This window comes from Phyllobates terribilis, unplaced genomic scaffold (assembly GCF_046119375.1).
Source record: "Phyllobates terribilis strain yellow unplaced genomic scaffold, ASM4611937v1 Scaffold_7__3_contigs__length_470593459, whole genome shotgun sequence".
NCBI lineage: Eukaryota > Metazoa > Chordata > Amphibia > Anura > Dendrobatidae > Phyllobates > Phyllobates terribilis.
In genome coordinates this window covers 273,008,222-273,080,310 of record NW_027362767.1, presented here as the reverse complement: position 1 = coordinate 273,080,310, position 72,089 = coordinate 273,008,222, and the positions used below count along the sequence as shown (strand labels likewise).

The 72,089-nt window shown below is 48.8% G+C and overlaps 1 long non-coding RNA gene across 1 annotated transcript; it reads right to left on the bottom strand.

Moving 5' to 3' along the window:
- Positions 1–30,951: 30,951 nt before the first annotated feature.
- Positions 30,952–43,408, bottom strand: LOC141153164 (uncharacterized). Its single transcript, XR_012247251.1, has 3 exons — positions 43,184–43,408; positions 42,599–42,661; positions 30,952–31,878 (listed from the first exon to the last, which is right to left on the bottom strand). It is a non-coding gene; the product is annotated as an uncharacterized lncRNA (long non-coding RNA).
- Positions 43,409–72,089: the final 28,681 nt, after the last annotated feature.

Below are 72,089 nucleotides of genomic sequence, written 5' to 3'. Positions count from 1 at the left end.
TGAACAATGACCCAGCTCCCGACCTGCACCATCAGGTCCAAGAGCTAGCTAAAAGCGTTGCTGCGCTTACCCGAACTGTGCAGTCTTTACAGGTTTCTACTCCAGGGAAGATCCAGCTGGCATCCGGACCGGAGGACATCCCGTGGCGCCGACCAAGGAGGACCCCACCGGCCAGAGGAAGACCCAGCGACCGATACAACGAGGACGGACAACCTATCTGCCGCCGCTGCAATCAACCCGGACATATGGCAAGGTACTGTCCTTTAAACTGGCACAACCTAGGGTAGAGGGCCAACCCCTAGGAAAAAGATCATCAGGCCCATCAAACTGGCGTGACAAATATGTGGGAGGACGTCCAGTCTTGCCTGTGGTACTGGATGGCATTCCTATGAGTGCCCTACTGGACACTGGGTCACAGGTCACCACCATCCCGTACGTGCTCTTCAAGCAGTACTGGAATGACTCGGATATAACCCGCTACCCTGACGACGACTTGAGTATCATCGCCAGCAATGGTCAGCCCGTGCCACAGATCGGATTTAAAGAGGTGACCATTAAAATCGGTAGAGTCGAGCTGGCAGCCCAGGGACTGATCATTGTGGACATTGATAAGCGCGAGAGTCACCCTAAGATAACTCTAGGAACTAATGTAATTGAAAATTGTCTTGCAGAGGTGATTTTTATTTTACAGCAGGTTGCCAAGAACGCCAGCTCCGGCCAGCAGCGTGTGCTCCAAAAAGAGATCCGGGCACTGATGCGACAGCAACAGGTGGAACTCTCCGGCGGTGAGATTGGTAGCGTGAGAATGTGTGACCCTTTCCCTATTGCCATGCCCCCAAAAAGTGAAATGATGATTTGGTGCCGGGCGGCTATTGGTCTGAGAGGTAGAGATTACCAGGCAATGGTAGAACCAGTTTACTCAGACAGTAGGCCCACCATTTTGACACCACGGGGGGTGGTCAATGTACGCCATGGGAGGGTGCCCGTTCGCATAATAAATATCGGGAAGAGGGAAGTGTACCTGCCCCGGTATGCCACGCTAGCCAAATTGTATACCATCAATCAGAATTCTATACAGTCCGTAGAACCCTTGCCTCCATCTTCTCCGGAGGAAGGTAACGGCTCTAAACAACAAATGGAGGATTGGTGTCAGCAACTACATTTGGGTACTGACTCCACTCCCTCCCACCAGAAACAGGGAGTCTACCGGGTGGTTCAAGAGTACGAGAGAGTGTTTAGTAAACACCCGTTAGACTTCGGGCGAGTCAAGGGGGTAGAACATCACATCCCCACGGGAGACCATCCTCCCATAAAAGAGAGGTATCGACCCGTACCCCCTGCACACTACCAACACGCCAAGGGGATGCTTAGAGACATGAAGGAGGCTGGGGTAATCAGGGAAAGCTGTAGCCCCTGGGCAGCTCCACTAGTCTTGGTCAAAAAGAAAGACAACACCATGAGAATGTGTGTAGATTACCGGAAAATAAACCGTATCACACACAAAGATGCGTACCCCTTACCAAGAATAGAGGAGTCTTTGGCTGCTTTAAAATCTGCTAACTTCTTCTCCACCTTGGATCTCACTAGCGGGTACTGGCAGGTTCCTGTAGCAGAGGCGGATCGGGAAAAGACCGCATTCACCACCCCGATGGGACTTAGTGAGTTTACCTGCATGCCGTTTGGACTCTGCAACCCACCAGGAACCTTCCAGCGATTGATGGAGTGCTGTCTGGGACACCGGAACTTTGAGACGGTCCTGTTATACCTGGACGATGTCATCGTCTACTCCAAAACCTACGAGGACCACCTGAAGCACCTGGCGGAAGTGTTTGAAGCTCTGGCAAGTTACGGCCTAAAGGTGAAACCCTCCAAGTGTCACCTCCTGAAGCCAAAGGTGCAGTACCTGGGACACGTGGTGAGTGCTGACGGAGTGGCTCCCGACCCTGATAAGATCACCGCAATTAAGGAATGGCCAAGCCCCTCCAGTGTAAAGGAAGTGAGGCAGTTCCTCGGGTTGGTAGGCTACTACCGAAGGTTCATACCCGGTTTCACCAAAAAGGCAGCTCCTATGCAGGACCTCCTGATAGGCCAGTCCAGGAAGGCCAAGAACCAGAAGCCGCCCTTCAGATGGGAGAAGTTGGAAGAAGAGTCCTTCCGCCAGCTGAAGATGGCCCTCACGGGGGATGAAATCCTGGCGTACCCTGATTATAGCCAACCCTTTATCCTCTACACCGACGCCAGTAACATCGGGCTAGGAGCCGTACTATCCCAGATCCAGCAGGGGAAAGAACGGGTAATTGCTTACGCCAGCCGAAAACTGCGACCCACCGAAAGAAATCCTGAGAATTACAGCTCATTTAAGCTAGAGTTCCTGGCAGTGGTGTGGGCAGTCACCGAACGCTTTAAGCACTACCTCGCTTCTTCCCGGTTCACCGTGTACACGGATAACAACCCGTTGACACACCTGGACACTGCAAGACTCGGTGCCCTAGAGCAGAGATGGATGGCCCGCTTGTCCAACTATGAGTTTACAATCAAATACCGGGCAGGACGCTCCAATACCAACGCGGACGCCCTGTCCAGGATGCCAAACCTACCGGACGAGGGTGAGGATTCAGAAGATTTGGAAGAGGTCGAACTCCCTGCGTTCCACCGTCATGGGACTATCCAGTATTCCCACCGTGTAAGGGGTAAGCAAGCCGCTACGTTCAACCCCTTACCTCACTACAACTGGGCGGAAACGCAAAACAGTGACCCTGCCGTCCGGCTGGTAAAGGAGATGCTGATTCAGCCAGAAGCTCGCCTTGACCCAGACGCTCCGGAGGAGGCCAAGCAACTGTGGGCAGAGAAGAGTCGACTGTTCCTTTACAAGGGGAAGTTGTGCCGCAGAATGGTTAACTCCCGGACGCATGAACTGATCTGGCAAGTAGTGGTGCCAAGAAGGGACGCAGCTATGGTGATGGAGGCATACCACGACGGGGCTGGGCACTTCGGATGGAAGAAGCTGGAGTTCCTGCTGCGCGGGCGGTTCCATTGGGTAGGCATGAGAGGAACCATCGAGAGGTGGTGCAGAGTCTGTGGCCCATGCAACCTAAGAAGGAAGGACCGTGCCAGCCAGAAGACCCCCCTTCAGTCCATCGTCACCCAGCAGCCGTTGGAACTGGTAGCCTTGGATCATGTAAAACTGACCCCAAGCAGAAGTGGCTACGTCTACGCATTAACCATCGTGGATCACTACTCCCGGTTCTTGGTTGTCGTCCCCGTCAAGGACTTAACGGCTCAAACAGCAGCTAGAGCCTTCCAGCAGCACTTCTGCTGTCCACACGGCTACCCAGAGCAGGTGCTGACGGACCAGGGACCTGCCTTTGAAGCGGAGGTCTTCCAAGAGTTCTGTACTCTGTATGGCTGCCGGAAGATCAGGACGACACCCTATCATCCGCAAACTAATGGACTTTGTGAGAAAATGAACCAGGTGGTGATAGATCTTCTAAAAACATTGCCCCTGGAAGAACGCAGTCTGTGGCCTGAGAAGCTGCCCGACCTGGTGGACCTATACAACTACATCCCTGTAGGTTCCACCAACTGTACCCCGGCTTACCTAATGAGGGCAAGACCCGGTAAGCTACCTGTTGACCTGGAGATGGGAGTCCTGACACCCGAGGACACTTCACCGGAAGGAGACTGGGACACAGAGAGGCAGCAGCAGTACCGGAAAGTACAGGAGAGCGTGGAGCGAAGTCTCTGTCTAGCTAGGGAAAGACAAGAGAAAACTTACAACCAGTATGCTCCCGCTGTTCCCTTGGTACCCAGAGAGCAGGTCTTGAAGAGGAAAAGACGGCTCCACAAGTTGGACGACCAGTGGGAGAAGGACCCGTACATCGTACTGCCCTCAAGCCACGACAACCCGAAGGTCTGTACCATCAGTAAAGACGGAGGGGAAACCACAGCCATTGTATCCCGGGATCACCTGAAGAAGTGTCCCGAACAGCTACGGAATCCTGAAGAGGAACAAGAAGACCCTCGACCCGTAGAGGAAAGGGAAGATGTGGTTAGTACTGTGCTCGGAGACTTCCCTCGGTCCTGGACTCAAGTCAATGGTGCAGTTGTGGTACCCGTCCTCACGTTCCTCCAACCAGCATCCCAAGTACTCACGGAGCAACCGGTAGAGCTGGAAGAACAGCCGGTCCAGGAGGCAGAAGACTCCACACAAGCAGATCAGGAGGATCAACCCTCTGCTTATAGTGAGCCTGCCATACCCCTAGTGAGCCAAAGAGCCTGTAGACAGCTGCCCAGTTTACCCTTGACAGCTCCTACACCCTGTAGTTCAGGGCCAGACAGTCAGCTCCGTAGGTCCACTAGGGCCACTAAAGGCCAGTTACCCGCACGTTGGAGAATTTGAAGTGTTTAAATTGTTTTATTTGTGGTCACCTGTCTGTTACTTGTAAATAATTATGTGTTTCTAGTTATTTTTAGGAGTCCTTGGTGGATTTACCGGGAATCCTTGTACAATTGGTTGGAGCGTAACTTAGGAATGGACTAAAGACTGTTAAGGACTCGGGGCAGGACAGACCCCTACCTGGTTACGTCTCCCTGTTTTGGTGAAATGGACACCTTGCTTTTCTTCAAAAACTGCACCCGGTTGCGGACACGCCGTGACCATTCTAATATGTTTTTTTTTCTATTGTACCGTTTCTGTTTGTATTGGTTATGTTTTTCTAAAATATGTTTAGTCCCGGAGTACTAAATTTCACTAGGGGGGAATGTGGCACCCCAGGGGTCTGGTTTCCACAGTAACAGCAGTGTTATGTCTGAGAGCAGGTGGGAGGTCTCTTGGTCAGGAATCCTATGCATGCGACACCTCCTGCCCAGTCCTGGGAGGGGAAGGACTTCCCCTATATAAACCTGGGGCTGAGGCAGGGTTAGAAAAGAAGAGTAGAGAGAAGAAGAGAAGCAGTGATAGGAAAGAAAGATCAGGAGCTCTGTGGGAGTCGTGCTAAGAGGAGATCAGGGCTGGAAGCTGTAGAGCTCGCCCTGATTGAAGATTTCTTACCGGACCCGGAGTCCGAGGCTGTGGGGACTAACTCCTACCCAGCAGCAGAAACCGACCGGCAGGGGATTTCAGGTCCTCTGGCCCAGAAACCCGAAGGCTCGGTCACACGTGTGGGACCAGCACCGCCGTCGTGGAGCGGAAGCTACTAGAAGGCCCCGAGTCACCGGCCATACGGGTGAGCACCACACGGTACACTCAGGGACGTGGGCTACCTTTACCCGCCTCTAGCAAGGTAGCCAGAAGAGTACAATTAGTTGGGGAGGCCTACAACTCCGCCTGGCCAAGGGGGATCCCATCTGCTCAAGGACTGACCAGGCCCCGACCGCTAGCCAGTACTCCGGGAGGGTCTATCTTTGTCACCAGTAAAGACCCTGAACTACACCGTATCGTCTCTGAGTGATTCCTGCTACCCCCATCATCCACGTCGGCTGCCCTGAGGCCATACCCCTCCCGTTGGGGGTTATACCATCCACGCTGCACCATCCTCCCACCGGCCTCAGCGGTTTGCCCTGCAGCGGCAGCTCCATAGCTGCATTCAACGGGTGGCGTAGTCGTTCTACATCTACTGCTAATATACCGCCACTTAGTCTGACTCCCTGGGCACGGACCGGGTCACCGCCACGAGACTACTACCCCTATCAGATCCGGCTCCGGGTAGTCCCTGCGTGCGCAACGCTGCATCACATAGGCCCAGGGCGCGTCATATACACTGCTCAAAAAAATAAAGGGAACACTCAAATAACACATCCTAGATCTGAATGAATGAAATATTCTCATTGAATACTTTGTTCTGTACAAAGTTGAATGTGCTGACAACAAAATCACACAAAAATCATCAATGCAAATCAAATTTATTAACCAATGGAGGCCTGGATTTTTTAAGGATGTAATGTCCTTAAAACAAGTCAGGATGAGGCTCAGTATTGTGTGTGGCCTCCACGTGCCTGTATGACCTCCCTACAACGCCTGGGCATGCTCCTGATGAGGTTGCGGATGGTCTCCTGTGGGATCTCCTCCCAGACCTGGACTAAAGCATCCGCCAACTCCTGGACAGTCTGTAGTGCAACGTGACGTTGGTGGATGGAGAGAGACATGATGTCCCAGATGTGCTCAATCGGATTCAGGTCTGGGGAACGGGCGGGCCAGTCCATAGCTTCAATGCCTTCATCTTGCAGGAACTGCTGACACACTCCAGCCACATGAGGTCTGGCATTGTCCTGGATTAGGAGGAACCCAGGGCCAACCGCACCAGCATATGGTCTCACAAGGGGTCCGAGGATCTCATCTCGGTACCTAATGGCAGTCAGGCTACTTCTGGCGAGCACATGGAGGGCTGGGCGGACCTCCAAAGAAATGCCACCCCACACCATTACTGACCCACTGCCAAACCGGTCATGCTGAAGGATGTTGCAAGCAGCAGATCGCTCTCCACGGCGTCTCCAGACTCTGTCACGTCTGTCACATGTGCTCAGTGTGAACCTGCTTTCATCTGTGAGGCTAAGTGCCCACGATGCAGAAATGCTGCATATTTTTTCCGCTTTTCCCTGGCAGGAAAAACGCATGTGGATTTTACATGCGTTTTTCTTGCCAGGTAGAAGCGTTTGTGAAGCGTTTTTGCATGCATTTCTGCATGCGGGTTATCAAGCGCTTTTCCAAGTGATTTTAGCATCACTTGGAAAAGTGCCTGACAACTTGGTCACACTATATAAATCCATGCAACCGGCATGGATTTATATAGTGTGATCAAGTAATAGTTAAAAATTTTTTTATAAGAATGGTAAAAATAAAGATTATACTTACCTTCTGACGGTCCCCAGTGTTTTCCCCGCTGCATCCGGTCTGTTGTATCGGTCGCAGTGGTGTTTAAGGACCTGCCATGACGTCATTTAGTCATGTGACAGGTCACGTGACCGCCGACGTCAGCGGTCGCGTGACCTGTCACATGACTAAATGACGTCATGGCAGGTCCTTTCTCACCACCCGACCCATACAACAGACCGGACGCATCGCTGAGGAGACCGGGGGCCATCAGAAGGTAAGTATAATCTTTATTTTTTATTTTAAATTCTTTTTTTAACAGGTACTATGGTACCTGGGTCTGGAGGAAAGGCACAGGGCGCCAGTGGCGACTTTGCCAATCCTGGTGTTCTGTGTCAAATGCCAAGCATCCTGCACAGTGTTGGGCTGTGAGCACAACCCCCATCTGTGGACGTCAGCCCTCATACCACCCTCATGGAGTCGGTTTCTAACCTTTTGTGCAGACACATGCACATTTGTGGCCTGCTGGAGGTCATTTTGCAGGGCTCTGGCAGTGTTCCTCCTTGCACAAAGGCGGAGGTAGCAGTCCTGCTGCTGGGTTGTTGCCCTCCTACGGCCCCCTCCACGTCTCCTGGTGTACTGGCCTGTCTCCTGGTAGCGCCTCCAGCCTCTGGACACTACGCTGACAGACACAGCAAACCTTCCTGCCACAGCTCGCATTGATGTGCCACCCTGGATGAGCTGCACTACTTGAGCAACTTCTGTGGGTTGTAGAGTCTGTCTCATGCTACCACGAGTGTGAAAGCACAACCAACATTCAAAAGTGACCAAAGCATCAGCCAGAAAGCATTGGTACTGAGATGTGGTCTGTGGTCCCCACCTGCAGAACCACTCCTTTAATGAGGGTGTCTTGATAATTGCCAATAATTTCCATCTATTGTCTATTCCATTTGCACAACAGCATGTGAAATTGATTGTCAATCAGTGTTGCTTCCTAAGTGGACAGTTTGATTTCACAGAAGTTTGATTTACTTGGAGTTATATTCTGTTGTTTAAGTGTTCCCTTTATTTTTTTTTGAGCAGTGTATATTGGCCACATAGCATTTTTGTGCACCCTGTACATTAATTTAATATTAAAGGTGTACGGGCCCTTTTTTTCTAGCACATGTATGGTGATATTTGGGTCACTAGTCACAAGCTTGAGATCCAAAATATGTTATAAAACAGAAATGCCTAATGTACATAAAAATATTAAATATAAAAGAAGCAGCACAAAGCAGATGGAAGATTTGGGTCTTTTGTGCCATCACTCTTCTCTGACACACCACAATGAGCTTCATCCATAAAGAGCGTCTGCTCTGTACGCTGATCCCGCAGCACAGGCGGCAGCTGCCTGACATTGGCTCACTGGCAGAGGACTGTTTGCGGTCAGCCAGTGGCCAGTGTCTCTACTATTGAAACTCAGCCATCTGGAAGTTAAAGCCAGGGACGGGGGCTGCTCAGAGCGCTCCACCAGGGTCTTGTGCTCGGCAAGCTCACCATGTCTCAATCACACGTCTAAGAGGCTTGCGTGCACACTGGCATATGCTAATTGCTTCTCTTGTCCTCTTGCCAAGCCTCCTTGCAATAGTCCCCTCAAAATAGAAAAAGTCCTTGGTATTCTGTGCGAGCCATGGCTCATGTAAGCTGCATTCATCCCCACTAACCTTGGCAGAGAGCCTCAAGTCGAGGACAATGGCCTGATTGTCTCCAGTTCTTTTGCATTCAGTTGGTTCTTCCATAAGTGCTCAGCTTTCCTAGTTCCTGACTGACGCACATCATTAATCTGAACTCTGTAATCATTACCAGTGAATGGTCAGCCGTCTGCTACCATTGACATACAGGTGGCCATGCCTGAATGTAACACACCAGTGTCATAGACTGTCAGCTCTTCCGGTTCTTTGCCATGGGCCAGTCACTGTTTTGTAGGTTTTCTCATGTAAAATACATAAAATCCCCAGTTATAACTAAATAAGTCTTGTATTCTTTGGTCAAGTTGTTAAAAATTGTGAGGCATTAAATGTTTCTAATGATTCCTCCTTCACTGTGGGAAACCCTGAAAATGCCACCAGCAGTAAATTACAACCAGCTCAGAAGAAAATTCCATCAATATGTTTTATATCAGGCATAACTAGCACAGGAAACAGAGCAATGAGTAGGTTTCTCCTACTCCTGTAACATAGATATTCACATACAGGGACAATCAGGCCATGGGCACACATTACACATAGTAACAAGGATGTGCTTTACTTGAAATACCGTCATCTAGGTTGTGTCCTAAGCTGCCCATTCACATTAGGCTAGATACAAAAGTTCATATTTCACGATCCGTATTTGGGCCACAATTCTAGACCCAACCTGAACCATCAGCCTCAATAACTGCCTATAGTGCTGTTAATTCAGATCAGAACCACGGTTGGCCCAGAAATTCTGATCAAACATGGCTAATGTGTGAATAAAGCTCTTTGGTTGATGTTATAGGAGGGTTTAATTTCGGCCTTTGATGATCTTTGTCGGCAGAGGGCCTCCTTTGTCTCCTTGTTTCATCTGTACGATTGGTTAGCTATCTGATGGCCAGATATTATTTCAGATCTACAGAAAGATTAGAGCTTGAACATTTAGAGGGAAATGTGTTAAGAACAGGCTCATACAACAGTGTGAGTTAGGCTGGAAACAGACTAGCGAATGGCATTCGATGTGATGACCCTCAGTTCCAGCTCTGATGCGAGTGTGATCCGAGTGTCAGTGTACTGTGCTCCGGTCCTCTCGCATGACAGAATCACAGCACCGGTGCGGAGGAGACAGAGAAGGTCATTTCTCCATATCCTGACTCGGCGTATATCGGACTGCACTGGGATGACATCTGAGTGCAGTCCAATGTTTCACACGTACCCATAGGCTTGTATGGGTGCGAGTGAGCCGAGTCTCACTGCCAATAGCAGCATGCCATGATTGTTCTCTCATGCTGAATCGGCATGAGAAAATAAGCTCCGATCTGAGCTGCCCCATAGTATAACACTGGGCCGAGTGCCATGCAATGTTTTATCACATAACACTCGGCCGTGTTATACGCTAGTGTGAACCCGGCCTTACTGGATTTACACCTAAGCGCCTGTGTGCAGCCCCATGTGCTCGTCCGCATCATAGATGGATGAGAATAGAGCATGCCGACTTTCAGAAAATCACTCCTGTGCACTTCTACACGGACAGCACACTGAATGTCAGCCAATTATTCAACAGCAGTGAAGCAGTATTAGTGGCAGCAAGCGAAGACCTTGAAGACATCAAACTAATTTATTAATTAGTTAATGCCACCCAAAAGTGGGCATGGGAATCTCAGAGGACACAAGGTCCATAGGCTTATATCAAATAGCATTGATTTTCGGACTTTTAGACAGTCTCAAATAATGAATTGTATTAAATGATGTGAACCTTAAAATAAATGTGGTGCAAATTACTACAATGAGGGATGCCAGTCCAAGTATATATGAGCTAATGGCCCTTTATTTCCATACTTCTGGATAACCCCTTTCCTTTCACTAAATTTCTAGATGATATAATGTCACTGATAGCCTTTACTTCCTCTTATGTGGATAAGTCAGAGGTGTATCTAGGTTTTCCAGTACACGGGGCAAGAATTCAGTTTGGCGCCCCCCTCCACCCCCCAGCAGTTTGAGTAGTCATCATCATGTGACCAATCATTCATATGCGATTTGAAAACTCCTCAGGCCATGAACCCACTATCAGTATTTTTTCTCAGGAGTGGGAGCCAAAACCAGGAGTGGGTGATAAATGCAGAATTGGTGACTTGTTTCTATTATACCTTTTCTCTGATTGTTCCTCACCTGGTTTTGGCTCCCACTCCTGAGAAAAAATACTGACCAAATACTGATAGTGGGGCCTTGGCCTTAGGGTATGTGCGCACGTTGAGTATTTGATTGCAGAAATTTCTGCAACGTTTCTGCATCAAAAAGGCTGTGGAAAAAATGTGTTTTTGTATGCGTTTTTTTTTATCCAGCAATGCTTTTTGGAGCTAAATAGGTTTGAGAAAAGAAACGTGGGACATCGCTTTAACCCTTGGATTATTGTCGGACCTGGGGTGAGTATATTGGTTTTATTTAAATGATTTAAGACTGTCTGTTTTATTTCAAATAAAGTGTTCTATTCTTCAAATATGAAGTGCCATTTCCGGGGCAGCTGAGTGCTGGTATTTTTAGCCTAGGAACATGTTCTCCGGCCATTAATAACAGCTCACAGCTGTTTGGTTAGCCTTTACTGGCTAGATTACAGGGGGACCCCAGAAAAAAAATTGACGTAGGGTCCCCCTATAAAATCTAACCAGCAAATGCTAAACAGAAAGCTGCGGGCTGATATTAATAGCCTTTACTGGCTAGATTACAAGGGGAACCCAGAAAAAAAATTGACGTAGGGTCCCCATATAAAATCTAACCAGCAAAGGCTAAACAGAAAGCTGCGGGCTGATATTAATAGCCTAGGAAGGGGCCATTACTCCCAAATGTTCCGGTTAGCCTTTACTGGCTAGATTACAGGGAGTCCCCAAAAAAAAATGGATGCAGGGTCCCCCTATAAAATCTAAAAAGCAAAGGCTAACCAGACAGCTGTGGGCTGAAATTAATAGCCAGGGAAGGGGCAATGGATCCTGGCCCCCTCCGAGGCTAATAACATCAGCCCTCAGCCACCCCAGAAATGGCACATCAGTAAGTTGCGCCAAATCTAGCACTTAGCGTTGGCTCTTCTCACTTGCCCTGGTGAGGTGGCAAGTGGGGTAATAGGGTTGTGGTTCATGTCAGCCTTGTATTGGCAGTTGACATAAAGCCCAGGTTAGTAATGGAGAGGCTTCTATAAGATGCCCCCAAATCATGTATGAGTGAAGTGAAGATAAAACACTAGGGAGAAAGTAGCTCAAATAAGGTCTTATCCAACATACAATTATAATGATTAAAATCAGATAAGGTTAAGGTGATCCATGATTTAAAAATGTTTGATGTGGTCATTTCGTGAAGAAGTGCTTGACACTTTGAAACGTGTTGAATAAAAAAACGCTTGTTTGAATAAACTCCTGAGTATTGACATCTTCCATACACAGGAGCGCGGGAGGTATCCACAAATTCTTCCTTGTTTTCTATATCAGTGAAGTGGCCATGTGATGACTACTAGAACCAGCAAGTAGAGCTGAATTCTGACAAGGAGTATATTACACGCTGTTGAATTTGGCATACTAGAGTGCTTCATTTTATAACTAAAGGGCTTGTTCAGGTTTGTGATGAAAGTCTACAGTCACACTAGGCGACTAGCTTCTGAATTCTCACAGCACATGCAATGCATACTTTTAGGATTCTCTCTTGCCAGTGGCAAGAGTGGAAAGTCATGTGAGTACAAGTATGCGATTTGTATACTTCTGGCCACAATCCGGCTAGATGTGTCCAGCCTTGCTCAATTCATTTTCATTGCATGAAGCCACACGTCTAGTTGGCACGTGACCGCATGTATGCAAATTGCATACTTGCGGTTTCGTGACCTCCCACACTCACTGCCAGCACCAGTATATCCTGACAGCGTGCAGTGAGCTCTATGAGAATGCAAAAGTCTGCAGTCACATAGAATGACTACAGACTCATCACAAACTTGCACAACCCCTTTAATGCTCCTAATATAAATAAAAACATAGTTACCCTTAACTTGTCAGATGGAACAACGATTTATTGACATAGCCATGTATCACGTAATCTTACAAGTTATTGATTGTTACATGTGTACAGGAGCAGCACAAGAATCCATCACAAGAACAACCAGCACTATAGAAATACATCACTACAATCCCCATCAATACAGAAACACAGCATCACAACCCTCATCAGTGCAAAAATACATCACCAGAACCACCAGCAGTACAGAAATACATCGGTAAAACCCCCATAAGTAAAGAAACACAGCATCAAATCCTTATTCAGTACAGGAATATATAACAAGAACCACCATCAGTACAGGAATCTATTACCAGGACTACTATCAGTATGTAACATCCCTGGCGGCGTGCTGGCATGGCTTACTACCTCCCACCATACAAGACCGCCATCTTACCTATAAGTCCAGGCTGCACACTTTGCTCCTGTACCTGCTGTGTGCATGTCTCGTCTGATTGCTTAGGGCGGCGGCGCGGTTACTGCCTGTTTCTTATAGTTACTGTGTGCACACTCCTAATGCATCCCAGGCCTATTGCTATGAGTCACTGGATACTTAAACCCCCTCCACCCAGTAGGAGGTGCCTGAGCAACACTTTCTTTCAGTGTGTTCTGTGCAACTGAGTTGCCAGGTCCTGTCCTGTATCTAGTCTGTTTCCGCCACCCTGGGGGCTGTATACCCAGGCCTGTTACTTGTATCTGTGGCTTCTAGTCTGTTCCGCCACCCTGGGAGCTGTATACTCAGGCCCGTTACCTGTATCTGTGACTTCTAGTCTGTTTCCGCCACCCTGGGGGCTGAGTTCCCAGGCTCGTTCCTGTATCTTGTTCCTGGTTCAGTTCCTGTCTGAACAGTGTCCTAGCCCTTTACTTGTTTGTCTCTATGTCCGTATCTTCTCTTTTCCTGCAGTGTCTGAACCTGCACCTAACTCCAACTCGTTGTCTCTGTACTTCTGTTTGTGAGTTTAGTGTCCCCTCGCTACTTCATTGTAAGTACCTTGTGTGTATTTGCTCTGCTCTGCTTGTTTACCGCACCTGCGGGTTTTTGCTCTGCTCTGCTTGTCTACTGCACCTGCGGGTTTTGCTCTGCTCTGCTTGTCTACCGCACCTGCAGGTTTTGCTCTGCTCGTCTACCGCACCTGCGGGTTTTCCCCTGCCTGCTTGTCTACCACACCTGCGGGTTTTCCTCTGCTTTGCTTTTCTACCGCACTTGCGGGTTTTGCTCTGCTCTGCTTGTCTACCGCACCTGCAGGTTTTGCTCTGCTCTGCTTGTCTACCGCACCTGCGGGTTTTGCTCTGCTCTGCTTGTCTACCGCACCTGCGGGTTTTGCTCTGCTCTGCTTGTCTACCGCACTTGCGAGTTTTGCTCTGCTCTGCTTGTCTATCGCACCTGCAGGTTTTGCTCTGCTCTGCTTGTCTACCGCACCTGCGGGTTTTGCTCTGCTCTGCTTGTCTACCACACCTGCAGGTTTTGCTCTGCTCGTCTACCGCACCTGCGGGTTTTGCTCTGCTCTGCTTGTCTACCGCACTTGCGGCTCTGTTCCTGTATCCCAGTCTGTACTGGTCCCTATCCTGCCTGCGTTCCTACCTGCCAGTACCCACCTGTCTGCACACCAGCCGTGCCTGCCAGTACCCATCTGTCTGCATACCAGCCATGCCTGCCAGTACCCACCTGTCTGCATACCAGCCATGCCTGCCAGTACCCACCTGTCTGTATGCCAGCCTAACCTGCCTGTTCCTGCATTCCCCGGTGTGGGTCAACAGCTGTGACCGGGGTCTGAATGGAGTAGCACCTGGTCCCTCTGCTCGGTTCCTCCCTGGTTCACGGAGTCGACTGAGCCGCTGTGCGACCTGAGTTGATACTTAGTCACGCCCCTCCAGGCACTCCTCGGTTCATGGTCCAGTGGGATCACTAACCACGCTCACGCCAGTCAGTCCGGGCGTGTGCGTAACAGTACATGAATACATCACTATAACTACCATCAGTACATGAATTCAACACCAGAACCGCCATCAGTATATGGTACATAAATTGTATTGTCAGGTCAGACCCACATACAATTGTATCGCATGAACCTACAACTTCCAGTATGTGCTTAACAATGGTAAGGAGATACTGGGAGTTGTTGCCATCAGTCATCATCAGACTGCTGACCATACAGGAACCAAAGTACTGATGAAAATTAGTATCACAATTTTTTTTTACATCCAGGTACATTATAGGTGATATCTTCTCTGATTGAAGTCATGCTCTCTTTCTTTTCTTCATCTTTTTCAGAAGCCATGATGACTTTTCACAGCCAGAGCACATCCCTGTAGACATCCCTCTTCTCCAGTCTTCCGTAGCACAACCCAACACAATGCCCTTAAAATAGCAGTGTCTTTGATATTAATCGGCGTCAATCAATGTGGTATGGGATACTATGAAATCCTTTCTGAGGGGGGATATTGAGTAGAGAGATAAAGATTGTCATAAATACTACACACTGGGATAGCTCTTCGCTCTTTAGGGGACAAGGACAGTACTCCTAGATCAGCCAATTTCCTTGGAAGAAGTACAGCAGGTTGTTGTGAAAATGACCAATGATAAAGCTTCGGGGGTAGATGGCCTTCCAATAGAAGTATTTAAATGTTTTGAGGGAGAATTGTTACCACGTTATTTAGAAATGATTACTAATGCCTTCTCAACGGGGTCACTCACAAGCTCACTGTATGAGGCGGCAACTGAGGTGCTGCCTAAGGAAGGGAAAGATAAAGAGCTACCTGATTCGTACAGGCCGATATCGCTTTTTTTTTTTCCAACATCATTTTTATTTGATTTTTCAAGACACAAAAACATAACATACATCAGATCTGGTACAATGACAACTGCAGGGGTCTCCTGCAGACCCTGGGTTGTCATGCCATCCATCGGAGATCCCGTGGTCATGTGACAGGGGCGCCGATGGGCGGGATCAGTGACGCGCTTCCGGCACGGCCATGTTAAAAGCCGCTGTCGGAGATTGACAGCAGCATTTAACATGTTAACAGCTGCGGGTGGATCGCGATTCCACCCGCGGCTGTTAGGGGCACATGTCAGCTGTACAGATCAGCTGTCATGTGCCCGAAAACATGCGAGCTCACCGCCAGAGCTTGCATGTAGTATTGGAATACGACCTTGGACGTACTCATACGTCCAAGGTCGGAAAAGGGTTACTACGCCTATTTCTTTAGCTCCCAAGGTATGTGTGCTAGAGTATGTGGGGGAGGTTAGAGGTTCACAACAGCCAAGATTCTATATCAAACTAGAAAACCTAGAGCTAGGCAAACAATGCTCCCTTAATAGTAGAGGTAGTGGAAGCTCTAAACAGTACTATTCTAATGGAAAAACAGGTGTATATAAAAAGGGGGGCCACAGTTACATTTAGGAAACAGTGGGGGGATTTGATTAAATGCTCAAAAGGTGGGGTCGGATGAGTTGGCCAGTGACATAATATTTAATATGCTTGTCCTTTAATAGCAACATAATAAGCCAGACAGAAGGTATTTTATGGATTGTGCCATTCATGATACTTTTGGTATTCGTATACCAAAAAGGGGCGATGGTCTTATACAAAATCACATGGGTGGGGGAGTTTTGATATCTTGGAAATGTGATGTTTTAGTATATGCTATATTTTTTTTATCAAACAGTCTCTAAGATTTGTTTCTGTGTTAAATAAAAATGTTTTTGGTTAAAAAAAAAAAAAAATAGCATTGTCATTATAATGCTCCAGAATAAAAATATTTGCCCTACGCTGAGCCCCTGAATAAATAATTAACCCTCACTATATTCTCTGCACAAAATATGACCCACACACTGTCCTTCTTATGGTACATGCTCGCCACTGGGACCCATCTTCACACTGTCCGCTCACACTGTGTCCACTGTATAGGGCCCAGTCTCTATACTCTGTCCCCTCTTTAGTATACTGTCCCCTCCTGGCTATGCCCTTACACTATCCCCCCATGCGACCCCCCCCCCACACTACTCAGTCTCTATTCTGTGCCCACTCACACTTTCCCCTCCCATACTGTCTCCTCACAGTATTCCCCTCAATATTCTCCTCACACATTTCCCCCTCCTCATACAGTCTCCTCACATATTTACCTCCATACTGCCTCCTCATACATCTCTCCTTACAGTGTCCGCACCCATCTCATCACCTTCGCTCCCCATACTGTGTTCGCATAATTCTTCCCCTCGTTCCTCATACTGTGACCGCATACATCCCACTCCTCATACTGTGTCCGCACCCATCCCTCACTTACCATACTGTATCTGCACCCATTCCCCCTCTTCGCTCCCCATACTGTGTCCGCACCCATCCTCTCATTCTGTGTCCGAATACATTCCCCCTTGCTTCTCATACCGGATCCGCACCCATCCCCCCACTCATCATACTGTGTCTGCACCCATCTCCTCCCTCCCCTACTGTGTCCACCTACATTCTCCCCCGTCGCTCCTCATGCTGTGTCCGCACCCATCCTCCCTATTCTGTATTCGCATACATTCCCCCACTTGATCCTCATACTGTCTGCACCCATTCCCCCTCATACTGTTTCTTCATACATACCCTCCATTTCCCCCTTACTCCTCATAATGTGTCCTCAAATTTCCCCCGCTCCCCATATTGTGTTTGCACCCATCCCTTCCTCGCTCTCCAAACTGTCCTCAAATGTTCCCCACCTCTGTTACAATAAATCTTCAGTGTTTTCAGCTCCACAAGAGCACTTACCACCAATGTTGTTTGGGTCTCTGTGGTGCCAGCGAGTGACATCAGCAGCATGATCACATGACCTGATCACACTGCTCTCACCCTGACCTATTGGTCAGAGCTTCAATTGTACTCGCGTCTGAAAGACAGCCAGCCCACAAAATGCCTGACTCCAGGTCCGGTGGGTGGCAAAATGCAGACGCTGGGGAGACATCTCAGACTGCAGTATCAGGCGGCCCAAAGGCACTCCCCTGCTGGCTGCGCCCGGGACACATGCCCCGCCTGTCCCCTTACCTGGATACGCCTCTGCAGAAGTTATAGATCCCACCATGAGGACACAGCGATGATTACATATTGGCCTACAAGGTTGCTGCACCTGTTTTCTGGTGTTCTTTGCTCGAACATTTTAGTGCAAATGTGGCACCCCAGGTCTGGTTGCCACAGTGGCAGCAATGTCATGTCTGAGAGCAGGTGGGAGGCAGCACCTCCTGCCTCAGTCCAGGGAGGGGAGAAACCTGCCCTTTATAAACTGGATCTGGGGCGGGGTTAGAGAGACAGGTTCCAGACCAGTTAGAGACAAGCTCCAGTGAAGTTGCAGATAGGGACAGGTCAGCAGCAGGCTGAGGAGTCCCTGTAGGCAGAGGAGGAACACGAGGCTAGGAGGGGAGCAAGCAGAGCTCATCCTGGCTAGAGACTTACAGAGCCGGACACTGGAGTCCGAGGCTGTGAGGGTTATAAGCCCAGCAGCAGAAAACCACCATGCAGTCCTCTGGCCCAAGGAAGCCCGGAGGCTCAGCCACACGAGAGGGACCACTACTGCCCAGGAGGAGTGAGAAGTACGGAAGGCCCGAGTCGCCAGTCATACGGGTGAGAACAACACGGTACACTCAGAGACGTGGGCTACCACTACACTACAGCAGTATAGCCAAGAAAGAGTGAAGTCAGCACGGTAGGCCTACAAACTCCCCCTGACCAGCGGGATTTCCCAGTTGCTCTCAGACTGACCAGGCCTCCATTGTTAACCTGTATTCCGGACGGGTCCCTTAATACCACCAACAGTAAAGACCCTGAGTTACATGACAGACTCCGTGTGGTTACTGCTGCTCCCGCGCCCCATCACCACCAACATCCCTATTTGCTGCCCTGAGGCTATACTCCTCCTGTGGTCAGTTATACTATCCTCTGCTGCACCCACAACACCAGCCTCAGCGGTCTGCCCTGCAGCGGCGGTTCACTCTGACCGCAATCCACGGGTGGCGTAGTCGGACATTCAGCATATAGACTGCCATTTGGTTTGACCGCCCTGAGCCACGGGACCGGGTCCCCGCCACGCAAGGACTACAACCCCCAGCATCCACAACGGGTCCGGTTCCGGGTATCCCCACACACACAAGGCCCAGGGGGCGCGTCACAAAGGTATCAGACTGATTTCATGTATTGCATTAAAAAGAATTACTGCGTGAGCCACACAGTCATTGAACATTTAATTACTTATCTTGGCTAAGTAATTAATGAGAAGAGAGAGGGGTCGCTCACTGGTCTATTCGGGTGCTCTGAAGAAAAATGTAATCTCAATTGCAAAAAGAACTTCGGCACTCCATACATGAATATATAAGAAATATTGTATCTAGACTAATGTCACTTTGAAAAATGAAGGCTGTAAGCCTGTATGAACAATATGTTTTCTATTAATCATTTTTGGGATCCCGCTCCTGGAACATTGCAGCAGGTACGTGTTCACACTACTAGAAGTTTGACAGCCTTTTTTCTGACCATGTGTCCCTCCCATTCAGTCACAGGTGGTTTTAACTTGCTCTACCAGCCCATACATTGTAGGTTAAAAGCCCAAGCAGCGACATATTGTTCATACAGGCTTACAGCCCAAGAGTGGCATATCCAGTGGTAGCGTAGCGTAGTTTCCCATCATATGAAGGTGACCTTGTCGTGGTTGATGGGCACACATAAATTGGCCAAATTATGCGCAAAAAACCTTCATTTTTCAAAGTGACATTAGTCTAGATACAATATTTCTTATATATTCATGTATGGAGTGCCGAAGTTCTTTTTGCAATTAAGTAATTAATGATGTAAAGTAAGAAAAATAAGGATCCAGCTCATTATCGCATTTCCTCCTGTGTTTTGGTCTCGTTTTTCAGCTGTTTTTTTTGGATTTGCAGCAAATATTTCTTTTAAGTTGCGCCAATTTTGAAGTCTGCTGTTTACTTGTTCAGCAGTTGTTGTTTCTTCTGTTCGCCCATATGGTTATAGTTTTTGTAACCCGGATGTTTGCGACCAATGTATAATTTTTGTTTTTCCAAAAAGTCAAATTTTTTTGCACAAACGTACTACAGTCTTCCCTGGAGTGATTCTTTTTGTGCACCAGAAAGTTTTGGACAAATATTAGAGTTGTGAGCGACCTTTTAAAGGATAATGTGACTTTGTAATGTAAAAAGGCACAAAAAAACTCGTAAAAGACACAAAAAAAGAGCTCACGTCTGTTATTTTTACGAAGTTTGCACAAAAAAGGCAATGTATTTTACAAGAGAAAAAAGAAAAGTGAAAAAAAAAAAAAACATACATGATTTATTGGGCCCTTACGCTATGTTCACATGTTGCCTTTTTGCAGCGTTTTTTGATGCAAATTTTCAGCTCCGTTTTACCAGCAAAGTGTGAACATAGCCTTGGAGTTAGAGTAAGGAAAAGTGTCTAACCTTTAAGCAAAAAGCGCCAAATCTATCAAATAGTGTGTGCTTCTCAGATAAATTTGGTGCATGTACAGACTGCCCTCACGGTGTCTACGCTGTTTATTACACAGCATTAGTAATGTGTCCCACTGTTCCTTCATCCCAGCTGCACACTGACAAACGATGCAGCGTGAATATGAAAGGCAGTTGTCCTCAAAGACGCAATTGTGTTTCTCCGAGAATCCAGATGATGCATCAAATATATAAACTGAACAGCTGGATGAAGTGAATGGACGCGTTTTGCTGATTTCTGCTACTTTATGCATGGCTCGTAGCCCAAACTCACTGCACTGATTGTAAATGGCTATTACCATGGTCATTGAGAAAAGTGAGTGCTGTGTCCCCGGAAAAAGAAAAAATATCACTCTCCACGAATAATATGCATATGTAAATAAAAGGTAAGTGCACTGCAAGGTCACAAGATGAGCAGCAATGTGGAGACATTGTGCTTATGGCCACTGGTATTGGGTGACAACCACTTATGTTCACCATCATAATGCCTGAATGGCATAGAAGTCATCATTGTGTAGTTGAAGCCTTCTCTCTGACATCAGTCTTTACTGTTCTGGCTTTGTTGATGAACCGAACTGCAGATTTCCTTGTGACAGGAGAGCAATGCGCTGCATGGAATTGTGGAAGGACACAGTGTAAAGTGATCATTCATTGTAACAGGGACACATTATAAATCTAAACAAACCATGATCATCATCATGGTTGACCCTTTAGTCACCATTATCTCCAATAAACAGCTTTTTAGGAGGTAAAACATGGGGCCGCTACTTTGTCACCACAGTAGCTGTAACTGAGCCTTAGGTTATGGCCCCACTATCAGTATTTGGTCAGTATTTTTTCTCAGGAGTGGGAGACAAAACCAGGTGAGGAACAATCAGAGAAAAGGTATGATAGAAACAAGTCACCAATTCTGCATTTATCACCCACTCCTGGTTTTGGCTCCCACTCCTGAGAAAAAATACTGACCGAATACTGACCAAATACTGATAGTGGGGCCGTGGCCTTATAACCGAAGTCTCTCAAATCAGAGTGTCTGTAGTAATCTGGGGATGAAGAAAATGACCCTAATTGCTGCTCTTTCCTGGAATTGCACCATGTAATAGGATAATGGCACCAGGGCCATTTTGGTGGAGTTGGTATAAAATGGACCAACTCTGACTCCTAAAATATATAATAAATTGGGTACAGTAGTTCAATGCAGTTTGTGGGGAATATTTTTTCATAAGAATTTGGGAAAGTTATGAAATGTCCTATAAATGTCTGTCCTATTCCTTATCTAAGGGTTGTTAGGATCATTCAGCCATGGAGGGTCCTTGTTGGAGTCGGGGTATCCCCGTAACAAGAAATACACAGACACGTAGTGTATAATCAAGTACTGGGAAGCCCCTGAGCGCGTCTGCCTCTATAGGTGCAGTCCCTTTATTTATATTAATAATCATTTCATTCATTTTTTTTTTTTTTTGTCAGACATGCGCAGTAAAATGCCTTTGTTTCACAGGCAGCGAAATGATGATTCATAACAGTGGAATGTTGATAAGAAAGTTTCATAAACAGAAAAGTGATAATTAGTAGAAGGTTGCTGAGACAGCTAAAAACAAGTTACAATCTAGTTTCTGGGCGTCAGTCCAAATGTCCAGATAAGGGAAGAATAACTTCATCTGTGTCTTACATCGTAGTCTTGGGTGAAGTGTAACTCCTATCATCCTCTCAGTCCCCCCTTTGATTCTTCCTTATGGACTTTTGGTAGAAGACCTGGTCCGGGAGTTCTTTTCTTTCATATTCTTGAGTCCGTGTTACAAAGCTTATTTATGCATATTAAAATAATTTTTAATCCTATTTTAAACACTACATATATGACTACTATAATTAGCACAATCTGTAATATACCTTGCAGAATTCCAGCCACCCAACCTCCAATACCCTTAAACCAGTTCTTTGGGTTGAGAAAGGAGAAGGTGTCTGACCACCAGCTATCTTTATTTTGATCATTGTGTCTGTCATATTCGTCCCACATCTGCATCAACATTGGATACACAAAGAAAGTGCTGAATATTTTATTAGGAATTCCCATTTGGACCACATGTGGCCTACCTGAAGGTCTAGGCGAGTTGTCGGCTGCTCTTTTGTATAGTGTGTGTTTAGGTACTGCTTGCATATCTACCTGCTGATTCTGAACTATAAATGTGGCCGGTGTTAAGCGTCCTAGAGTACATGCACCTTTTATTCCTACTGGGAGCCATTTGTATGCTCCATTTCCACAAATCCAGAAAGTTCCTTCAGGCAGATCCCATATTGCAGAGTGTTGGAGCACCAACCTATGTACCAAATCTAAAAATTTAGATACATTCTGAAGTATACACCAAGGGGGTTTTTGACCTAATGGACTACAGTATCCTGCATCTGGATTTTCACAAGTCGGTGTACCTGGGTCATATGCACTTGACTCATTACATAATATATTACCTGGTATTTTTGAACATGTATCATTGTTTCCATCGGGGAATAATTGTGAATATTTCCAACCATTATTGTGTATGTATTTTTCTACTATATCAGGTTTAAAAGGTTGAGAAGAAGATACTGTGCTACTAAAACTGAGTTGTATATTTTCTGTAGGAATTAACCCTAAGTCTGTTAGTCCCGTCTTATTTCTAGGAACCCATACACCTCCTTTAAACGCTAAATATTGTAAGTTGTTTATTTTTCCGGTCATATTACCTTGCCACCAGGGAAATCCCACCCACCCCACAACTGGGATGGCAACAGTGGTGTTCCATAATCTAGAATTAACGGTTTGGTTATTTGCTAATTTGTCTGAGCAATTAGTCCATGTAAACACTTCCTCAGGGGTCATGGGTACGGCCAGGAAGGGTATGCTCGTGGCTGATATTGGAGAATGCGTACAAATCCAACAGTCTGCTATTTTCTGTCTGCCATCGAGCAGCCCGTTTACCAATGTCTCATGATGTTTTATAAATTTATTATCTGTAGGTTTTGGGGAACTTAGTTTATCCCACAGGTCTCCCTGATCTATCGTTATAGCTAACACAAGTACAATCACCACTATTTCTTTTTGCAATGGCTTGCATGTACCCATGCTGATTTTCCTTCCAATTTTACTGCAGTTGGAGTTGTCAATAACACCTGATATGGACCCTCAAATCTGGGTTCTAGCGTTCTTCTGTTATGTCTTTTTACGTAGACTTCGTCTCCTGGTTGCAGCTTGTGCGTTCCCTCAATGGAATCTGCATCTGGAATGGAAGAGAACACTAAAGAGTGTATTTTAGACACATGCTTACATAAATTTTGTACATAAGCAGTTAAGCTTTCAGTTTCTAACATTAAAGTCTGTGGGAAATACAATCCTGTATTGGCAACTCTACCAAACAATATTTCATGGGGGGTGAGTTTGCTCTTTCCCTGGGGGGTGTTTCTGACTGAATACAATGCTATTGGGAGACACTCAGTCCATGGTTTCTGTGTTTCTGCCATGGCTTTCTGTATTTTTAACTTAAGTGTTCCATTCATTCTCTCAACCTTACCAGAACTCTGTGGGTGGTAAGGGGTGTGTAGTTCACTTTTTATACACAACATTTTCATTACATTCTGAAAGATCTCTCCAGTAAAATGTGTACCTCTATCTGACTCGATCACTTCTGGGATACCATAACGGGGTACCAGTTCATGTGCTATTTTTACTGCAGTGACTTTAGCCGTGGCTGTATGAACTGGATAAGCCTCTGGCCACCCCGAAAACATGTCCACACATACCAGTACATACTCATAGTGTCCATGCTTAGGCATCTGGATGTAATCGATCTGAAGTCTCTGGAACGGATATAGTGGTCTTACATGGTGCTTCTGGGGGGTCTTAACAGTCTGTCCTGGATTGTGGGCTAAACAGATTTCACAAGAACCACATTTTGCTCGAGCTACCTGGCCGAACCCTGGGGCTAACCACTTCTGTCTGACCCTCTGTATCATACCGTTTGCAGACACATGTGTAGGTCCGTGGGCTTCACTGACCACAACAGGGTACCACGCTCGGGGGAGACAAAGCTCATCTCCTTTTCTCCATAGTCCTTCTTTTTCTTCTGCCCCCTGTTTCTGCCACTCTTCTTTTTCTTCTCTACTCACCTGCTGGTGGGCTTCTTTGAGCCGTGTAATTAAGTCAAATTCTGATACTGCACTAATAGTGTGGTCAGTTGTCAGAGGTTTTACTGCAGCTCGCTTAGCAGCCTTGTCGGCTCGGTCATTACCCCTAGCTATCTCGGTGTCGAGTCTTACATGTGCAGGTACTTTTATTACTGCTACTTGTTTGGTTGAGGCAGCTGATTCTAGGATTTGTCTAATCATTTGTCCATGTTTTACTGGTTGACCTGAAGCTGTCATGTAACCTCTAGCTCTCCATATACATCCAAAATCATGTACAATACCATATGCATATCTAGAATCGGTAAAAATATTAGCGGTTTTTTCTTTTGCTAACTGTAATGCTCGTATTAGAGCTAATAGTTCAGCTTCCTGGGCTGAACAGCTGGCCTGCATTGGCTCAGCTTCAATAACATCATAATCTGATACAATGGCATAACCTGTGTGAAAGTTACCAGTTTCATCTGCATACCTACTACCATCTATATACATATGTAGGTCTGGATTGTCAAGAGGGGTGTCCTGTACATTAGGTAGCCCTTGTGTTTCTTGTTCTATACACTGTAAGCAATCATGTATTATATTGTCTTGTTCGTGGTATTGTAAAAAATTTTCATCTTCGTCTTCCTGACCTCCTTCCACTCCCCCCTTTGTCTCTAGTGGTAACAGAGTGGCTAAATTTAGAGACAATATGCGGCGAAAAGTGAGGTTTGGTGGCATTAGTAAGGAGCATTGTAATCTAAGATGTCTAGCCATTGAAATGTGTTTTGGCAATACCTGATTCAGTATGCCATGTACATCATGTGTAGTTTGTACTATTAGGGCATGGTCTAGTACTATTTCTGAGGCTTTTTCTACCAAAAGAGAGACAGCTGCTACTACTCTGACACATGATGGTGCAGCTTTGGTAACATTATCTAATTGAGCAGAATAGTATGCGACAGGTCTTTGTTTATTTTCATGTTTCTGTGTTAGTACTCCTGTAGCATGATTAGACATTTCCGCAGCCATTAATTGGAATGGTTTGGCGTAGTCTGGGATTCCCAAGGCCGGGGCTGACATGAGACCTTTCTTGAGGTCTTGAAAGGCTATGAGCGCTGATTCAGTTAACTGAAAAGGCTCGATTTTTAAACAATCATATAGAGGTTGCATAAGCTGACTAGCATGTATAACCCATTGTCTGCAGTGTGATACTATTCCCAAAAATGCTCTTAATGTTTTGTAGTTCTTGGGAGGAACAAGATCTCTAATGATTTTTAGTCTGTCGGCGGTGAGGTGCCGAATACCTTGTGAAATGCAGTGACCTAGAAATACTACCGTAGTCATACAAAGTTGTACTTTTTTCTTGTTAACTTTACAGCCCATGTCTGCTAGAAATATTAACAACCTTATTGTGTTGCTGTTTGCGGACTCTTGAGCAGGGGCACATAACAATAGGTCATCAACATATTGGAGAATTACAACCTCATCCGTAGGTTTGAAATTTTGAAGAACTGATCTCATAGCTTCTGAGTACAAGGTAGGTGAATGTATCATACCCTGTGGTAATCTTGTCCATGCTAATTGTCTATTCTTAAATGTAAATGCAAACAGTTTGTAACAGTCTGGGTGTAATGGTACTGAAAAAAATGCATTTGATAAGTCTATGACAGAAAATACTCGTGCTGTTGCTGGGATCTGTGATAGCAACGTGTGTGGATTTGGCACAACAGGAGTAATAGGTTCCAAAATTTTATTTATCTCTCTTAAATCATGTACCATCCGGTATCTAGCAGCTGACCCCTCAGTAGATTTCTTTTTTACGGGGTACAACGGTGTATTGGCTGGTGACTTTACTTCTATCAGTACTCCAGTTTTTAGATAATCTTTTATCTGTTCTCCTATGGCGTGTTCTTGTTGGGCACTAATAGGATACTGTCTCAATTGGGGTAGTGTCACACCTGGAACAGGAGTGACTTTTACTGGAGCTATTGGCATTAGTCCTACATCGGTGTCATGTTGTGCCCATAATTTTTCTGGTACCTCAGAAAGATCTAAAATAATTTGGGTAGGGGCAGGATCTTTCTCATCCTCTAAGGCTTGGACTTTTACAATGTTTTCTAGAGACTCTTGGTCATCAGGCACCAAAATTTGGACTCTACCATCCTTTGTCTCTTACCACTCCTGCTTTTCTAGCCCGAATGTCCTCCCATAGTTTCCTGTTAAACCTGTCATGCCTTGCTACCTGAAAAGTTTTGCAAACTTTCCCTAAATTCTTAGTTGCTTCTACACCACACCTTTCTTTCACGATTGTATAGACATCTTGTTCATCATTTGTGGTCTTAGTCTGTTTGTTGCCCATTTTTCCTGACTATTCTTACCTTAGGAGGCTTTTTGGGTTAGATAAAATATATTCTATATTTTACCTTTCCTCGTTACCTATTCTGTCCTAAGGAGCCAGTATCTGAAACGGTTTCTCTGGACCGTTTTGTCTGAAGTGTAGAGTAATTCTAACACATATATATATAGCAACAAGGGCAAGACCAACAATACATAAAATGAACCATACAGTCTCCATTATATATCGTGTCCCTGGAGTATTATCATTACTTCCATGGGCTCATTCTGTCAATCTCTTATCCGTCAAAAAGGAGGACAAAGGTTCGGGAGTTAAGCGTGAGCGAAGGTTTCCCCGAAAGGACACAACCTTATGACTCAGTTAGGCAATCTCCGTAATACTTATGTCATCTACCTTAGTGCGGCTTATGAGGCTATTCCCGACATCCACATCTCTTTCATACCATCCGTTTCATAACCTTCTCTGACCTCTCCTTCGGCAGATCCTACAGTATATACATGAATGACCCGAGCTATAGGTATCCTTCTCTACTAGTTCCTCAATCCCAACACAAGATATGCATGAAATTTACGGACTATCGCAGAGCAGATGTAAGAGAACTAACAGTGTCTCTTACCTGGCCAGGTTTGTCATCTGCTGTTCCGATGTCCCAATCTCAGCGGTTACTCGTGCCGGTCGATGAACTTGAAGGAATACGCAGACCTCGGGTCCCTGTTTCGGGCGCCAGGAATTGTTAGGATCATTCAGCCATGGAGGGTCCTTGTTGGAGTCGGGGTATCCCCGTAACAAGAAATACACAGACACGTAGTGTATAATCAAGTACTGGGAAGCCCCTGAGCGCGTCTGCCTCTATAGGTGCAGTCCCTTTATTTATATTAATAATCATTTCAGGGTCTAGACTTTTAGCTGAGATGAATCTGTGCTACAGTAAATTTATCACTTAAACATGAGCCGTGTATGAGGGAGTCGGAGTCGTAGAGTCGGTGTCATGGACATTGAGGAGTAGGAGGTTTGGCTTACCGACTCCACAGCCCTGGATGGCAAAACTGGATACTTGTTCAATACCAAAACATATTGGCTTATTCATGGGGCAACCTATTTTTAGTTTCCTAAATTAGCGATCCAAACTACATTGGATGGGGAAGGCAGTCAAACAATTGTAGAAAAAGAGGAGAATATAAAAAAAGTTGCCTCCTCTGTGAGAAGCGGAGACTCGTTCTCCATACAGAGCTTTACAAGGCCGGAAAACACAGGGAGGGAAGACTAGAAAAGAGAGATCAGTAGCCTTCAAATGTAGAGTAAACCAACTCACTAACAGACCAGAAATATGGGAATGTTTTCCACGTGGCCACATGTGCCTGGAGATTCATATAATCCCATGTCCATTTCTGTGACTGAATCACTTGTAAAATTTGCAGAAATCCACTTGTTTTCTGGCAAAAACAACCTTATTCAGATACATGGAACTAATGTCCAATTCTGCAACAAAATCTGCATTATGAATCCTCCCAAAAGAGACACAAAGCTTTATAAACATTATGTAATCAGCTCTGACATTGAATACCAATCATTTTGATATCAGAGTGACCACGCCACATTCAGTGGTGTTTTCCCAGTGCGCAGATCTTGCCATATTATCCTATGATTCATGGCTCTGCTTGTCAGTGGCCAACGTTTGTTTGCATTGTAAATTGACTGAAGTCTTGTACAGTCAACACACTTACTACAGGATAAGTCAACAGGAGCTCTCATTATGTGCTGTTACCTACTACATGGCTTGTGTTTGAACTGGAAATCTATCATATGACAGAGGCTTAAGCGACTGGTGTCTCCAGTTCTACAGGGAACTGAATACCTGCACTAGAGGCTGCACTGGTATGCTGGGACCTGTCAATCTGGATCAGCTCACTTTGCAATACACTGTAATGTCATAGTAAGCACTGCTGAAATATATGTCCACTTCCACTTTTTATATGTATATGTTGTGGAGGTTTCAGCTGTCTGGTAGCCATGTGAATACGCACAGGGTTTTTATTTTAAAACAGAATAAAGTTTATTGTCTTTCATAAACTTTACAGCTCCAAAATGAAAATAGCCTTTTTTCAGCATAAATGAATAACAAAATAGACCTTTCCCACTCAGGCTCTTTTGGTTGCTATTAAATCCCGGACCAAAAATACAGTTGAAATGAAACCATATCAGTAACCTATTGTTACTGGTGCACTTTCTCCTGGGACATACATCACCGAGGCCAACCACTTCTGTGACACATATTGCCATCCAGGACCTTACCTCCTGCCCTCTTACATATCTCCCCTCTACACAAAGCCGGGCACTTTCTGCCAACAAACTTTATAACCTCGAGAGAGCATCCGCATTTTTATGTAGCTTACTGGGTCTGTGCTCTACATGAAAACTGAAATCTTGTAGAGCCAAAAACCAGCAAGTTACCTATGCATTGTTTGCCTTTTACTCCCACATCCACCTTAGCGGGGCATGATCTGACACCAGTTTAAAGTTTTGTGCCCAACAGGTAATAGCTCAAAGCGTCCAATGCCAATTTGATGGCCGGGCACTCTTTCTCTACATTGAATAGTTTTTCTAGCATGGGGAAAGCTTTCTACTCAAGTAGATTATCAGGTGTTCCTCCCCACTGATCTCCTAGGACATGACAGTCCCTAGCCCAAGATCCAAGGCATCTGTCTGGACTATGAACTCTTTGGAGAAGTCCAGCGCTATGATCACTAGCTGACTACAGCGGGCCCAGTTTTAGCTCCTGAAATGCCCCTCTGCCTCTGGAGACCACTTAGCCATAACTGATTTTGTGCACTGTAGGAGATCGGTTAGAGGTGCTGCCATCATTGCAAAATTAGGGACAAATCTCCTGTAACAACCTACAATTCCAAAGAATGCTATGACCTGTGAGGGGGCATGGCCAATTCTGTATTGCCTCTACCTTGTTTACTTGAGGTTTGATCTTGCCCCTGCCTACAACGTAGCCCAAATATTTGGTTTCCTCCATCCCCATGGCACATTTTTTTGGATTAATAGTAAAGCCAGCTTTCCTTAGGGCCTGCAAGACTGCCTGGACTTTACTCAAATGACTCCTCCAATCCCGGCTGAAGATGCCAATGTCATCCAAGTAGGCAGCTGCATACTTTTTATGAGGGGCTAGGACCCGGACCATGCCTCTCTGAAAAGTGGCCAAAACCCTGTGTAACCCAAAAGGCATCCCAACATATTGATAAGATCCCTCTAGTGTTGAGAAGGCCGTCTTTTCCTTGGCCTCCTTGGATAAGTGAATCTGTCAGTACCCTTTCATGAGATCTAGGGTGGTGATGTACTGAGCTGCCCCTAGCCTTTCAAGAAGCTCATCTACATGGGGCATTGGGTAGGCGTCAAACTTAGAGACCTCATTAAGTTTTGGGTAGCCATTACAGAATTGCCATTCTCCATCTGGCTTTATCACTAACAGTCTGATGCTTAGCCACCCACTCCTTGACTCCTCAATTACCTCAGGTAAACCCATCTGTTTAACCTACTTTTAGATTACCTCCCAGCAGGCTTCAGGAATCCTATAGGGCTTTAAATTGACCGGAACATAAGGCATGAGTATCTCATGCTCGATGACACAAGTGAGACCTGGTAACTCCGAGAACATATCCTTACCTTATTTTGGTCTAATAATTCCCGGCACTGCTGTTTTTGGGAGGGTGACGACGTTTCTGCAACTCTGACATTCTCATTATTGGCTTCTGACTGGGCCATCAAGCAAGGGATTTCGAGAGACTCCCTATTCTTCCAGGGTTTAATTAGGTTAATATGATATATTTGGAAGGGTTTTCTTTTCTCTAGTTAGTGTATTTTATAATTGACCTCTCCCACTTTTTCCACCACTTCATAAGGTCCCTGCCACTTGGCAAGGAACTTGCTTTCCACTGTGGGCACCAGCACCAGATCCCCAGACTTAAACTGTCTCACTCCAGGCAAGCTATTAAGCAATCTGGAATGAGCCTCTTATGTCTTGAGGAGGTGCTCTTTCACAATAGGCATAACTTTAAAGGGGTTGTCCGGTAGTTTTAAAAAAATGGCAGTGTGTTTTAATGATGCATACAAGCTTCTTTTTAATTACCTTGCGCTGCTGATATTGCCTGTGAACTGCGCTATCGGTGGCCGCTCACAGGCAGCAAGTGACCCCGCGCTGACGTCACGACAAGTGAGGCGTGACTCAGCGCTGGGGTCCCCACGGTGGCTGCTGGGTTGTGGGCGGGGTTATTCCCCTGCGTCACACCCAGCATTCACCGCGCGCTTTCCCAGTGAATGAGGACAGGGAGAGTGCGCGGTGGATACCTGGTGTGATGCAGGGGAATAACCCCGCCCACAACCCAGCAGCCACCGGTGGAACGTGGAAGAGGGACCCTCGGCTGCAGCCGCAACTTGTCGTGACAGGGTTATTCCCCTGCGTCACACCCAGCATCCACCGCGCACTTTCCCAGTGAATGAGGACAGGTACCGTAATTAGAAAGAAGCTTGTATGTATCATTAAAACACACTGCCATTATTTTAAAAGTACCAGACAACCCCTTTAACAATCCTCTCTTGTACCTGAGCCACATGCTCTATTATGCTTTTGTAGGGTGTGGTCTTAGTGTCTCAAAGGCACAGTCTCTGGGTACCGGGTATAATCTAACATCACTAATGTGTACTGATGTCCAACACGGTGGCTCAGTGGTTAGCACTGCAGCCTTACAGCGCTGGGGTCCTGGGTTCTGAACAGAGAATGAACATCCATCATTATGGTGTACAACTGTTTGAGGGACGTCATGGTACGAAGCAGAAGAATCACAAATTCACCTCCTTCTATGGTACTAGCAAGCAGTATGCACATGACTTGCGTGTTTTCCAGGATTTTATGGGTCTCATTGTAGGTAGTAGCAATAACGGATGTTGGTGGCAGCAATATAAAGCTCAAAGGGGTTGTCCTCTCTAAAGTTCAGGGTGCCGCTCTGGATTTTTTTCTGCAGCTTAATCATTTTTTTCTTGTGGTTACTGCTGAAGCCCAACTCTTTCTTATAGCACCAGAGGACATAGGGGTAAGCCTTCACTGACGATTTGAAGAGCATGTGATGGAGAATGACCACCTAACCTTTCCCTTGATCTCCCACAATAGCAAAAAACTTCTGTGCTTCTCCTCCACGCCATTCTCTATCTGCACCTGGATCCGGTTATCGATTTTCTTCCACTGCATCGTGGCGATAAAGTCTTGTAATCAAGCACAACGGGCAACCCGGGGTCCTTCCACACTGCATCTTTGCGCCATGTGAACGTAGCTTCGGCTGCCTGATCCTTTCTGTGGGTAAGGCAAATTAAATCAAAACAGTCTCGCTAACTAGATATTACAGGCACTTCTCAGACTTTGGCATAGACTGTCCACCATGAACGGTCTTTCTCCAGCTCCCCACACAACACACATTGCTGAGCTAACCCAGCTGCCTATAATTAGACCTGGACTGGAGTGTGGGAGTGACCTTTCCCACCCAGGCTCTTTTGGTCACTCCTAAATCCCGAATCCAAAATCCAGTCAAAACAAAACCATCTCAGTTACCTCGGTGACACATATCTGCTATCTAGGTTCTTACTCCTGCTTTCTTAAAATATATATACATATATAGTCTACTCACAATATGGAGTCACTTAGTAAAAGCAATGTATTATCCCATCCTATATTATAGCAAGTGATACGCCAGGACACTGAAAACTAACGTCCATACAGAAAGCCATTGATCCAACCTCTCTTTTGAGAAAACCAGCACTTCTTTACTTGTTACATGAGTCCCTCAGAGATTTAAGGCTGTATAATGACCACAAAGCACATACAGTATATATCTGTGACTGTGCAATAATCCAGGAACCTCAGCTAATAAAACGAGTTTGTATGGCTATTCCTGTGAATTGGTAGTGATGGCACAGCACCAACTCATGGACATCTCACAGTGACTAGTCCAGCCCGCTATGTATTATCTATATGGATTATGTCATACAAGATGCTGGAGCCTCAGACGGAAGTGTAATATCAGCCCGCGCACCTTACAATGGAATCATTGTTACAAGAAGCTTTTAGCTACAAGGGTGATAGTCTATTCTTGTTCTTCTCAATGAATGCACAGGAAATCTGCAAGGAGTACAGCGCTGATAGGCCGCATCAGAGGAAATCTGGATTCCCTCATTTTGAGGCCACAGCCCAAAACAGGGAGCTGAATGGGCCATATGTCCCCCCGGCTCTATCTGACAGAGGGACCTGGATGATCACGCCTGTTATTCTATGTTAGAAAAAATGAATTCAGTCAGGAAAAGAAAAAAAGCTACTAATCGTCTCGTTATCTTATAACAGCAGCGGGTTTGAGGAAAAGTTTTGGAAAAAAAGCAAACAAACGGATAACAAGGTTCGGTATCCAGGCGCCTTAACGTGAGGTGACGTATGTATGGAGGGTCCCTGAGGACAAACAGTGACCCACTATGGACATCATTTCCAAAAAAAAAAAAAAGGAATAAAATGGGCCTCGAGCCTCCTCTGTTTCTGGTAAAGTTTGGTGAAAATACGTCTGCCATTAGAAAGTATTTGTACGAGCAAATTTTGTTTAGAGGATCAATATAATGGAAGAAGTGACATGACTCAGTGTAACGGGTCTGGGAGGCGGAACCTCTGAGCTACTATACAAGGGGGCGGTCCTTGTAAGGGAGCGGGTGGCGACCAGGGAAGACGGGCAGGAAGTCACAGCAGGTGACCGGGACAGTCTCTGAGTGAACGGGCTGGAGGTCACGGCAAGTGACCGGGGCAGTCTCTGGATGAACGGGCAGATGGTCACGGCAAGTGACCGGGGCAGTCTTTGAATGAACGGGCAGATGGTCACGGCAAGTGACCGGGGCAGTCTCTGAATGAACGGGCAGATGGTCGCGGCAAGTGACCGGGGCAGTCTCTGGATGAACGGGCAGATGGTCACGGCAAGTGACCGGGGCAGTCTCTGGGTAAAGGGTTGGTACGACCTGTGGCGGCTGATGATAGACGTGAGCTCCCAGGTGAGCAGGCGAGAGTCTCTGGATGAACGGGTGGTCACAGCATGTGACGGCGGAGCCTCCAGGAAGACCAACAGACAGGCGGCAGATGAGCGCTCCCAGGTGAGCGGGCAGAAGTCTCTGGACAGGCGGGTGGTCACAGCACGTGACGGCAGAGCCTCCAGGTAGGCTAGCAGACAGGCAGCAGATGAGCGCTCCCAGGTGAGCGGGCAGGAGTCACTGGACAGGCAGGTGGTCACAGCACGTGACGGCGGAGCCTCCAGGTAGGCTAGCAGGCAGGTAGCAGATGTGTGCTCCCAGGTGAGCAGGCAAGCTGGTCCATAGACAGACTGACAGGAGTTGGAAGGCAGACCGTCGGACCTCAGGCAAGCAGGCAGGTGGCTGAAGTGCGCTCCCAGGTGAGCGGACAGGCTGGTCCTTAGACAGACTGACAGGAGTAGTAAGGCAGACCGTCGGACCTCAGACTAGCAGGCAGGTAGCAGATAATCAGGCAGAAAATAAGACAGCAAGCTGGCAGGAATCTGGCAGGTATCTGGCAGGTAACTGGCAACGGGACCTGAGGGCTGAAGCAGAGTAGTGAACAGTGCAACAACATTGCTCGGGCACCTCCATTTTGGAGGAGGTGCCTTATATATGGTGAAGTCCTCCGGCCATTGGCCGGGGACTCCTTAGGACGGCGCGCGCGGCCCCTTTAAGAGGGAGGGAGAGCGCGCGCGCGCGCCCTAAGCACAGTGGCCGGGAAGGAGCGCGCGCTGCCAGCAGAGCGGGAGGAGGACGCCGGGCACGGAGCAGAGAGGTGAGGGGAACAGCGTCCCTGCCTAGCAGAGGGCAGGGACGCCGGCGCTACAGTACCCCCCCTTTAGGCCCCCCCTTTTTTAGGCCAGACAGAAATTTAGCTAGGATAAGAGGGGCATGGATGTTCTCCCGGGGCTCCCACGTTCTCTCCTCAGGACCAAACCCCTTCCAATCTACTAGAAAAAAGGTCTTTCCTCTTACCCTTTTGGTGGCAAGAATGTTCTCTACCTCAAACTCGTCCTCAGCAGAAACCGGAGCAGGAGGCGTACCTGTAGACTTGGAAAAAGAGTTAAGTACCACAGGTTTGAGGAGAGATACATGGAAGGAGTTAGGGATCCGTAAGTTGGCCGGGAGTTTCAATTTATAGGCCACCGGGTTGATCTGACTGATGACCTCCAGAGGGCCGATGAACCGAGGCCCTAACTTGTATGAAGGTATCTTGAGTCGGACATATTTAGATGAGAGCCAGACTTTATCTCCAGGACGAAATTGTGGAGGATCCAGGCGTTTTTTGTCAGCGTGTCTTCTCATCCGTTCGGACGACTGAAGGAGTGCGGATCGGGTACTCTCCCAAATGGAGGAAAATTTGCTAACGAGAGATTCCGCAGCCGGGTTGTCCACAGAGGTGGAGACAGGAAAAGGAATCCGAGGATGCTGACCGAAGACTACAAAAAACGGGGATTTGGAGGAGGATTCGCTCTCGTGATTGTTATAAGAGAACTTGGCCCATGGTAGGAGATCCACCCAGTCTGAATGATGGGCATTAACGAAGTGCCGGAGGTAACTGGTCAGGTTCTGATTGATCCGCTCCACTTGACCATTGGACTGTGGGTGGTAAGTGGAAGAGAAGTCCAGGGTGACGTCTAGCAGTTTACAAGTGGCTCTCCAGAAGCGTGAGGTAAACTGTACCCCACGATCCGACACAATGTGGAGGGGCAGGCCATGAAGACGGAAGATGTGGCGGATAAAGTCTTTAGCCAGCTCGGGTGCAGACGGGAGGCCTGGCAGGGGAATAAAGTGAGCCATCTTGGAAAAGCGATCAGCGACCACCCAAATGACCGTACAACCGGCGGAGACGGGGAGATCAGTTATGAAGTCCATAGCAATATGCTGCCAGGGGGCAGCAGGCACAGGAAGCGGAAGGAGGTGACAGGCTGGCAGGTGTCTCGGGACTTTGTTGCGGGCGCAGGACACACAGGCAGAAACAAAGTCTATTACGTCCTTGTGCAGGGTAGGCCACCAGTAGTGCCGGGCAATAAGCTGGAGGGTCTTTTTCTGACCGGCGTGGCCAGCTAGTTTAGACGAATGGCCCCAGTGTAGGATCTTCTTCCGATCACGTACTGAAACAAACGTCTTACCGGGAGGGAGACGATTTAAACTCACGGGAGCCACCTGCATTACTCTGGCGGGATCGATGATATGTTTAGGTTCTTCCTCGAGATCGGACACCAGAAAGGATCGGGACAAGGCGTCTGCTTTGACGTTTTTGTCAGCCGGGCGAAAATGAAGAACAAAATCAAAGCGAGCAAAAAACAAGGACCACCGGGCTTGGCGCGGGTTAAGTCTCTGGGCATGCTGGAGGTAAGCCAAGTTCTTGTGGTCAGTGTAAATTATTACCGGGTGAAGGGCCCCCTCGAGTAGGTAACGCCACTCCTCCAACGCCAGCTTGATGGCCAATAACTCTCGGTCTCCTATGGAATAGTTGCGCTCAGAAGAGGAGAAGAGTTTGGAGAAGAAGCCACAAGTTACCATTCTCCCGGAAGATGATTTTTGAGTAAGTACCTCTCCGGCTCCAGAGGAGGAGGCGTCAACTTCCAGGAAGAACTGCTTGTTGCCGTCCGGGCGATGCAGCACCGGGGCGGAAGAGAAGGCCTGTTTTAGGGAAAGAAAGGCCTCCTCTGCTTCGGGCGGCCACTCTTTGGGATTAGTACCCTTACGGGTGAGCGCGGAAATTGGGGCAGTCCGGGAAGAGAAGTGTGGTATGAAGAGGCGGTAGTAGTTAGCGAAGCCCAGGAATCGCTGAATGGCCTTCAACCCCTCCGGTCGAGGCCATTTCTCGATGGCAGACAGTTTCTCTGGATCCATTCGTAGGCCGGTCTGAGAAATAATGTAGCCCAAAAACGGAAGCGAGGTCTGCTCAAAGAGGCACTTCTCGTATTTAGCGAAGAGGTGATTCTGCCTGAGCCTGAGCAGGACCTGACGAACGTCCCTCCGGTGAGTCTGGAGATCCGGAGAGAAGACCAAGATGTCGTCCAGGTACACCACTACGCAGGAGTAGAGAAGGTCCCGGAAGATGTCATTGACCAACTCTTGAAAGACGTCAGGAGCGTTACAGAGACCAAAGGGCATTACCAGATATTCATAGTGGCCGTCCCGGGTGTTGAATGCCGTCTTCCATTCATCCCCCTGACGGATACGAACCAGGTTGTACGCCCCACGGAGGTCCAGTTTGGTGAAGATTCTAGCCCCCCTCAGACGATCAAATAACTCCGGAATGAGCGGAAGGGGGTACTTATTCTTCACCGTGATCTGGTTAAGGCCTCTATAGTCTATACAGGGACGGAGAGAGCCGTCCTTCTTTTTGACGAAAAAGAAGCCTGCTCCTGCCGGGGAGGTAGATTTCCGGATGAATCCCCTGGCCAGATTCTCCTCAATATATTCGGACATCGACCGGGTCTCAGCAGCGGATAATGGATAAATACGCCCACGGGGAGGAGTAGTACCAGGTAACAGGTCGATAGGGCAGTCGTATGGTCTATGAGGGGGTAGTGTCTCTGCTTCCTTTTTATTAAAGACATCAGCATAAGACCAATAAGGAATCGGAAGTCCAGGTAGATTAGCTGGGGTAGGAGAAGGACGGACGGGATGGACGGGAACCAGACAGGTCTTATGGCAGTCCTGTCCCCAGCGAAGGACTTCTCCGGTCTGCCAGTCAAGCACGGGTGCATGTCTCTGGAGCCAAGGTAGACCTAGCAAGATGGCGTGGGAGAGTCCAGGCAGAACATGAAAGGAGATACTCTCAGAATGCAGCATTCCCACCTGCAGAGTAATGGATTCGGTGATGAGTTGGATAGGGCGTGGTAAGAGACCCCCATCCACGGCAGCAACAGACAAGGGTACAGCCAGAGGTTTGGTGGGGATGCGGTATTTCTCTACCAGGGACTGTGAAATAAGATTCCCGGCTGCTCCAGAGTCAAGTTGGGCTGGTTCGAAATAACGGTTCTCCCCGCAGACGATTGAGACTGACAACAGCAGAGATGGAGAGGATTTATTCTTGTCTAGGTCGACCTCTCTGAGCGAACCTAGACACAGGCGTTTCCCGACCTCTCCGGGCAGGTACGGATCCGGTGCTCCTTACTGCCACAGTAGAAGCAGCTCCCCTCGGCACGGCGTAAGTCCTGACGGGTTTTGACCATCTTGGTCTGGTCGACCTGCATAGGCTCAGGAGAGTGTACCTGGGTAGAGACGGAGGGAGTGACGGGTTTCTGAAAAGTAGGAGCTAGACGTGGTAACCTCCTCTCTCGGGTGACCTCTTTGGCACGCTCCTGGAACCGTAGGTCAATCCGGGTGGCAAGAGTTATTAGGTCATCGAGAGTGGTAGGGATGTCCCGACCGGCAAGTTCATCTTTAATACGGCCGGACAGACCCTCCCAGAAGACGGATACCAGAGCGTCGTTATCCCAGGCCAGCTCCGAGGCAAGGGTACGGAACCGTATGGCATATTGGCCCACGGTGAGACTTCCCTGACGGAGGCGTAGCAGTGATGATGCGGATGAGGTCTTCCGTCCGGGTTCGTCGAAGACTTTCCGGAAAGCCGTGAGAAAAGCAGGCAAATTGGACACCAGGGGGTCTCCTCTCTCCCATAGAGGATTTAGCCAGGCCAGGGCCTCCCCGGTGAGATGGGACATGATGAATGCAATTTTGGCTCGGTCGGAGTTAAACTGGTGGGACAATAGTTCAAAGTGCAGGGTGCACTGATTTATGAAGCCCCGAGCCTGGGCGGAGTCGCCTCCGAAGCGAGGAGGTGCAGAAAGCCGGGGTCCGGGGTAGGATACCATGGTATTAGTGGGCAGCGGAGCTGCCGGATTGCGAGACATGGCACTGGCGGAGGTTGCTGGTGGAGCAGTCAGAGTGTCCAGGCGAGTATTGACATTCCGCAGGTGACCCAGGATGGACTCCTGTTGGGACCTTTGACGGGACAGTTCATGACACAGGTCCGAGAGCAAGGGAGCTTGGGTGCCACCGGGTTCCATGGCCCGAGCAAACTGTAACGGGTCTGGGAGGCGGAACCTCTGAGCTACTATACAAGGGGGCGGTCCTTGTAAGGGAGCGGGTGGCGACCAGGGAAGACGGGCAGGAAGTCACAGCAGGTGACCGGGACAGTCTCTGAGTGAACGGGCTGGAGGTCACGGCAAGTGACCGGGGCAGTCTCTGGATGAACGGGCAGATGGTCACGGCAAGTGACCGGGGCAGTCTTTGAATGAATGGGCAGATGGTCACGGCAAGTGACCGGGGCAGTCTCTGAATGAACGGGCAGATGGTCGCGGCAAGTGACCGGGGCAGTCTCTGGATGAACGGGCAGATGGTCACGGCAAGTGACCGGGGCAGTCTCTGGGTAAAGGGTTGGTACGACCTGTGGCGGCTGATGATAGACGTGAGCTCCCAGGTGAGCAGGCGAGAGTCTCTGGATGAACGGGTGGTCACAGCATGTGACGGCGGAGCCTCCAGGAAGACCAACAGACAGGCGGCAGATGAGCGCTCCCAGGTGAGCGGGCAGAAGTCTCTGGACAGGCGGGTGGTCACAGCACGTGACGGCAGAGCCTCCAGGTAGGCTAGCAGACAGGCAGCAGATGAGCGCTCCCAGGTGAGCGGGCAGGAGTCACTGGACAGGCAGGTGGTCACAGCACGTGACGGCGGAGCCTCCAGGTAGGCTAGCAGGCAGGTAGCAGATGTGTGCTCCCAGGTGAGCAGGCAAGCTGGTCCATAGACAGACTGACAGGAGTTGGAAGGCAGACCGTCGGACCTCAGGCAAGCAGGCAGGTGGCTGAAGTGCGCTCCCAGGTGAGCGGACAGGCTGGTCCTTAGACAGACTGACAGGAGTAGTAAGGCAGACTGTCGGACCTCAGACTAGCAGGCAGGTAGCAGATAATTAGGCAGAAAATAAGACAGCAAGCTGGCAGGAATCTGGCAGGTATCTGGCAGGTAACTGGCAACGGGACCTGAGGGCTGAAGCAGAGTAGTGAACAGTGCAACAACATTGCTCGGGCACCTCCATTTTGGAGGAGGTGCCTTATATATGGTGAAGTCCTCCGGCCATTGGCCGGGGACTCCTTAGGACGGCGCGCGCGGCCCCATTAAGAGGGAGGGAGAGCGCGCGCGCGCGCCCTAAGCACAGTGGCCGGGAAGGAGCGCGCGCTGCCAGCAGAGCGGGAGGAGGACGCCGGGCACGGAGCAGAGAGGTGAGGGGAACAGCGTCCCTGCCTAGCAGAGGGCAGGGACGCCGGCGCTACACTCAGAATACTATGCATGTAAAGGGAAGAGAGTGGCTGGCAGACAATCCCCTCTCCAGACCTATCTCCCTTTGAAACTCCTCTAACCTTTCCAAACTTCTCTGTCCCTTCCAGACTCATTCAGATTCTTCTGTCGCCCCCCCCCCCCCAGACACCTGTGAACTCTCCAGCCACCTCTGTCCTCCTTCAGACTTATATCCCTCTAGACCAGTGGTCCCCAACCTTTTTTGCACCAGGGACCGGCTTGAAGCAAGATCATTTTTCCATGGCCCAGCAAGGAGGGGGTGGGGTGGGCGGGGCTTTGGTCATATGGGGGCGGGGTAATGGAGGGATTTGGAGTTTAGTGCATACTTATCATATAGTGTAGACCAGGTCCCCGCCAGGAGCTATGCCAGGAGCCCCACATAATGTGCTGTGCCAGGAGCCGCATCACTGAGGCCCCATCACGCCCTGCAGCAGGACAGGGCAGCTGTCCTGACAGCTGCTGTTCAGCTGCATTTACTTCATCCCAGGGGCGGACACAGACTGTAGTGGGCCCCTGTGCAAGAAATTTTTGGGGGCCCCCCCCGCCCTTCATAAGGCAACAAAGTTATGTAAACATAACCCCCCCATGTGCATCTCTCACCCCCCCATGTGCAGCTCACCCCCGTGCATCTCTCATCCCCCTCCGTGCATCTCTCATCTCTCCCCTCCCTCTCATGTGCATCTCTCATCTCTCCCCTCCCCCCATGTGCATCTCTCATCTCTCCCCTCCCCCCATGTGGATCTCTCATCTCTCCCCTCCCCCATGTGCAACTCTCCCCTCCCCCCCATGTGGATCTCTCATCTCTCCCCTCCCCCATGTGCATCTCTCATCTCTCCCCTCCCCCCCATGTGGATCTCTCATCTCTCCCCTCCCCCATGTGCATCTCTCATCTCTCCCCTCCCCCCATGTGCATCTCCCATTCCCCCCACTCCTAGTTAATTGTATTTAAAAAAAAATAAAACTTGTTATACTTACCCCCATGCGATCCCTGCAGAATCCTGGCGCTCGTCCAAATCGCTGACACCAGGTTCTCCTGACTTCCGGCCATGTGACGGCGCCGTCACATGACCGGAAGTCAGGGGAATCATGAAGGTGCTGCCGCAGCAGCGCAGCGCTAAGATGTCCCCGACCCGGCGCTTAGCATGCGGGCCCCATACTGGAGTCAGGGCAGTCATGCCCTGATGGTGGCCCTGCTGGAGGCTGGAGGGGCCCCCTCTCCCCGCGGACCGGCTGAAAAACCCCAACGGCCCGGTCCTGGTCCGCGGACCGGCGGTTGGGGACCTCAGCTCTAGACCACTCAGTCTTCACAGACCCTTATGCCTCTCCAGATCCCTGCAACTCCTCTGTCCCCCTCAAACCCTCCTCCTGATTCCACTGTCTCTTCCAGACCCCTTTGAACGGTCTGGATTCCTCTGTCCTTGCCTCTACACCCTTTACCTACAGAATCCTCCATAGTTATCTGCTCCTCTAGGCACATCTAGCTGTGACTTATTTCCAGTGAAAACAAAGGATTGGGCATGCTGAAATCCAAAAGTGCAATCTTTCATTCCCAGATTTCTGCAAGAAGAGATTCAGCATAATCCCACAACATAAGAGAGTTGACACCTTAACTTGTAATTTACCTGAATGAGTGGGGCAGAGTCATAAGATTTATTATAGATATAAATAATAGTTTTACGCAATAAGGAAGAGAAATAACACGTTTCTTAAACTTTACCATAAATTTCACTGATTACAGAACTAAGCGTTCATGATCCAAAGAACAATCTTACCTCATGTGTAAGGGAGCTTCCACATTGCGTTCAGGCATCCATTAATTGGCCCAGTTGAGGCTTATGTCTGAGCCCCCCGCAAAACAGGATTCAGGCATATGCGTAGATGGGGCCATAGACTATAATGGTGCCGACAGAGCGGACATGTGCTCTGTTGTGCAATATTTTCGGGCGTGTTCGCCTACTGAAGGCGGACTGTAAGGATTAGTATACTGCGCCTGAGTTTCCGCATCCAGTAGGTGTATAAGCCCAAAAATGATGCACGGCAGAGTGGACGTTCGCTCTGCCGGCACAATTATAGTCCGTGGTCCCGTCGGAGCATACATCAGAATCCCGTTTAGCAGGGGGTTCAGGCGTAAGCCCCGATGGGAGCCACTGAACAGGTGCCTAAACGCAGTGTGAAAACACCCTTAAACACAGGACCGGCCAGAGAATACAGGTGTATTATGACTTTTTATAGTAATCACTATTATATAGCAGTCACAGGATATATACAAGGATTCATTTTGTGCATTCAGACCCTTTAACTCCCAAATGCTGATACATCCAGTTTTGACATGGGCATATTTGGAGCACCAAACCCTATCTGCATAAAATGCTGATGGTTTTGTGGCCCTAAACAGGAACACCAATTACACGTAGCCTTTAAGGTTGAATCCTATCCAATAACAATATACAAAACTAGAATAGAATGAAGTCATTCTCTTATCATTACTGGTTGCAAAGCTGAAGCCACTTGGGTGAATTGTTATCTAAGAAACAGTGAGAAAGCCAAAACTATTCATAGCAGTCCAACTGTTCTCTCTGCAATGAGTGTAAGAGATAAAAACATTGAGAAAAACAATAGCGGCTCTCATGAAGGAGTACACGACATGCCCCGGGCGGCTACATTACCTGTATTCCCACAGAATCCTTGAGAAAGTCCTCCAATGGATATATAAGCCATGGCTGGAGACGCTGTAGAAAACATAAGAAATACTGTGAGCATGGTATTGGCATAAGATATGGCAAAAACAGAGAAGTCAGCTCCAAGTTTTACATGGAGACCCATACTTGGTACCGAGACCAGCCCAGACCAAGACATGTGCATCCATTCTGTATATGCATGGTGTCAAAATCAACAAGTAGATCCATACATACCTCCAACAGAAACCTGAACATACATGTGTGGAACCCCAGGGGTCTGGTTACCACAGTAATAGCAATATTACGTCTGTGAGCAGGTGGGAGGTCTCCTGGTCAGGAACCCTAAGCATGCCACACCTCCTGCCCAGTCCTGGGAGGGGAAGAACTTCCCCTATATAAACTGGGGCTGAGGTGGGGTTAGAAAGAGAACACAGACAGAGACAGAGACACAGTCTGGTCTGGTGTGGATCAGTTACAGGGAAAATAAGAACAGGAGCTCTGTGGGAGCAGTGATAAAAGGAGTCCGGGACTGGAAGCTGTAGAGCTCGTCCGGACTGGAGAGATGTAACATACCTGGCGGCGTCCTTGCATAGTGGTCCATCTCCCACTGTGCAAGAGCGCGCACTTGATCTCCTGTCCAGAATGTCTCTCTGGCTTCCCTCCATGCTGTCTGTTTGTGTCTGTTTCTGCTGCTTAAGGGCGGCGCCCGATCACTTCCTGCCTTTTGTACCTGCTGTGGGTCACACCCCTTGTGCGTCCTCAGCCTATTGCTGTCTGTCACTTGGTATATAGCTCAGCTGCTTCCATCTATTCCTGCCTGAGCATAGTGTTTCATTCAGTGTGTGCTTGCACTCTGAAGGTGCCAGGTCCCGTTCTGTGTTCTCTTGTCTGCCTATCCTGGAGGCTGTATTTCCAGGCCTGTCTGAACACGCTCCTAGCCTGTTCCTCCTGCCTTCTAGGGGCCGATTACCTAGACCTGCTCCTGTATCTTGTCTGTCCTGTCTGAACACGCACCTTGCCTGTTCGTCCTGCCTCTATGGGGGCCGTATTCCCAGACCCGCTCCTGTATTCCGCTGCAGTGTCGGTCTCCTCCGTACACTCAGTTCCAGTCTGTACTCTCTCCTATCCTTTACCTGTTTTGCCTCTATGTCCATTCCCTTCCTTTTTCTGCAGAGTCTGAACTCGTACCTAACTCCTGCTTGTTGTCTCTGTACTCCCGTTTGTGAGTTTGTGGTCCACTCGCTACTTCTCTGCTAGTACCCTGTGGGTGTCTGGCTCTGCCTTTCCCTTCCTGTCTGTTCCGTGTGAACAGAGCCCTGTCCCCCCTACTCAGCCTAGCCTGCTCTGACTCCTTTGCTCACCGCTCTGGTGGTTCTAGCCTGCTCTGACTCCTTTGCTCACCGCTCCGGCGGTTCTAGCCTGCCCTGCTTCTGCCCGCTGCTCCGGCAGTCCTGTCCTGCCCTGCTTCTGCCCGCTGCTCCGGCAGTCCTGTCCTGCCCTGCTTCTGCCCGCTGCTCCGGCAGTCCTGTCCTGCCCTGCTTCTGCCCGCTGCTCCGGCAGTCCTGTCCTGCCCTGCTTCTGCCCGCTGCTCCGGCAGTCCTGTCCTGCCCTGCTTCTGCCCGCTGCTCCGGCAGTCCTGTCCTGCCCTGCTTCTGCCCTCTGCTCCGGCAGTCCTGCCCTGCCCTGCTTGTGCTCGCTGCTCCTGCAGCCCCGTCCTGCTCTGTTCTTGCCCACCGCTTCGGGCGTTCCCTCTCTGCTGTGGTTGTCTACCGCATCTGCGGTTCTGTGACCCAGTCTGTACTGGGTCTTAACCTTTCTGTGCTCCAGCCCGTCCTTTCGGCCAGTACCTCCCTGCCTGCATACTCGCCTGTATCCACCCATCTGCATACCTGCCGTGTTTGCTTATATCCACCAGTCTGTGCCAGCCTAACCTGCCTGTTCCTGAGTCCCAGTGTGTACTGGGTCCTATCCCGCCTGTGTTCCTACCTGCTAGTGCCTCCCTGTCTGCACTCTAGCTGCGCTTGCCTTTACCCGCCTGCCTGCATACCAGTCGTGCCTGCCTATACCCTCCAGTCTGTGCGCCAGCCTAACCAGCCTGATCCAGTAATCCCTGTGTGGGTCAACCCCCGTGTCCGGAGTTTGACCTGGAGTAGCACCTGGTCCCTCTGCCCGGTTTCTCCCTGGTGCACTGGCGTCGTATGCCGTCGTGCCATCTTGGTCGGATCGGCCAGATACTTAGTCACGCCCCTCCAGGCACTCTCCGGTTCATGGTCCAGTGGAATCACTACAATCACACGCACACGCCGCTCAGCCCGGGCGTGTGCATAACAGCATGCTCAGGCCATGGTTCCCGTTGAGCCCCACGGCCTTCGCTCTCTGAGAAGTTTTCCAGCGAATACATGCATTAAAATAAATAAATAAATATATTTTTTTTTCCTTTAGCTGAGTTCCAGGCGAATTACGCACCCGTCCAGATGGATCTATCTGCTCTCGTTCCCGCGGATCCGCTACGTTATTATGGGGATCCTAGACAAAGTCGTGCATTTGTGGAGCAATGCATGCTACACTTCAAGTTCTACCCTCTATGTTTTCCCACCGATCGGGTTAAGGTGGCATTCATTATGTCTTACCTGGCGGGTGATGCCTTGGAATGGATCAACCCCCTATATGAAACACAGGAGCCGATCCTCCTGGACCTAATGGCCTTCCTGGTGGCCTTTCTAATGGTCTTCGATGATCCTAACCCGGAGGCTCCTGCTGAAGCTTCACTTCCCAATATCCCGGAGCAGCCCCAATGGGTAATGTGTGTGGGTAGCGCAATAGTCCTCCAGCCCAATGAGACTACTGCCCACCCAGAATCCTCACAGGGTGACTACGCTTTCCGGAATACTTCTCCCAACCTCAAGAGGCAGTCCAGACGTGCTAGACGTAGAGGCAAGCCGTCACGCCAGGGTCTGTCCTCCCTGAGACCTCCTGACCCCAACCTTGAAGTCCCTACTGAAGCTTCATCTCCCTGTATCCCGGAGAAGCCCCAACGGGTAATGTGCGTGGGTAGTGCACCAGTTCTCCTGCCCGAAGAGACTTCTGCCCATCCAGACTCCACACAGGAGAACTTCCTGCACCCGGCATCAGATGCTTCACCCACTTTAACCGGTGTGCATGTCCAAGGATGCCCCAAAGCTGTGGTTACCTCAGAGTCTGTGCACCTCTACTACCTGGCGGAGGACCCCCTGTTGCCTCCTGAATCCTCCGGGATACCACTCGATGACAAATGGAGAGAGAATTCTCTACACCCGGTACTCGATACTTTGTCCGCTTCGTCCTGTGAGCCTGACAATGGGTACCCCAAAGTGGTAGTTACCCCCGAGTCTCTACACCCCTCCGACCAGGCGGAGGACCTCCAGTTGTCTCCTGAACCCTTCGGGGTGCTACCTGGTAGCGAAAGGACAGAGACTCTCCTATACTCTGTACCTGATACCTCGCTCGCTTCGTCCAGTGAGTCCAACCTAGTGTACTCCGAAGCAGAGGTTACTCCCGAGTCTCTACACCCCTCCGACCAGGCGGAGGACCTCCAGTTGTCTCCTGAACCCTTCGGGGTGCTACCTGGTAGCGAAAGGACAGAGACTCTCCTATACTCTGTACCTGATACCTCGCTCGCTTCGTCCAGTGAGTCCAACCTAGTGTACTCTGAAGCAGTGGTTACTCCCGAGTCTCTACACTCCTCTGACCAGGCGGAGGACCTCCAGTTGTCTCCAGAACCCTTCGGGGTGCCACCTGGTTGTAAATGGACAGAGACTTTCCTATATCCTGGATCTGATACCTCGCTTGCTTCGTCCAGTGAGTCCGACCTAGTGTACTCTGAAGCAGAGGTTACCCGTGAGTCTCTACACCCCTCTGACCATGCGGAGGACCGCCAGTTGTCTCCAGAACCCTTCGGGGTGCCACCTGGTGGAGAATGGACAGAGACTTTCCTATACTCGGTACCCGATACCTCGCCTGCTTCGTCCAGTGAGTCCGACCTAGTGTACTCTGATGCAGATGTTTTCTCTGAGCCTCTGCACTCTTCTGACCCGGCGGAGGACCTCCAGTTGTTTCCTGAATCCTCCGGGGTACCACCAGAAAACAAAGAGACAGTGACTTTTCCTCATTATGTACCTGATAACCCGTCTATTTCTTCCTGTGAGCTTGACAAGATGTACCTCGAAGCAGAGATTACCCCCAAGTCTCTGTCCCCCTCCAACCCGGTGGAGGACTTCCAGTTGTCTCCTGTACCCTCTGGGGTGCCACCTGAAAATATGTGGAGAGAGACTTCCTTGTGTGCTGTTCCTGGTACTCCACCCGTTTCGTCTGTTGCTGAGGATGGCTGGATGGGAGGTAGCATCCTAGCTACCCAGAGGAGACCAGTTTTTCCGGTGGACAGGGGAAGTGATCTCTTCGAAGTGAAGAATTGGCCCTCGAATTCCCTGTGGAAGATTCTGGCAGGCCTGAAGAAGAGGGGGCGTAAGGGGGGGGGTACTGTAACATACCTGGCGGCGTCCTTGCATAGTGGTCCATCTCCCACTGTGCAAGAGCGCGCACTTGATCTCCTGTCCAGAATGTCTCTCTGGCTTCCCTCCATGCTGTCTGTTTGTGTCTGTTTCTGCTGCTTAAGGGCGGCGCCCGATCACTTCCTGCCTTTTGTACCTGCTGTGGGTCACACCCCTTGTGCGTCCTCAGCCTATTGCTGTCTGTCACTTGGTATATAGCTCAGCTGCTTCCATCTATTCCTGCCTGAGCATAGTGTTTCATTCAGTGTGTGCTTGCACTCTGAAGGTGCCAGGTCCCGTTCTGTGTTCTCTTGTCTGCCTATCCTGGAGGCTGTATTTCCAGGCCTGTCTGAACACGCTCCTAGCCTGTTCCTCCTGCCTTCTAGGGGCCGATTACCTAGACCTGCTCCTGTATCTTGTCTGTCCTGTCTGAACACGCACCTTGCCTGTTCGTCCTGCCTCTATGGGGGCCGTATTCCCAGACCCGCTCCTGTATTCCGCTGCAGTGTCGGTCTCCTCCGTACACTCAGTTCCAGTCTGTACTCTCTCCTATCCTTTACCTGTTTTGCCTCTATGTCCATTCCCTTCCTTTTTCTGCAGAGTCTGAACTCGTACCTAACTCCTGCTTGTTGTCTCTGTACTCCCGTTTGTGAGTTTGTGGTCCACTCGCTACTTCTCTGCTAGTACCCTGTGGGTGTCTGGCTCTGCCTTTCCCTTCCTGTCTGTTCCGTGTGAACAGAGCCCTGTCCCCCCTACTCAGCCTAGCCTGCTCTGACTCCTTTGCTCACCGCTCTGGTGGTTCTAGCCTGCTCTGACTCCTTTGCTCACCGCTCCGGCGGTTCTAGCCTGCCCTGCTTCTGCCCGCTGCTCCGGCAGTCCTGTCCTGCCCTGCTTCTGCCCGCTGCTCCGGCAGTCCTGTCCTGCCCTGCTTCTGCCCGCTGCTCCGGCAGTCCTGTCCTGCCCTGCTTCTGCCCGCTGCTCCGGCAGTCCTGTCCTGCCCTGCTTCTGCCCGCTGCTCCGGCAGTCCTGTCCTGCCCTGCTTCTGCCCGCTGCTCCGGCAGTCCTGCCCTGCCCTGCTTGTGCTCGCTGCTCCTGCAGCCCCGTCCTGCTCTGTTCTTGCCCACCGCTTCGGGCGTTCCCTCTCTGCTGTGGTTGTCTACCGCATCTGCGGTTCTGTGACCCAGTCTGTACTGGGTCTTAACCTTTCTGTGCTCCAGCCCGTCCTTTCGGCCAGTACCTCCCTGCCTGCATACTCGCCTGTATCCACCCATCTGCATACCTGCCGTGTTTGCTTATATCCACCAGTCTGTGCCAGCCTAACCTGCCTGTTCCTGAGTCCCAGTGTGTACTGGGTCCTATCCCGCCTGTGTTCCTACCTGCTAGTGCCTCCCTGTCTGCACTCTAGCTGCGCTTGCCTTTACCCGCCTGCCTGCATACCAGTCGTGCCTGCCTATACCCTCCAGTCTGTGCGCCAGCCTAACCAGCCTGATCCAGTAATCCCTGTGTGGGTCAACCCCCGTGTCCGGAGTTTGACCTGGAGTAGCACCTGGTCCCTCTGCCCGGTTTCTCCCTGGTGCACTGGCGTCGTATGCCGTCGTGCCATCTTGGTCGGATCGGCCAGATACTTAGTCACGCCCCTCCAGGCACTCTCCGGTTCATGGTCCAGTGGAATCACTACAATCACACGCACACGCCGCTCAGCCCGGGCGTGTGCATAACAAGAGATCTCACCGGACACGGAGTCCGAGGCTGTGGGGACTGTTCCATACCCAGCAGCAGAAACCGACCGGCAGGGGATTTCAGGTCCTCTGGCCAAGAAACCCGAAGGCACGGTCACACGCAAGGGACCAGCACCGCCGTCGTGGAGCGGAGGCTACCAGAAGGCCCCGAGTCACCGGCCATACGGGTGAGCACCACACGGTACACTCAGGGACGTGGGCTACTTTTACCCGCTTCTAGCAAGGTAGCCAAGAAGAGTACAGTTAGTTGGGGAGGCCTACAACTCCGCCTGGCCAGGGGAGATCCTGTCTGCTCACGGACTGACCAGACCCCGACCGCTAGCCAGTACTCCCGGGAGGGTCTATCTTTGTCACCAGTAAAGACCCTGAACTACACCGCACCGTCTCTGAGTGGTTCCTGGTGCCTGCGTGCAATTCTACCATCCCCATCATCCACGTCCGCTGCCCTGAGGCCATACCCCTCCCGTTGGGGGTTATACTACCCACGCTGCACAACTGTACCACCGGCCTCAGCGGTCTGCCCTGCAGCGGCGGTTTCGTAACCGCATTCAACGGGTGGCGTAGTAGAACAATATCACATCTGCCACTAAAAACATCGCCACTTAGTTTGACACCCTGGGCACGGACCGGGTCACCGCCACGAGGACTACCACCCCCAACAGATCCGGCTCCGGGTATTCCCCAAACATGGCCCAGGGGGCGCGTCAACTTTTGGCGTAGTCGGCAGGATTACGTGCCCGCAACCACCGGGTACTGCGTGCCTGAAAAAGAGACTTTTAAACTTACCTGTGGTGAAGATTCCCGCCATCCGACGCCATCTTCTACCTTCTTCCCGCCATCCGTGGAGTTTTCCCGCCGTTGGACGCCATCTTCTGCCTTCTTCCCGCCATCCGTGGAGTTTTCCCGCCGTTGGACGCCATCTTGAAGACGCCGCGCGGGAAGAAGAGGGGCGTGGAGTCCAAAAGCGCGCGAGAACTGGAGCTCCGCCTCACGTCCGGACGTTGCGTAAGGTCCTGGAAGGAGCCCAGCAGACGCCGACGTCATAGGAGCGCGACGGAAGGTCCTCGACCCTGACGATCCACTGCGGAGCCGCGGCCTACGGAAGAGGATCATCGCAAGGTAGGCCACGGTCCACTAGGGGGGAGGAAGATGTCGGATACGGAGGAGAGCTTCACTGCCGCAGCCACCGCCAGTGCCACCGCTGCAGCGGTCATGCCTTTCACGATGCCCTATATCCCGGGGGCAGCCTGGCTACCCCAGTACTCAGGGGAGTCACATACCCTGAATGACTTTAGAGAAAAGCTGGATAGCCTCTTCCAGGTGTACCCCCTCACAGAAGAGCAAAAAGTGAGCATCCTGGTGGCCCAACTAACCGGGGCAGCCCAAAGGGAGGTAAAGTCCTGGCCACCTGGGAGGAGGACTGTAGCAGGGATATTAACCCGGCTGAAGGACACCTTTGATACCCGCACCTCAGCTGAGATTAAGCTTAGATTCTACGGGTGCAAACAGCGAGCACATGAGAATATAAGGGACTATGCACTAAACCTACAAGAGGCCCTGAGAGCCATTAAGCAGGCCGACCCTGACGGCGTGGGAAACGAGGACAGGCTGTTGACCGAACAATTTATAGAGGGACTATATTGCAATGCCCACCGAACCCAGTTGCGGGCAATGGCCTTACAGGATCCTCATCTGGACTTTGCACAGTTCAAGGACAGAGCCATTCGGGTGCTCCGAGAACCGGCACCGGGTGGCGTTGTGGCCCACAGGCGCCCTACTACTGCTTACCACCAGGAGGCGGCGCCCTTGTCGGCAGGGCCTGTGGGAGCTGATGCGCAGGCTTTGAACAATGACCCGGCTCCAGACCTGCACCATCAGGTCCAAGAGCTAGCTAAAAGCGTAGCTGCGCTAACCCGAACTGTGCAGTCTTTACAGGTTGCTGCTCCAGAGAAGATCCAGCTGGCATCCGGACCGGAGGACATCCCGTGGCGTCGACCAAGGAGGACCCCACCGGCCAGAGGAAGACCCAGCGACCGATACAACGAGGACGGACAACCCATCTGCCGCCGCTGCAATCAACCCGGACATATGGCAAGGTACTGTCCTTTAAACTGGCACAACCTGGGGTAGAGGGCCAACCCCTAGGAATAAGATCACCAGGCCCATCGAACTGGCGTGACAAATACGTGGGAGGACGTCCAGTCTTGCCTGTAGTACTGGATGGCATTCCTATGAGTGCCCTACTTGACACCGGGTCACAGGTCACCACCATCCCGTACGTGCTCTTTAAGCAGTACTGGAATGACTCGGATATAACCCGCTACCCTGACGACGACTTGAGTATCATCGCCAGCAATGGTCAACCCGTGCCACAGATCGGATTCAAAGAGATGACCATTAAAGTCGGTAGAGTCGAACTGGCAGCACAGGGACTGATCATTGTGGACATTGACAAGCGCGAGAGTCACCCAAAGATAACTCTAGGAACTAATGTGATTGAAAATTGTCTTGCAGAGGTGATTTTCATTTTACAGCAGGTTGCCAAGAACGCCAGCTCCGGCCAGCAGCGAGTGCTCCAAAAAGAGATCCGGGCACTGATGCGACGGCAACAGGTGGAACTCTCCGGTGGTGAGATTGGAAGCGTGAGAATGTGTGACCCTTTCCCTATTGCCATGCCCCCAAAAAGTGAAATGATGATTTGGTGCCGGGCAGCTATTGGTCTAAGAGGTAGAGACTACCAAGCAATGGTAGAACCCGTCTACTCAGACAGTAGGCCCACCATTTTGACAGCACGGGGGGTGGTTGATGTACGCCATGGGAGGGTGCCCGTTCGCATAATAAACATCGGGAAAAGGGAAGTGTACCTGCCCCGGTATGCTACACTAGCCAAATTGTATACCATCAATCAAAATTCTGTACAGTCCGTGGAACCCTTGCCTCCATCTCATCCAGAGGAAGGTAACGGCTCTAAGAAAACAATAGAGGACTGGTGTCAGCAACTACATTTGGGTACTGACTCCACTCCCTCGCACCAGAAACAGGGAGTCTATCGGGTGGTTCAAGAGTACGAGAGAGTGTTTAGTAAACACCCGTTAGACTTCGGGCGAGTAAAGGGGGTAGAACATCATATCCCCACGGGAGACCATCCTCCCATAAAGGAGAGATACCGACCCGTACCCCCTGCACACTACCAACACGCCAAGGGAATGCTTAGAGACATGAAGGAGGCTGGGGTAATCAGGGATAGCTGTAGCCCCTGGGCAGCTCCACTAGTCTTGGTTTAAAAGAAAGACAACACCATGAGAATGTGTGTAGATTACCGGAAAATCAACCGTATCACACACAAAGATGCGTACCCCTTACCAAGGATAGATGAGTCTTTGGCTGCTTTAAAATCTGCTAACTTCTTCTCCACTTTGGATCTCACTAGCGGGTACTGGCAGGTTCCTGTAGCAGAGGCGGACCGGGAGAAGACCGCATTCACCACCCCGATGGGACTTAGCGAGTTTACCTGCATGCCGTTCGGACTCTGCAACGCACCAGGAACCTTCCAACGATTGATGGAATGCTGTCTGGGACACCGGAACTTTGAGACGGTCCTGCTGTACCTGGACGATGTTATAGTTTATTCCAAAACCTACGAGGACCACCTGAAACACCTGGCGGAAGTGTTTGAAGCCCTGGCAAACTACGGTCTGAAGGTGAAACCGTCGAAGTGTCACCTGCTAAAACCAAAAGTGCAGTACCTGGGACACGTGGTGAGTGCTGACGGAGTGGCTCCCGACCCTGATAAGATCACCGCGATTAAGGAATGGCCAAGACCCTCCAGCGTAAAGGAAGTGCGGCAGTTCCTCGGGTTGGTAGGCTACTCCCGAAGGTTCATTCCCGGTTTCACCAAAAAGGCAGCTCCTATGCAGGATCTCCTGATAGGCCAGTCCAGGAAGGTCAAGAACCAGAAGCCGCCCTTCAGATGGGAGAAGCTGGAAGAAGAGTCCTTCCGCCAGCTGAAGATGGCCCTCACGGGGGATGAAATCCTGGCGTACCCGGATTACAGCCAGCCCTTTATCCTCTACACCGACGCAAGTAACATCGGGCTAGGAGCCGTACTGTCCCAGATCCAGCATGGGAGAGAACGGGTATTTGCTTACGCCAGCCGAAAACTGCGACCCACCGAAAGAAACCCTGAGAATTACAGCTCATTCAAGCTAGAGTTCCTGGCAGTGGTGTGGGCAGTCACCGAACGCTTTAAGCACTACCTCGCCTCTTCCCGGTTCACCGTGTACACGGATAACAACCGTTGACACACCTGGACACTGCAAGACTCGGTGCCCTGGAGCAGAGATGGATGGCCCGCCTGTCCAACTATGAGTTCACGATCAAATACCGGGCAGGACGCTCCAATACCAACGCGGATGCCTTGTCCAGAATGCCAAACCTACCGGACGTAGGGGAAGATCCAGGGGAACTGGAAGAAGTTGAACTCCCTGCGTTTCACCGTCATGGGACTACCCAGTATTCCCACCGTGTAAGGGGTAAGCAATCCACTACGTTCAACCCCTTACCTCATTACAACTGGGCGGAAACGCAAGACAGTGACCCTGCCGTCCGACTAGTGAAGGAGATGCTGACTCAGCCAGATGCCCGCCTTGACCCAGACGCTCCGGAGGAGACCAAGCAACTGTGGGCTGAGAAGAGTCGACTGTTCCTTTACAAGGGGAAGTTGTGCCGCAGAATGGTTAACTCCCGGACGCATGAACTGATCTGGCAAGTAGTGGTGCCAAGAAGAGACGCGGCTATGGTCCTGGAGGCATACCACGACGGAGCTGGGCACTTCGGATGGAAGAAGCTGGAGTTCCTGCTGCGCGGGCAGTTCCACTGGGTAGGCATGAGAGGAACCATCGAGAGGTGGTGCAGAGACTGTGGCCCATGCAACCTAAGAAGGAAGGACCGTGCCAGCCAGAAGACTCCCCTGCAGTCCATCGTCACCAGGCAGCCGTTGGAACTGGTAGCCTTGGACCATGTAAAACTGACCCCCAGCAGAAGTGGCTACGTCTATGCGTTAACCATCGTGGATCACTACTCCCGGTTCTTGGTTGTAGTCCCCGTCAAGGACTTAACGGCTCAAACAGCAGCTAGAGCCTTCCAGCAGCACTTCTGCTGTCCACACGGATACCCAGAGCAGGTGCTGACGGACCAAGGACCTGCCTTTGAAGCGGAAGTCTTCCAGGAGTTCTGCACCCTGTATGGCTGCCGGAAGATAAGAACAACACCCTATCATCCGCAAACCAATGGACTCTGCGAGAAGATGAACCAGGTGGTGATAGACCTTCTGAAAACATTGCCCCTGGAAGAACGCAGTCTGTGGCCTGAGAAACTGCCTGATCTGGTGGACCTATACAACCACATCCCTGTAGGTTCTACCAACTGTACCCCGGCTTACCTAATGAGAGCAAGACCTGGTAAGCTGCCTGTTGATCTGGATATGGGAGTCCTGACACCCGAGGACACTTCACCAGAAGCAGACTGGGACACAGACAGGCAGCAGCAGTACCGGAAAGTACAGGAGAGCGTTGAGCGAAGTCTCTGTCAAGCTAGAGAAAGACAGGAGAAGACTTACAACCAGTATGCTCCCGCTGTTCCCCTGGTACCTGGAGAGCAGGTCTTGAAGAGGAAGAGACGGCTCCACAAGTTGGACGACCAGTGGGAGAAGGACCCGTACACCGTACTGCCCTCAAGCCATGAGAACCCAAAAGTCTGCACAATCAGTAAGGACGGAGGAGAAACCACAGCCATTGTCTCCCGAGATCACCTGAAGAAGTGTCCCGAGCAGCTACGAAACCCTGAAGAAGATCAAGAAAACCCTCAACCCGTAGAGGAAAGGGAGGAGATGGTTAGTACTGTACTCGGAGACTTCCCTCGGTCTTGGACTCAAGTAAATGGCGCTGTTGTGGTACCCGTCCTCACCTTCTTCCAGCCAGCATCCCAAGTGCCTACGGAAAAACAGGTAGAGCTGGAAGAGAAGCCGGTCCAGGAGGCAGAAGACCCCACAAAAGCAGACCAGGAGAATCGATCCTCTGCTTATAGTGAGCCTGCCGTACCCCTAGTGAGCCAAAGAGCCCGTAGACAGCTGCCCAGTTTACCTTTGACAGCTCCTACATCTTGTAGCTCAGGACCAGTCAGTAAGCTCCGTAGGTCCACTAGAGCCACTAGAGGCCAGTTGCCCGTACGTTGGAGGATTTAAAGTGATTTAGACTGTTTTATTAATATTTACCTGTTTACTGTTGCTTGTAAATAATTATGTTTTTCCAGTTATTTTATAGGTATCTTTTGTGGATTTACTAGAACTCTATTGTATATATGTTTGGAGCGTAACCCAGGAACGGACTAAAGACTGTTAAAGACTCGGGGCAGAACAGACCCCTACCTGGTTACGGCTCCCTGTTCCTTGGTGAAATGGACACCCTTGTTTTCTTCAAAAACTGCACCCGGTTGCGGACACGCCGTGACCACTTTAACATGTTTTTTCCTTATTGTATTGTTCCTGTTTATACCCTGTTATGTTTTCAAAAAAATATGTTTAGTCCCGGTGTACTAAATTTTACTAGGGGGGAATGTGGAACCCCAGGGGTCTGGTTACCACAGTAATAGCAATATTACGTCTGTGAGCAGGTGGGAGGTCTCCTGGTCAGGAACCCTAAGCATGCCACACCTCCTGCCCAGTCCTGGGAGGGGAAGAACTTCCCCTATATAAACTGGGGCTGAGGTGGGGTTAGAAAGAGAACACAGACAGAGACAGAGACACAGTCTGGTCTGGTGTGGATCAGTTACAGGGAAAATAAGAACAGGAGCTCTGTGGGAGCAGTGATAAAAGGAGTCCGGGACTGGAAGCTGTAGAGCTCGTCCGGACTGGAGAGATCTCACCGGACACGGAGTCCGAGGCTGTGGGGACTGTTCCATACCCAGCAGCAGAAACCGACCGGCAGGGGATTTCAGGTCCTCTGGCCAAGAAACCCGAAGGCACGGTCACACGCAAGGGACCAGCACCGCCGTCGTGGAGCGGAGGCTACCAGAAGGCCCCGAGTCACCGGCCATACGGGTGAGCACCACACGGTACACTCAGGGACGTGGGCTACTTTTACCCGCTTCTAGCAAGGTAGCCAAGAAGAGTACAGTTAGTTGGGGAGGCCTACAACTCCGCCTGGCCAGGGGAGATCCTGTCTGCTCACGGACTGACCAGACCCCGACCGCTAGCCAGTACTCCCGGGAGGGTCTATCTTTGTCACCAGTAAAGACCCTGAACTACACCGCACCGTCTCTGAGTGGTTCCTGGTGCCTGCGTGCAATTCTACCATCCCCATCATCCACGTCCGCTGCCCTGAGGCCATACCCCTCCCGTTGGGGGTTATACTACCCACGCTGCACAACTGTACCACCGGCCTCAGCGGTCTGCCCTGCAGCGGCGGTTTCGTAACCGCATTCAACGGGTGGCGTAGTCGAACAATATCACATCTGCCACTAAAAACATCGCCACTTAGTTTGACACCCTGGGCACGGACCGGGTCACCGCCACGAGGACTACCACCCCCAACAGATCCGGCTCCGGGTATTCCCCAAACATGGCCCAGGGGGCGCGTCACATGTATAGCTCAAATAATACAGAAAAGCCATATAATAGCTATGAAAAGATGGGCGGATAGCTAGTCAAGTGGCAAGCATCCGTCCAACCGCATGCTGGAAAAGCATATCAGAAACAGGAGGAGAACTCAGCATATCTTTGCAAAAAAGTGTCTTTATTTAAACATATATAGAAAAATAAGTATTCAAACCAGACAAATTGTGGGTAAAAGATGACTGGATAGGAACATATTGAAAAATCAAATACATATACTAATGAGACAATGATTTTAGCCCTTTGGTATAGATAGAATTGCACAATTGCCCATGGTAAATCATAGATCATAAATATAGTAGAAGCAATAAATATACTATATATGATAAAAACATTCCACTTGTATAGGGTAAAGAGGTACCGTTAATGTGACAAGGGGGAACATTGCCATGTGGCAAGGGGGCTCACCAACATATACCTAGTATCTGGGCAGAGTATATCATAATAAGTATGTTACCTGTAGAAAACTCTCACAGTCAGAGTGGAGAGAAGGGGGAGAGTAGAAAGGATGGTGGTAGCACAGAGCCCGACGCGCGTTTCGCGGTAAGACCGCTTTCTCAAGGGCGGTCTTACCGCGAAATGCGCGTCAGGCTCCGTGCTACCACCATCCTTTCTACTCTCCCCCTTCTCTCCACTCTGACTGTGAGAGTTTTCTACAGGTAACATACTTATTATCATATACTCTGCCCTGGTACTAGGTATATGTTGGTGCGCCCCCTTGCCAATCCATTTACAGTGTATCTCCAAGAAGAACCCCAGCAGATCCAAACATATCACAATGGCTAATCAACATTACTATCCTAAAGATTTATGTACATCTCCAAGACCAAACTGAAGATCCATATATATCGTCATGACTAACTTGAAGATCTATTCTTTAAGTTGACGAATATGCAAATCCACTACCTTTTCTGTAGCTAAAATGCAAATCAATACTTGGCACAAAAACTAAGAAGCACATTTATACATGATATTAGCAGTCGTCTGTTCCAAATTGGCTACAAGTGCCCTACTCAGTGATGCTCCCCTTCAGCACAAGTGCCCTTTTGCCCTTCCATATAAATCCTCCTGGGCTTGCAGCTTCACATGTTGGCTTAATTTGCACCTTTTCTACTATATTATGCTAAGACACTCACACAGAATCAAACATTGTCCAATATAAGACACTGCTTTTTCAGCCCTCATATATTAAGCAGCATAAGAGCTTTTCACAAGGTGATATAGCAGCTAACTAACCCACATGCTTCATTCCGGACTTCTGTCTAGTCCTTAAGGAGTGGGCTGCAATGTCTTCATTTTATCAGGGACATGACAAATGTTATAGGGCTGGTAAGTAAGAAGATTAAGCTCTTCAGCTGCAGGACGCTTGCTTGCTTTTTAGATGCTCTCTACATGAAAGGATTGATGTCCTTGACATTGCACATGCGTCCAGCTGATGTAAGTCTATAGCTTTTCTCCAAGACATTCCAAAAATGCAAATGCTCGCGGATTAAGCTCCAACATCTTCATCTTTCCAAGTGGCAGCTGAGAGTATCTGAGATCCTGCAAATAATTCACCTTGGTTGTAGTCAGTCCACAATTATGATAGATAAGTTGGGAATAGATATTAGATCAAATCTAACCAACTGGAGAAACCTTTCTATAACTGGGGGTGGGGTGTGGGGAAGTCTTAAGTACTTTTATCTAAAGTGTAAAGCCAATTTTAAGGGAAACAAGTTTGGCCGCCCCTTCTGCCTCTGATAGATGTGGATATCTCCTCTAACACTCTCACCCCTGTGCATGCACGATTCGCTCAGCCATGTTGAGGGCCGAGTTATGAGTCCTTCTGCACATGTGCAAGCACTCCTCCGCGTACTGTGTAGGTGCAAGACTTGGCCGGCTGTAAGAATTATTTAGGAGATGTCATCCATGTTGATCACAGGAGGAGGGGAAGCATTTGTTGGGCACGGTCTGGAGATACCCATCGGACTGCTCAGTGCTAAGCACAGTGTAGGACAGAGTTACAACAATCCAAGTAAAGAGGTTTAACAGGTGATGGCAATGGTTTACAGAGAGGAATCTTGGTGACAGGTCCCATTTAAACCTTTCAAGATAATGTAGTGTTATAGAAGTTTACTCTACACAGACAGATCTATCATTGGGGGCATCTGCCTTCACCATCAGCTGTTCACTGAGTGATAAGTGTGATTATGCTATCAAAATGTGGGTTTTCTTACAACTACCATTATCTTAGTGAAGCTATCTCCTGAGAACAATCATTTATCTTCATAACGGAAAATATTCTCTAGCAGAAAACGCAACTGGTGGAGGAAAGAGCAGTAGTGGGAACAAACTACAGTTCACATGGGCTCTATTCAATTCAGTTGTCCGGTTCCACCATAGAAATAGAACCACCAAATTGTTATCAGTGCCGGAACTGAACCTCATGAATGTTTTTTTCCAGTAAATATGACAAAATCTGCGACATAGGATAAGAAGGAGACGTGAACGCAACTATTACAGAGATGGGTACACGGCCTCCAATACAGATGTGAATGCGGCCTCCAACAAAGATGCGAGCGTGATCACCAATGCAGATGTGAAGGCAGTGTCCAACGTACATCTGAACATGGCCTCCGATGCAGATGTGGACACAGCCTCCAACGCAAATGAAGACACGGCCACCAACCCATATGTGAATGTGGCCTCCAATGTAGATGTAAACACAGCCTCTGAAGCAGATGTGAAGTTGGCCACCAATCCAAATGTGAATGTGGCTCACCCTGATGTGAAAACAGCTTCCAAAGTAGATGTGAACACATCCTTATTCTATTTTTTTATCTGTATTTTTTTCCTAATACTATAAATACAATAAAAATTGACAATACTGTTTTAAAAAGGTAAAATATTTCTGTAATTAGGAATACATATTGTGAGTTAAAACTGGAATCCTAATCCTTTGTCCTATATGTGGCATACACACCAGGGCTGTTTAGTCGGTAAGCCAAACCTCCGACTCCACGACTCCGACTCCCTCATACATGGCTCATGTTTAAGTGATAAATTTACTGTAGCACAGATTCATCTCAGGTAAAAGTCTAGACCCTTAGATAAGGAATAGGACAGACATTTATAGGACATTTCATAACTATCCCAAATTCTTATGAAAAAATATTACCCACAAACTGCATTGAACTACTGTACCCAATTTATTATATATTTTAGGAGTCGGTTCATTTTATACAGACTTCGACTCCACCAAAATGGGCTCCGACTCCAACTCCACGACTCCGACTTCACAGCCATGACACACACAATTCAATATTAGGTTTAATCTAACAGTAAAATTCTCCAAAACGTCTCTATGAGACATCTGTGGGAGCCCAGTACACAATTTCATGTCATTACTATCATAATAAGCATGATAGTCACATCATTTTCTGTAATTACAGTGTATTAGCAACTTAATAGATCAACACACCTAAAAAATGCAAACAAAATAAAGAGCTGCTATTGCACATGAATATGTATCTAAAGGTTTTTGTTTAACTCCAGATACTTCAGTTCAGAAATGGCTAATAACAGAGAATGAAATGTTTTAGGTTTTATGCCTAGTTAATGGCTTTTCTATGACTTTTGCCAAAGTGTTGCATTCAGACCAGAAAAAAGCAGATTCTGGCTCTCATAGAAATGGTCATTATTTCATCACACTTGACACTGGTATTGTTAATAGTCCGTTTAACCAAACCATCCGATATTAATACCCATCTTCCCGTGAAATTCCTTTACTTAACTAAAATAAGACGAAAACACCATATACTTTGGGAAAAACTGGCCACAGCAGCCTTTATTTAACAAAATTACATAGATAAGTAATTAATACACAATGGTAGGAGGGTCCTTGAAGCTCCAAAGATCTGGTGATTAACATAAACCAACAATTAACACCAACTTGCCCCCAGCTGATACCCACTGGCTCGAGAGCACCACAACCCAACATGGGTTCCAATAATTACTTCCACATCCCGGGCTCCGACATTGCCTGCCGTGAGGCCCCCAAAACCAGATCAGCAATCAACATTTTCCAATTAAGGAATCCATACCCAAATGGACCCCTTATACCAATTTAAAACCAACTTCAAGGACCCCCAACCGCCAAGAGCCACAGTGACCCAACCAAACTAAAACCCCTTAACCAAATCCAAACCAAGGGCGGGCGGGACAACTCACCACCCTTGTGAGCGGGAAAATGTGACGCCCCTCCCCTCCCTGGCCCTTAAAACTCCTCCCAATGTTAATAGACTTAGCCACTCCCTCCAACCCATCGTCATGCAGGCCTGCATCCAAGCCTGCGGGGGAGGGGGCGGCTGTACTCCGGCCTGTCCTTGACATTGGTATTGTCGATAGTCCGTTTAACCAAACCATCCGATATTAATACCCATCTTCCCATGAAATTCCTTTACTTAACTAAAATAAGACGAAAACACCATATACAGTACAGACCAAAAGTTTGGACACACCTTCTCATTTAAAGATTTTTCTGTATTTTCATGACTTTGAAAATTGTAAATTCACTCTTAAGGCATCAAAACTATGAATTAACACATGTGGAATTATATACTTAACAAAAAAGTGTGAAACAACTGAAAATATGTCTTATATTCTAGGTTTCTCAAAGTAGCCACCTTTTGATTTGATGACTGCTTTACATACTCTTGGCATTCTCTTGATGAGCTTCAAGAGGTAGTCACCGGAAATGGTCTTCCAACAATCTTGAAGGAGTTCCCAGAGATGCTTAGCACTTGTTGGCCTTTTTGCCTTCACTCTACGGTCCAGCTCACCCCAAACCATCTCGATTGGGTTCAGGTCTGGTGACTGTGGAGGCCAGGTCATCTGGCGTAGCACCCCATCACTCTCCCTCTTGGTCAAATAGCCCTTACACAGCCTGGAGGTGTGTTTGGGGTCATTGTCCTGTTGAAAAATAAATGATGGTCCAACTAAACGCAAACTGGATGGAATAGCATGCTGCTGCAAGATGCTGTGGTAGCCATGCTGGTTCAGTATGCCTTCAATTTTGAATAAATCCCCAACAGTGTCACCAGCAAAGCACCCCCACACCATCACACCTCCTCCTCCATGCTTCACAGTGGGAACCAGGCATGTAGAGTCCATCCATTCACCTTTTCTGCGTTGCACAAAGACACGGTGGTTGGAACCAAAGATCTCAAATTTGGACTCATCAGACCAAAGCACAGATTTCCACTGGTCTAATGTCCATTCCTTGTGTTCTTTAGCCCAAACAAGTCTCTTCTGCTTGTTTCCTGTCCTTAGCAGTGGTTTCCTAGCAGCTATTTTACCATGAAGGCCTTCTGCACAAAGTCTCCTCTTAATAGTTGTTGTAGAGATGTGTCTGCTGCTAGAACTCTGTGTGGCATTGACCTGGTCTCTAATCTGAGCTGCTGTTAACCTGCGATTTCTGAGGCTGGTGACTCAGATAAACTTATCCTTAGAAGCAGAGGGGACTCTTGGTCTTCCTTTCCTGGGGCGGTCCTCATGTGAGCCAGTTTCTTTGTAGTGCTTGATGGTTTTTGCAACTGCACTTGGGGACACATTCAAAGTTTGCCCAATTTTTTGGACTGACTGACCTTCATTTCTTAAAGTAATGATGGCCACTCGTTTTTCTTTACTTAGCTGCTTTTTTCTTGCCATAATACAAATTCTAACAGTCTATTCAGTAGGACTATCAGCTGTGTATCCACCAGACTTCTGCACAACACAACTGATGGTCCCAACCCCATTTATAAGGCAAGAAATTCCACTTATTAAACCTGACAGGGCACACCTGTGAAGTGAAAACCATTTCCGGTGACTACCTCTTGAAGCTCATCAAGAGACTGCCAAGAGTGTGCAAAGCAGTCATCAAAGCAAAAGGTGGCTACTTTGAAGAACCTAGAATATAAGATATATTTTCAGTTGTTTCACACTTTTTTGTTAAGTATATAATGCCACATGTGTTAATTCATAGTTTTGATGCCTTCAGAGTGAATGTACAATTTTCAAAGTCATGAAAATACAGAAAAATCTTTAAATGTGAAGGTGTGTCCAAACTTTTGGTCTGTACTGTACTTTGGGAAAAACTGGCCACAGCAGCCTTTATTTAACAAAATTGCATAGATAAGTAATTAATTAACACACAATGGTAGGAGGGTCCTTGAAGCTCCAAAGATCTGGTGATTAACATAAACCAACAATTAACACCAACTTGCCCCCAGCGGATACCCACTGGCTCGAGAGCACCACAACCCAACATGGGTTCCAATAATTACTTCCACATCCCGGGCTCCGACATTGCCTGCCGTGAGACCCCCAAAACCAGATCAGCAATCAACATTTTCCAATTAAGGAATCCATACCCAAATGGACCCCTTATACCAATTTAAAACCAACTTCAAGGACTCCCAACCGCCACAACGAGGGCACTTTGAATATCTCAAATGCCTGAGACCCCCCCCGAACGAAAAGCTATGGCCCTCTCAACGCCCTCTTGTAACCCCAAAGCCCACATATCAATACCTACTGCATTCAAATGCACCCCATCCGCCAACCAAAATTCACCCTCCCATCTCTCTAACTCTCTAAGTGCCGTACAGCAATCCCCCCATTCCTAGTAACAAAACTAGAGACTGCCCTATTAACTTTAATCCTGGCTTTATTGATCTTCTCCACTGACCTAGCCTTCCGCCAACATCTTCGAGGAACAATCTCCGACCAAACAATAAACAAGCCTGGAAATGACAACCACAAACGCAACAAATCATGTTTAACATCCCTTATCAACTCTCTAAAAGGGCGTGAACCTAGGCCGTTCCCCCCCCCACGTGCAACACCAAAAGGTCAGGTGACCTATCCAAACGCGCACTGTGATGTACCTCCTGCAGCACTCTGAACCAACTCATGCCTCTAAAGCCCAACCACCTAATCACAGCTGTTTCTCTGTCAAAACCGAGCTGCCTTCCTGCAGGCCTTACATCCGCCCTCAGTGCTCCCCAGTGTACGTAGGAGTGTCCCAGAATCCACACCAACGCGGAATTGGAACCTGTGGAAAATACAAACAAACTTGAACAACTCTCACAATAACAACACCTGCCAAAAATCAAGCATTAAAGTTGCATTTTACCCTGAGCCTGAGGTCTGATATAACTCCGATAACGCCTCGATTCCCAACGCCCAATGTGCTGTATAGTCTCCCCACTAAGACCATCCGCAGCCGCTTCCGTTGCTGCTCCAATCCGAAACGAGTGCGACCCAAAGCGGGATGCATCTAACCTTAATGAATTTAAACACTTCCTAAATACCGCTATGAACTGATATCTGGACAAGAAGGACCCATCCTCGTGACACAATAATGGACCACCCTGCTTTGGTTCGGACTCCCTAAACAGTTGCAAGCATCTTAACAGACACATAATGGATTTCCTAATTGCTCTCAAAACTACGCGCCTCCCTTTTCCCAACTGGTCCGTTTTAGATTTCCTGATCTAAAATTCCACACCTCCTGAGGTACCAATCACATCTGCTGACAAAAGCCCCCCGCCCACTGACCTGCTGGGTGACACGATCTCACCCAACCTCAACGCTCCAAAGAAGGCAAGGGAGAAGGCCAATCTAAAAAGACAGATTTCAAACCCGGAGCAACACACAGAAGGTAACACCCACCCAATCTTTTCCAAAATGCCAAATGAAACCGGCCTCCTGTAGTCCTCCTGACCTTTCCCCTTCCGAAACCCCTTCAATGCCTGTTTGATCAAAAAACTTTTTGTCAAATCTCTCTGACCATGAAACTTAAAACCAAAAGCCAAAGCCGCCATAGTCCGAGAGATTTTTGCTACAGACCAACCCTCCTCAGCCCCTTGACTAATCCATGACAATAGTACACCTAACTGATCGTCATCCTGAGCCGTAAGCCCGACTGAATTAAACAACCGATCTTCCCATAACTGCCAAATGGATTGATACGCTTCCCAAGTTCCCACCGCCAACGATGACCTGATCAAAAACTCAGCGGCCCGCATACCACCTTCCAAAGCTCCGGAGGGCACTCCAGCCCCTTCTCTGCCGCCTCTGGTACCAACTGCCGTAAGCACTCCCACTGAAAACGAGAAAGTGAGTCAGCAATGGCATTCTGGACTCCCCGCACATGAGACGCTGTCACATAAGCATTCATGGAAAGGCAAGTCAGCACTAACTGTCGTAGAACCCTAATCACTGGAGGTGAGGATGCTGTAATGTTATTAATTGCACACACGACTCCCATGTTGTCGCAGTTAAACCTCACCCTCTTATTTTGCAGTTCCCCCTTCCACAAATATATTGCCACCAAAATGGGAAAAATCTCTAATAGGGCTATGTTCTTTTCCAATCCTGATGTTACCCACTCCTTAGGCCAACTGGATGCGCACCATCGACCTCTAAAGTACGCCCCAAAACCTGAACTTCCCGCCACATCCGTGTACAAATCCAAAGCACAATTGTCCTGTACTTCCTCCATGAGCAATGAACGTCCGTTATATTGCTCCAAAAATTTGTCCCACACTACCAAATCATCCCTGTGTTCAGCCGTCAAACGCACGTAATGGTGCGGCACTTTTACGCCCGCCGTAGCGCTGGCTAACCGGCGAGAAAAAATTCTCCCCATAGGAATAATGCGACATGCAAAATTAAGTTTCCCAAGAAGAGACTGTATTTCTCTCAAAGTCATTTTCTTTAACTTCCTAGCCCGTGCGACCTCTTCCTTCAAAGCTTTCACTTTCTCCTCAGGCAACCTAAATTCCCAATTCACTGAATCGATTACGATTCCTAAAAAACAAATGGTGGTAGTTGGACCTTCGGTCTTTTCTGGAGACAAAGGCACTCCGAAACGCTCTGCTACCCACTGAGTCGCTCTCAGCAAAATTTCACAACATGAAGAGTCGCCCGAACCTATGCACAGAAAATCATCCAGGTAATGTATAATGGATTCAAGCCCTGTCACATCCTGTACGACCCATTCAAAAAATGTGCTGAAAGCCCCGAACAAGGAGCAAGATAAAGAACATCCCATAGGCAAACATCTATCTACGAAAAACTCGCCCTCCCAGTAACAACCCAACAACCTAACACTTTCAGGATGAACAGGCTACAACCGAAACGCTGACTCCACATCCGTCTTAGCCAGCAATGCCCCTTTACCACACTGTCTGACCCACCGAGCCGCCTCATCAAATGATGTATAAACCACGGAACATAGTTCCGGATCAATCCCATCATTCACTGACTTTCCCCGTGGATAGGAAAGATGGTGAATGAGCCTAAACTTATTAGGCTCCTTTTTGGGCACCACCCCCAATGGCGATACTACTAAATTCGAAAAAGGAGAATCGGCAAACGGACGGGCCATACGCCCCAAAGCTACCTCCTTATGCAACTTAACAGAAATCACCTCCGCATATTGATCTGCTGATCTAAGATTTTTCAACACCCGGGGAATCTCGAATGGAGGTGGAGGAATTTTAAAACCGTCAGCAAAACCTGATACTAACACTGCAGCTTTTTCCCTATCAAGAAACCTATTTAGATAAGGGAGCATCGCGGTTAGTTTCACCGGTGTCTCCCCCTTGAGAATTGTTGGCCCCTGCCTTAGCCTTCTTTTTGAAACATCTGGCAGCACTGTGTGATGATCTACTGCAGTGCGAGCAAAGATGCTTGAACCTGCAGCTGGCCCCAAATTTACATTGGCCGTCGTTGAACTGCCAGCATAATCCCGGTTTCTGTGTTCCCGCTTGCCCTGACGTGCCTCCGCTCCCCTGCGTACTTGATTGACCCCCGGAATGGCCGGCAAAACAGGCCCCTCCATGAAAGGAATGCCCTAATCTAAAAGGAGCCATCACCCGTAACCAAAGGCCAATGTCCTTCTGATCCCATCTTATGGCCGGACGAATAGCTTTCCTCTGACGAAACTGCTCGTCATAACGAAGCCATGCTTGTCCCCCATACGTTCTATGGGCCTCCCCAATAGCATCCATATAGCAAAACAAGGGAGAGCAATTCTCCGATGCTTTTTCACCTATTACGCACGCCAAAATGGCGAATGCCTGCAGCCAATTAGTAAAAGTCTGTGGGATTAAGCGCCACCTTTTCTTTTCTTCCTCCTCCCTCTTACTATCATCCTTCTTACTTTTTTCCAAGTTAAATTTGACCAGAGGCAAAAGAGAAAAAATTTCGACGTACTCATCTTTCCAAATTTTTCCCTCACCTCTTTCTTGAGGTGTGCACCTAACGGACCCTCAAAGCACACGTAAACCTCGCCGTGAGACCTATCATCCAAATGAATTCTACAATCTTTTTCTTTTTCTGTCTGCACTGACACCGAAACGGGCTCGGGCAATTGGCTCGCACCCCCAAGTCTATTACCTAAACTGTTCAGCCCGCCCCATTGCGGGCTCACCCATGCGGCTAAATGGCCCGAAACAACACTACTACCCCTTTCCAAACGCAACAATAACTCCCTCACATTTGCTAAAACCTCACTCACACTCTCCCCATCCTGTTCCTGACTTGTACCACCAGCCACTAACCCCGGATTAACACTTAAACATGGGGATAAAAAATTCTGGGATAACGAACAAGACATAGAACCCAACTCACCGGGCTGCAGAGGAGCTGTGGTCCCCCCAGCCGATATTCCCGACTCCAGCCGTCCATCCCGACTTCCGACTCCTCCCGTTGGACCCTCTATCTCTTGAGGCCCGAGCACCGCCGAAGCACTGGATCCCGCCGACGCAGCCCTGTAAGGCCGAAAGTTACTGACATGCACTGGAGTTGAAGAAGGACCAAGGGGTTGTGTATGTGGGGACATATTAATATCACCCGACCCCCTGCCCGCGAGGTCTGTGTATTGGCATCCGATCCTGAATTCAACGCTGCCCAGAGACCATCTGTAAGGGCCGGTAACAACACTTGCCTGTTATCACCGCCCGATTGCTGCCCATCGTGGATGATCCTGCCGTCTACTGTGTCTGAGGAGGCGGGCCGCCCGACCGGAGCATCGCCGAGGCGACCCCCCGTGACGTCATTGGTGTTGAGAGAACTGGCGCGTGTAGGCCCGGGGCCTGCTGCTGCGCTTCCTGACCGGCACCCGGCCTGGAGGGTCCTCGGAGGGGCTCCTGCGCCTGCGCTGTGTCTGGGGAGCTAAATCAGGCGACAGCCTGGCAGGAGGCCGCGCCCGACGCGAACGCCGCTCAGGCTGTGCTGACACAGCCACCGTCCCCGCTCCCCTTCCGACGATCGCCGCTACCTGCTCTTCCAGCCAGCCCGCAGGGTGCGACTCTGCAGCCGCCCTCAGGGATTCAAACAGCTGCGCCGTGGACGCCATGAGGTACGCAGCACGATGTGGGGGAGACAACTCACCACCCTTGTGAGCGGGGAAATGTGACGCCCCTCCCCTCCCTGGCCCTTAAAACCCCTCCGCTAACCCCTCCCAATGTTAATAGACTTAGCCACTCCCTCCAACCCATCGTCATGCAGGCCTGCGTCCAAGCCTGCGGGGGAGGGGGCGGCTGTACTCTGGCCTGTCCTGAGTTATTGCAGGGCTGACGTACCTAGAAAAATTAAATTGATTCCTATCTCGTTCTAAGGCCATGGCCCCACTATCAGTATTTGGTCAGTATTTTTTTTCAGAAGTGGGATTGTTTTTCACATGGTTTTGGCTCCTACTTCTGAGAAAAAATACTGACCAAATACTGATAGTGGGGCCATGGCCTAACCTTGGATTCTGAAGTTGTCCAACTGGCTGCTAAAGTTTACTGGTCCCATCAGGAAGTTTCTGGTTCCAGCATGTAGATCCTATATGGGCAGACCAAGGCCACGCGCGGTGCTGTATGCACATATATAAATGTATGCACAGCTTAGAATAGCGAGAAAAGTCACATCTAGGCCAAGCAGAAACCTGAGCCTGGGCCTAATCTTACGCCAGTGGCAAAGAGGAGAAACCTTAGAGGGCACGGGAGCAGCCCGTAAGAGCCTGCTGCGACCTCAATGTAAGGAGACATTCCACACGTGTCTGTCCCCGGTCTACTGTGCACTGGTCTCTATTTTTGCTGTTATCATTGGCCGTGTCTCATAGGCACCCGGGATCGTTTAGGTGACAGTTATAGATCTGTGATCCTTTTCTCAGTGTCACGGCATTATACAGTAGTGTTTATCTCTGTGTCAGAGTGGAATGTGTCCCTTGGAGTCCATACAGACCTGTCATCACTTGTACCTGAGCACCAATGATAAACAATCATGAAATATGGGATGGGACTACTACTGAGCTCCCTTATCATAAGTGCAACTGTGCCATAAGTGACCTGCTGCGCATTTTAGTTTATAGGGTGAAAAAATAAAAATGGTGTGCGGCCTTGGGAAGAAATCTTGAAAGGACACTGTCTGAACCACGGTATATGCAAAACAAGTCAAATAAACAACTTCTCTTAAAGACACCTGAGCCAATGCAATAATTACATAGAAGATGCTGATAACTAAAATGCATGAGCTAGCACTGGTCCTGAATAAGCCAGGATTATTAATAATCTACTCACAGGTTGCCTTCTGTGGAGTTCTATTTAACTTTTTTTAAAGGGGGATTCCCATTTTACACAGTTATGGCACAGACCCATCACATACAATCCTTTAAAAGTATGGTTATGCCAGAAATGTGCAAATTGCAAACATTGCTTTAATGCTTTCCAAACACAGTATTTGCTGCCTTGTTATGGGTTTTCTAGTTTGTATGTTTTTGGTTTTTTTTCAATGTTTTCAATGGCAATTTTGAAGAACTTTAAACTTGCATTTTTTTCTTCAGTTTTTCAGGTCATTTATTAAAAAAAAAACCTGAAAAAAAGTTAAACCGTGCTGCTTTTTGGAAAAAAAATAACTGAAAACACTTTCTCCACCAAAAACAAACCAGTGCATTTTATAACGGGTCATCGATTTTAAAGTCACACTTTGTGTTGTCTGTTAATTAGGCAGAATGGGCTGAATTCACATGGTGATGTGATGTCAGGTTCTCATGAAGAGTGGCTATTAATGATGCCTGCTGCAGTTTTACTCTTGCACACCACTAGTGAGAATAGACACTTCCAGGCGAGTCTGGAAATAGTGAGTTTATCTCTGCAAAGATAGTCAGGAAGGCTGTCAATAATCCTGGATGATGTACGGTTTTCCACTGAACAGAGCATTGCCGGGAACATGTAAGAAAATTCAGGATACACTTCCTTTCTCAAGAGCGCTCTTCCTCTCCTCCAAGACTTGCACAATCTGAATGCACGGCCTTTACCTCATCCGGGGCAGTCTCTTACACGACGATTGTGGTCAGGCTGATAATCTCCTTGCGATGGGCAGTCTCACCTATATCCCAGGCGGCTTTGTGCAGAGCTATCATATCTCAGACCCAAAGAGGTCTTCAAGAGGTTATTGGTTATCATGGCCACGATAGGATGGTTTCCTTATGCAATAAGCAAAAAATGGCTAAAGGAAAGGGTTAATAAAAAACACGGACGACAAATGTATTTATAAGTACTAATTAAATGCAAAACTGAGTTATTTTTTTTAATACATGCAGCTGCAGCACAAATTTCCCTGCAGCGCTGAGGGTTCGCTGCAATGAGCACTGTTTGCAGACAAAGCATTGAGTGGAATAGAGACTTTGTTACAAACCTTCAGTCATGGAAAGTATTAGCACGGTTTCAGATTTTACTAAAATCTCTTGTTGCTCATCTTGGACACACAGTAAATTTAGATAGTCAGCACCCCCAGATTGACCGCATAGAATAGACGGTGGAGGAGGAAAGGGGCAGTTCAGCTCCACTCACCCCGCTGCCAAAACCGGGACCCACAATGGTGAAGTATACAATGGAAAAAAATACTTGTCGTCAATTTTATTACATCCTCAGTCAAGGGTGAATCCATTTATAAAAAATCCAGGCTTAAGCAAAGCCAAAATAAAGGAGAAGGACAAAGGTGACCCCAGGGTGGAAGCAGTTGTTGTCAGGCAGTATCTAATGTCACATATTGTGCATAACACAAGACTGGTGCTACTTTAAGACATATCACAAGATGCAGTTGTTAAAGATTCTTCAACTATTTTCTGCAGACCACATACTACGGCCCATTGGGGAAACACTTGGGGCATCACATTTCAGGCAAGAGGCTGGCATGCCAGGCTGGATTAAGAACACATACTAAGTAATATACAATGGCTGTGGGCACCGTGCAATGTGCATACCCTCGTCCCTAAGGGGAATGAGAAATCATGACCCCATTAGGCCATGTCCTGAGTGACGACCCTGTAATTATAAATATAAGGGGGCTCATATTTGAAAACCTGTTAGACCGACACTGTAGACATGAGGAGACAGACCAGGATACAAGCCCACTGGATGTCCCCTTCTGTGAATGAATTACTACCTCGCCGAACCTTTGTAAAAAAAAGTACTTCTATTTGCTGAGTCTATTTGTTGAAATACTTTCTGTTGTCTAATACTGTATCTATCCCGGGTTGGACTTTATAAGACAGAGGTTCACACTGCCTCCGCCGACTTCACTTCCTCCCATAGTGCATCTTGATGCCATCTCTTCCCTAGGTAAGTACTGCACATGTACCCGGCTGTCCACATGATGGAAAACAAGATTCATCAAACCGGGCCGCCTTCTTCAACTGCTCCACGGCCAGTTCTGGTGTTCATGTGACCAAAGCAGGAGCTTTCAGTGGTGCACTGGGCCAGCGTGGGCACTCTGATGATCACCATGTGGGTAAACAGCCCCATACACAGACAGCTGCGATGCTCGGGCACCCTTATATAATGGCCTGCAGTACAGTACTTCTGAGGGATCAGACTAGACAGGCAAGTGTTCACTCTCCAAATAAACCAATGAGCTTGCACTACTATTACCCGGTCACCTGTTCACCGATTAACCAAAAGTATAATGAGGAGACCCAACAAGACCCGTCGCATACTGGGAACACCTCATACGACACCCTGTATACCGGGAACACCCCACAAGACCCGCCGCATACTGGGAACACCTCATATGACCCCCTGAATACCAGAACACCCCACAAGACCCACCGTAAGTCAAGGACACCCCACAAGACTCCCCTGTATACCGGTAACACCCCACAAGACTTCCCTGTATACTTAGAACACCAGACAAGACCTACTGTATATCAAGGTCACCCCACAAGACTCCCCTGTATACTGGGAACACCCCACAAGACTCCCCTGTATACTGGGAACACCCCACAAGACCCACCGTAAGTCAAGGACACCCCATAAGACCCGCCGTATAACGAGAACACCCCACAAGACTCTATTGTATACTGGGGGGACCCCATAAATCAAGGTAACCCTACAAGACTCCCCTGTATACTGAGAACACCCCACAAGACTCCCCTGTATACTGGGGACACCCCACAAGAATTGATAACCTAGTTGTCTAGACATGACCACATTGACGTGTCAGCGCCGATCAGATCCCTACATTTACTT